Genomic DNA, 72,089 nt, shown 5'->3' with positions numbered 1-72,089 from the left:
ACCCAAGGGCTACCAAGAGAAATATTGACCCAACAGTAATAATAGGTAACTTTATTTCAAAAATTTATTCATTCCCTGACTAAGTCTACAACTATTTCTCTAAGGATGGGTAAAATACACAGAATATATTCCCCTTTACAGATTTCCCCAAGAACACAAATCATGTCATCTACCTCTTTGTGTATCTCAACACATTGCACAAACTTCTGCAAATATTTAGGACAAAAGAAGTTATAGCCAACTGTATTTGGGCTTCTGAACACTATTCTTTTAATGACATAGAATTTACCCACATCATAAAACTATAAATGATTTCTGGGCAAAGAAAATGAGCATGGCCTTGCACTAGGTTCTATATGAGATACAAGATCTTTATACAAAGTATTTTCTCTCAGTGTGCTTACTTGTTAAATCGTGTTAAAAAATAAAAGATGAAAAAATAAGAACAGGTATGGCTTAAAAAGGTTATGGGCGTTCAAGGAAAAAAAAAGATTCACATGGTACAGTGGTCAGGTCTTCATTGAAAAGGTGAAGTTTGAGATTCATCAAAAAGGATGCTACATCAAGGCTATTGCCCTCAAGCTACATTCCTTATCAGCCATCTGCAGCCCGGAGGTATACATGCCCAGAGGTGACAAGCCTAGGTTTATTTGATGGCAGACAGGATTGTTTTGCACAACATAGCTCCATCTTTAGATTTCTTATTTGGTGGTTAATTTCTGCTTTTGTTTGCATTTTTATTTTGTGGAAATCCTCCATCAACATGACCAACTGAGTCTGATAATCAAGATATAAAAAGGAAATGATTTTTAAAATATGAAGATTTAATTCGTAATAGCACCCAAGCCTGTCAAGTTGAGAGTGACCACAGAAAGTAAGAGGACAATGGTGACACAAACGCAAGAAAACCTATCACACACTCACAAACTATACAGATCCATGGTATCCAGACACACAGACTTCCACACTCACACCAAATGCATGTATATAAATACTCCAAAGCCACTCTTGTGAGAGGCGGGAAACAGCAATATCCACTAAAAAGTTAATGCTCCTCATTGAAAATCTTTTTTCCCTTCACCCTAGTTTCAGATTTTTGTCTCTAAGGTCACTAAGGGTCTCAGTTTAAAGTCATTTCCCCAATTGTTTGTAGCATCATTTTTATTCTTCCTCCTCTTCCTATTAGCAGTCAATCAACTGTACATTAGAAAATAATATTAAGCCACATTTAAATTACTTTGAACAAATGCAACAAACACACTATAGATATTGACAATTCACCTATAACTCTCACATTAAAAATATTTTTTTGCGAATTCCGTAGCTACAAAAGTAATAACTAGGGAGATTTGATGTTTTTAGTGATCTCAGGTATTTAAGGCAACAACACATGCATACGAGGCTGTAGATACTCTAGTTCTTTCTTGGTTCTCTGAGTTGCAAAAGCCTAAACTTTATACTAAGCTCTCCTCTTAACCATAAACTTCAGAAACTGAAGAAAATCCACTACTAGGTACATCCTTCATCGTCACACAAGCTCAGTTTCCAGAGGCCGAAACAAAAGACACATTATATATCTTCAGCTACATGGCCCAAAGCTACCTGACTGGAACTGGGAGCCCATCCAGTCCAGTCAGAAGGAAAATATTACCCTTCTATTTAACAAGGCAGTACTGAAGGATTAATCATTAAATAAATAGCAACAAGCAGGAGATTTACAGGAGGCATAGAACCCCACCCAGTGTTCTCAATTTTTTCTGGGATTCAGGATGGAAATTATTACAAGAATAGTTTGGAAGGGGCTTCATTAACAATCACCTTCCAAGGCAAGATGGAACAATGCGTGCAACCTCAAGTATGACCCAGCCAAGAGGGAAGTTCATTCCCTAAGCCCTCCAGGGAGCATAGGTTCCTTTTGTCTAACAGCTGGCATCCATGCACAGGATTGATCAAACCTGATGAACGTTCAAAGCCTGGCCATGTGTGGCTCTGTGACTTTAAGCAAATCATTTAACCTTATTGAACTTTGTCTTTCCCAATTTGAAGTGGATATGCTACTCATAAGTACATTATAACTAGCCATACATAGGAAATAAAAATCTTGTCACTTGGGTTGTTTATGTCTCTTCAGGCCTCCCTCCTAACAAGGACAGGACCAAATAAGTCCTGACTCTCTTTAGAAAAAATACTTCTGTAATCTGAGCCAGGAGACCAGAAGCATTTTGTTGAACAAAATGGGACATATGCCTTCTCTTAGAAACTAGATCACAGTTCTAAGATTGCTTCATCAATGACCTCGCCTTAGGGTTGCAACATACATGGTCTATTTTATGTGACTAGATGGTGTTGAAAAGATACAGATATTTCGTGAAATGTTATCTCAAAAGTACTTCCCTACTTAAAAAAAAGAGAGATCGATTGAACAAGAGTCTTTATCTGTGATTAGATTTATTCTGTCTCCTGCTATCATTTATATGTATTAATTCAACAAAAAAATATTTACCAGGCATCTAATGTGTGCTAAAACCAGTGTTTGCTGTTAAATAAAATATAAGAAAATGATAGGATATAACCTCTGTGAATACAGTAATTTATAATACAGTCAAAATGCAGTAGAGAGAAAAGGATAGCACAAATAAAATATGTAATTAAAATATAAGACAGAATTTGGAAGGAGACCTGAGGGCTTCATTTCTACTGTAACTGGGACAGACCTGTGATGCTGTTTTCCTGAGTCCAGGGTGACCTGGCAGAAAAGGGTAGTGATGGCTACAGGGTTGTGGCACCCTGGTATTATGCCAGGGGCCCGGATGCCAAAGAGCATCACTTGGGGTGTCAAGAAGTACTAAAGTAGACTTAGACATACAGGGATTCATTTCCTCAAGAACCCACTGGAAGTTCAAGCGGGCCAAGCCACGGACTATGGCTTGATCTGCAATCCCAGGCTTCAATCTTGTGCCCCAGATCAGAGAAGTCCTGATGGAGAATTATCACAAGGGGTCCTTGCTATGAAGTACCCATCAAGAGGACTTCTCACTGTTTTTGAAAGTTTCTGAGGTCTTTTTTGCACAATGTCAATTGTTTAATGTGTAACTGAATTGCCATCTTTTGATGAAGGACTTAATATCTTTAATGGTACTGGGTATAGCACAGCCCATAATGATATCATCTCTATGAGCATCAGAAGAAAAAAGGGGCAGGTGTCCTCTGTCACTGAGAACTCTACTTCAGGCTTATGAAACAGGTACTACAGTAGTCCCAAACCCTGTACACTCCATATCATGGCAGGGATAATGAATGATGATTCTTCAGGATTGGAGAATAAAAAAGAAGGAAAGAGGGCAGATTTGCTGAAGGGTCTGATCTCAAAGAGCAGACCAATAAGAATCCACTTTAGTTGACCCTCCATGCTCAACCTCTATGCTTTGGACAAGAATAGCCTTGTTTTTTCTATTGTCATGGCCTTTGGTGTCTTCATTTCATCCCTCTTTTGACTCTGCTGGTTGAGAGAGCAAAGAACCATCCTGAATAGGGTGGATGGTATGGGAAAGAAACGAAGCATGGTTGATTCGGGATTTTCATGGTGATTAATAAAACAACAACAAAAAGCAAACAAAGGCAATTAAAGGAGGTTGTTTTATGAATATTACTACAGGAATGATAGATTGTGTTTATGTGTTCAATAAGAAGATTAAATAATGCCTGTTCAAAGGTGTCCCAAAAATTCAGCAGTGACATGATCTGGAATCAAAAGATAAAGTTCCATAGAGGAAGCGAGAGACTAAAATGCAGCTCTGAATGATGATAAAGAATAGAATGAATTGAGATCATGTACGAGGACATTTCCAGTGAGGAGAACAGTTTTCCAGCTTAAGCAAGGCTATGAAGCTTGAATGCGTTTCATATTTGTCAGAGGAGAGCAGTCAACATGATCTCCTTTCTTTCAGGGTATAATCTTTTGGGGTACAGTCTCTGATTTTTGGACTCCAGCCTCTGATTTCCTCTCTTGTCTTGTTCCCCTCTTACTCCCATATCCATGTCACACTGTCAGGGAGGCTTCACAGAATACTTAAACAGGGATGGCCCTTTTATACTTGTATGTAACAGTCATCATATACTCTTCCAAGATTCACTTAAAATCTGTCCTAAACCTTATGCTAAACCTATGTCTGCCACCTCTACAGGCATATATCCCAAACAATATCTAGCACAGAGTACATTTTAAATTAACCGATTATCAGATTCTTGAGAATGGGATCTAGCTTCAAGGAGTAACATTACTAATACAAGATGAAATAATATGGTTCAAGCTCTCCATTCAGGACCTATGGTTAGTAAGAAAAGGCTTGCACAAAAGGAATTACAAGGTAATGTTATGAAGAGTTTAATAGACACATATGGTGCTGTCAAAAGCATGAAAGGAGGCGTCAACACTGCTGGGAGGGTCAGGGCAGGCTTCACAGAGGAGGTGAGCTCTTTGCTGAATCTTAAAGGGTAGGGGGAGAACTCACTCTTTAGCTAGCAGAGAGTAAAGCAGAAGATTTGAAATATGAGTAGTGTAGGGAGCAGTAGATTAAATTGGAGCTTAGAGATGCTTTGAATTTCAATCTTTGTTTTATCTACAGAGAGTCACTGCCAGGGCATATTGTCACAAGTTGTAGTCTAAATTGCTTTAGATCACAGGTTCCTAAAGGGTAAGGACCATGTCTTTGGTGTGTTCTCTCAGAACTTCATGCCTACTACACGGTGGGTGTTTAAATAAATATTTAATAATAACGAGTTGATTAATTGAGGGCATTCATATTCCATATGCAGGGGTAGAGTCCTCTTTTCACTTTAATTATTATTGCTTTAATCATCATTAAATGCATTTTTTAGATAGCAATTTGGTTCATTGTTAAATACTCTGGCTGCCTAAGTTTTTAGCCCTAAGGTAAATAGTAGTATCAGAGAATAAACATGTTCTTACTTCTAGTAAATGATTTTGTGACACTGTCTATATGAACCTGAAGCAGTAGAATGCTAGAAAGACACTTATCAAGAGATTACACCTGAAAGAATGCTGAAGAGGATTCACGATGTTGGGAAATATAGGAAATTCCCTGGAAGGAATCGGGAATCCAGTGAGGAGTTTATCCCATAGCAGAAGCAGAAATAAAATCAGAAAGGGGTCTTCCAACAAGTGTGGCAAAAAATATATGGGTTCCTGACTTGATAGTATCCAGGGAGGAAACTATGACTAGCCATAGCAACTGGTGAGTGTGCTTCAGACCCAATGGACCCAACAGGGCTGAGGTAAAGAGTGGGAACATACCTGTATGTGTGAGCATCTCTGCCAGCCAGATCATCAATGATCAAACTGCCCCAGGTTGTAAAAGGCCAACCTCACCTCAGCTAATAAAAGGTAAAATGAATTCATGACTGTTGGGCCAGGAAAAGTCTAGAGAGCAGTGAACTCTAATGCAGAGAAGGTAGCATCATTTCCCACTGCAAATGTAAGCCCGATAATGGAGCAGAAGTGAAGAGAAGAGTTGAGGAGGAGGAGGAGAAAAGAACAGAGGTTAGAACACTTACAGCTTTTTCATATGCACAAGTGGAGAAAGCATTTATGAAAGTGTCTTGCTTGACCAATTTACTGCCTCTAATACAACGCAGGGCCCAGCATGGAGCAGGCAATCACTGTAGATCAAGTACAAGACTGGGGCGTTAGGGCAATCATCCTAGACGATCTTAATTAATAAGTGTTAAATATTGTTTCTCTTTTTCCATTCTTGCCACAGTAGAGCCTATTATGCATAAAACATGCAGAGTGATATTTTTAAAATACAATTCAGATTGTATCATTCTCCTGTGTAAAACTCCCCAATAGCTCCCCATAGTATAACTTTATGATTATTATAGTGCAGAGGTCTCAAACTCAAAATTCTAGAGGGACTAGATCATAAGTGTTAAACACACATTATTAGATTGGAGGGGCCTCTCAGAATGCACATATGTGTGAATTTAAAGAGCACTGTTGCTGCTTCCCCCTGTCATGTGTTGCCATATGGAATTATGAGCCGATTATTGCTAGAATTAATTTTTCAGCACAACCTGGATATCTAAATTTTTATGTGAAATATAATTTTAAAATGTTGGATCAAATTTATAAAATATAGATCATGCTAAGCAAAATGTATCTACATAACTATTCCATATACTAGCTGCCAACTAGCCTCCTTTGGGATAGGGCTAAGGCCAGTCCAGAAGTGGTATCAGCTAACGTTATCTCATGATTGCTGACATAGGGGTTAAAATGGTAGCAAATGTAATGAGTGTTGTGAAAAGCAAATGTCCAGATGAAAGAGCTAAACTTGTATCTGGGCAGTCTAAAGAGGACCTCAAAGGCTGGGGAAAGGAGATTAAGGCAGGAGAGCTCACTAGAACCTGTAGTATGTAACCACAGCAGAGAAGTTCATGGAGCTATTGATGCTTCAGTAACTTTCTGAAACAAGCCAAGCTTGTAAGATTGCCTTACCTATGGGCAAGGACTTCATGACTAAAACACCAAAAGCAATGGCAACAAAAGCCAAAACAGACAAATGGGATCTATTTAAACTTAAGAGCTTCTGCACAGCAAAAGAAATTATCAATAGAGTGAACCGGCAACCAACAGAATGGGAAAAAATTTTGCAATTTACCCACCTGACAAAGGGCTAATATCCAGAATCTACAGAGAACTTCAACAATTTTACAAGAAAAAAAATCAAACAACCCCATCAAAAAAGATAGGGACAGATACTTTTCAAAAGAAGACATTTATCCAGCCAACAAGCATATAAAAAAAAGCTCATCATCACTGGTCATTAGAGAAATGCAAATCAAAACCACATTGGTATACCACCTAATGCCAGTTACAATGGCAATTATTTAAAAAATCAGGAGACAGGCCGGGCACAGTAGCTCATGCCTATAATCCCAGCACTGTGGGAGGCCAAGGCAGGTGGATCATGAGGTCAAGAGATTGAGACCATCCTGGTCAACATGGTGGAACCCCATCTCTACTAAAAATACAAAAATTAGCTGGGCCTGGTGGCATGCACCTATAGTCTCAGCTACTTGGGAGGCTGAGGCAGGAGAATTGCTTGAATCTGGGAGATGCGGGCTGTGGTGAGCCAAGATCGTGCCATTGCACTGTACCCTGGGCAACAAGAGTGAAACTCTCTTTCAAAAAAAAAAAAAAATCAGGAGACAACAGATGCTGGGGAGGATGTGCAGAAATATTAACACTTTTACACTGTTGGTGGAAGTGTAAACTAATCCAACCATTGTGGAAGACAGTGTGGCGATTCCTCAAGGATCTAGAAATAGAAATACCATTTGACCTAAGAATTTCATTACTTGGTATATACCCAAAGGATTATAAATAATTCTATTATAAAGACACATGCACACGCATGTTCACTGTGGCACTGTTCACAATAGCAAAGACTTGGAACCAACCTGAATGCCCATCAATAATAGACTATATAAAGACAATGTGGTACGTATATACCATGGAATATCATGCAGCCATGAGAAAGGATGAGTTCATATCCTTTGTGGGGATATGGATGAAACTGGAAACCATCATTCTCAGCAAACTGACACAAGAACAGAAAAGCAAACACTGCAAATTCTCACTCATAAGTGGGTGTTGAACAATGAGAACACAGGGACACAGAGAGGAAACATCACACACTGGGGCCTAGGGAGTGGGGGATAGGGGAGGAATAGCAGGGGGTGAGGGGATCAGGAGGGATAGCATTAGGAGACCTAATGTAGATGACGGAGCGATGAATGCAGCAAACTACCACCATGGCATGTGTATACCTATGTAACAAACCTGCATGATCTGCACATGTACCCCAGAACTTAAAGTAAAATAAATAAATAAATACATAAATAAAAGATTGCCTTACCAAGTCTGGTCTATAAGTAGACAATTTAATCTTTCATATTTATGTATGAAGAGGCAACAGAATGCAAAAGGAGTAAGAACATACTGTTGGCCGAATGCTCAGAACAACATCCATCTCTTCATAGGTTTTACTGGGCTTATGGGTCATAGAGAGCACAGTCTTACTGAGTGCAGTGCAAAAGTATACTTCTTGGTGATTATTCCCAAAAGCAATCTATAGCATTGGGGAAATAAGACATGGACATAATTCAGTTGGAGATAATACACTAAAGATTACCTGAAGCAAACTCCAGATGAGAGGCATACTCAATGAGCAAAGGGGGAGTTCAGAATCTCAGAGAGGAAGCGAGTAGGTAGGTGTGATCAAAAAAGTTTTTAGGGAGAAGGCAGCACATGAGATAAGGAATAGATTGCTAAAGTCTTTACTCCTTCATTAATTCAACTAACGTTTACAGAATGCTAGGCATGGTTCTAGACATTGGCATTGGGGATACAATGGAAAAGAAAGCCACGACCCTGGTGGGGTTTATTCTGGTTGACAAATAATTTCCATTAATTAGAAAATGAAAGAGAGAAATAGGACATGAAGACTGGTGTGGTTAGGAGTTGGGTATCACTTTGGAGGTAGCACCTGATCTATATCCTGATAGACAGAGGAGCCAGACAGATAAAGGTGTCAGGAGAAAGCATCTCAGGCAGAGAGAATAAGAGGTATATGGTGGTAATGAGCCTAGTGTGTTCAAGAAAGAGGCAGGACAGTGGTAGTATCCTGAGATGAGAGATAGTTGGCAAGGGTCTTGCAGATTGTAGACACAGGGAAAGGATTTAGATTTTGTTGTATTTTTAGTGTTCAGCCATTGGATTGTTTTAGGCAGGAGAATAATATGATATGAACAGTATCTTTAAAGATCACACTGGCCACTATGTGAAAAATGGACCGCAAGGACAAAGAATAGAAAGGCATAGGCCTTCTAGAAAGTGAATGCAATAGAGCAGGCAAGAGATTAAAGTGTCTCAAGCAGTGTTTAGCAGTGCTGAGTTGCTGTAGTAAGTGCTGCGGCTGATAAATAAGAAAGAACAATGAAATAGAGTATTTTGAAATTTGGAGTTGAGCTTGGTGAATTAATCCAATTTTTAAAGAGAGCACTGAGGTTCCTGACCATAGGACTGATGTGACCGCAGAAGAATAATTTATTTGCTTAGATGCTTATCACCTGTTTTTCTCCACTGGAACATAAACTTCATAAGGAATTTTGTCTTATTCTCCAGGACCCCATCAACTTTACTACCATCACCACAAGACGATTAAGCATCCTGAAGGTAAATACCACGCTAACTTTATTTTGAACAGTTATTAGCATATAGTATGCTCTCAGTAAGTGATTAATGAATGCAATGAATACATAAGTGGAAGAACAAAGAATGTATTAGATGAAATAAATAAGATTTAATGAACAGATATTAGGAGAGTAACAAGCAATGAGGTTGCTACAGTAATACAGGTTTGAAAAGTTAAGAGACTGTACTAAGGTAAGAATGAAGAAGGAATGAAAGAGAGAAATCCAAACTGCATTTTTAGGGAAATCAACAGAATGTGGTGAGAGTGGTGGCCTATTGATCACAAAGGATAAAACTGAGAAAGAAAGAAAATATGATAGATTAGCATATGACATCTATTTCACCCTCAACTCACATTTCCTGTACAGTTTACTACCCTGTCTGCAAAGTTGGGAAAAAATGAAAAGCACATTTCCCAGGGACTCTTGTAGCTGGGATTCTTGTTGTGTTATAGGTATGGACAATTCTATGCATTTGCATGATATTTTGTTTTATTTATGTATTTATTTACTTATTTTGAAATAGAGTCTTGCTCTGTCACCCAGGCTGGAGTGCAGTGGTGCAATCTGGGCTCACCCCAACGTCCATCTCCCGGGTTCAAGCGATTCTCCTGCCTCAGCCTTCCAAGTAGCTGGTATTACAGGCATGCACCACTATGCCCATCTAATTTTTGTACTTTTGTAGTAGAGATGGGGTTTCACTATGTTGGCCAGGCTGATCTCAAATTCCTGACCTCAAGTGATCCAACTGCCTTGGCCTCCCAAAGTGCTGAGATTACAGATGAACCCCCATGCCCAGTCCATTTGCATGATACTTAAAGGAAGAACTGAAGTGGAGACTGTGCTACCTGCAACTGCTATTTTGCTGGCAAGCACAGCCATCGAGATATTGGATTTTTAAAGGTAGCATTTAGCAGATATGAGAGGGTCCAGTCAATAGTGTCCTGAGTCAGAAAGCAGACTTTCATTTTGCTGATGCAGGTTATAGCAGGTTCAGTTGTAGAACTAGGGCTAGGGCTGACGACAATAATGACTTCTTAATTACAGCAGTTTGCAGGTGTTGACCACTTCCCAGGTGGTAGTATTGGCCACCATGAAAAATCAGCAGCTTCCTTCATGGAAAGATAGAGTAGGGTAGACTTGGGAATTATTTTTGAAAGTTTAACATACATTTTGTTTCTTCCACCCTCTGAGGGATTTTATGTCATTTAATATTCTCTAAATGGGCCCTTATTGCTTGAATTCGCCACAGCAGGTTGTATTCTTTAGAATTGAACTGTGGAAGATAAATAATTATTTCCGTATTTGAACCTGAGGGACTGAAATAGTGGTGGACCCGCAAGAAAGAGAAAGTAAGGAAGGTGAGAAGAGGAAAGAGACTGAAAGAAAAAGACATTTTCTTGCCTTATAGAGAAATAGGCAGTATGACAAGAGGGAAGCAGAGCCAAGACAGGGTTGAAAAACTTCAATGTCTCCACAAAACAACAGGCAAATATAAATAAATAAGCACCCCGGGACTTGAACACAGAAGCCCTGAATATCCTGAATTATCAGGAGGCATTTGGAAGCAGGCAGCACCCTGTTAGGAAGTGAGAGCTTCCAACATGATGGCTGAAAGCAGATTCCTTGGAAAGCAGTCCCATGACAGTTTAGACGAATTCAAATGGCCTGTGTACGTGTTTTGGACATCGGCACAAACAGGAAACGTGGGATTGAGCCATTGGATACAGTGCTTTCCTTGCTTGTCAGCCAGGGCCACAGGGGCCAGTGCCGGCGTAATGCAGCAGAAATGCACAGAAACTCTTGGGCACCAACAAAACACAGAGCATCCTGGGAGCTGCTTTTAGACAACAGTGGGACAAAAACGTCTTCCCAACGGAATTTGAATGATCTAAGAAAATTCCATAGTGTGAGGTATTGGATATTGTTTTCTTAATGGAACTTCAGGATGATTTACAGAGTAATGGGGCTGTCTCAGTTTCAGCAATGTCCTGCGTTTCCAGACTGCTCTTGCTGACTTTAGACCAAAGATTACACAGGGAAGAGTATGATAGATGTGAAATAGAAGAAAGGGAGAAACGAACATGACTATGAATCAGTGGGTGTGTTTTGCAAGTATTTATAATGTTTCATTTTATTTATTTGCTCATGTATTGGTTCTTTTGCTTTATTTTCGCTCTGACCTATTCCACAAAACACTTAAGCAATAGTTATTTGTGACACATTTAGTGCTTTTCACACTTTTATTTTTGGAAGTATGTGTTGGTAATCATTACCTTGATAATATATACAATCTGTTTCCTATCCTGCATCCTGTCAATGCTCCTTCTCTGTTGAATTTGTAAAGAACTTTTGATGAAAGCAAACAAAATATGCAATCATCAACATGCTTAACACTCACAGGCATCATTCTCATATGGAAAATTGTTTAAATCACCCATTCAAACGTGCTCATTGTGGCAATCATACCACCTCCATAAATTGTGTTGTGAAAGAGAAAATACCCCACACCCTCCCGCTGATGTTCCTGCCTACAATAACTCAAAGGCAAAAGCTATAGGCTACAATTTGCTGTCAGGCTGTCAGGTTCTGGACCCACTGGGCGTGTTGATTTCGCTTTTCCTTTCTGCAGATGCAATCTCTGGCACATTGGGGCTACAGAGACTTCTAAGTAGGAGATAACTGCAATATTCTAAAAAGAAACTCTCACAGCTTCCCAATGTATTTTAGCATAAAAACACAACAGTACTCTTTATTGTTTTCAGTCTAGGGGTTATGAAAGCCAGTTTAAACATGGCTTGTAAACTTCATCTGAATTATTCCGCAGTGTGTATCACAGTATTCTGCACCATGTGGGTCCTGTTCACCTGTTATCATAGAAGTTTAGAGGTGGAAGAAACAATAAATGTTTAACATGGTGTTAACAGACCACATCTCCATGTCTTCCATTCACATGCTTCACCATCCACATTTTCAGGAAATAGCTTTTATCTTTCAAAACAGTCCAGTGATAACAAAAGAAAATGCACTGTATGAATACACAAAGAAAAGTGCATTGTGATGTCACAATGGAGCAGCTTTGATTCTCTTTCCTCTGAACACTAGAGAGGCCATGTCAAAGCTAGACCCTGGGAGTCCAAGCACCTCTGCAAATCCACCTCTCACAAACATGATAATTATGATGGTAATGTTATCGGTTGATTTGTTATCGGTCCCTCCAAGATTCAAATACTGAAGTCCAACCCCAGAATCTCATAATGTGATATTATTTGGAAATAAGGCCATTGCAGCTATAACTAGTTAAAATGAAGTCATACTGAAGTAGGGTGGGTCCTAATCCAATATGACTGAAGTCCTTATATAATTGGAAATGTGAACACAAACATGTTCACAGGGAGAATGTAGGTGTAGGTGAAGGTGAAGGCAAAGATCTGTAAGCCAGGGAATGCCAGATTACCAGCAAACCATCAAAAGCTAAGAGAGGGATGAAACAGATTCTCCCTCGCAGACTCAGAAGAAATAAACCCTGATGGCACTTTGATATTGGACTTCTGAATCCTAGAACTGTGAGGCAACCCATTTCTGTTGCTCATGGCATCCCATTTGTGATACTTAGCAGCTCTGATACAGACAAAGACACAAATTAAAACCATAAACCTCTAATAACATGAGCATATAGCATACAGCCCTTTCAAGATAATTTCCCCAAGTCAAGAAAGACATAGGGCAGAGATTTTTGGTTTAAATGAGCTGATGGAAGTGACAGGACTTACTCTCGGCTTACACTCAAAGGTAATTTTTTTTAAAAAGCTGAGGCTAGAAAGGTAAGTTTCAGAACTTCAGATTCTGTGACATTAGTCCCTGGCCTATGTTGGTAAAAAGAACGGGCGAGGAGAAGAAGGCTATGACTCCTAGGTTGTCTCTGTTCTCTCCAGTTTTACCTGGTAAGCAAAGCATCTTCAACAATAAAATGCTGAAGGAAACAGTACTATAAACTCAGATCAGAGTGGGAGTGTGGGAGTAGAGATGGCAATGGCAATAATAACAACATCTTTGCTTCCAGAAAGTTTTCCCATTATCTATCCCTTTGAACTTTACCTTCAAATATGTGAGCTAGTAGCCCACTTATTATTACCCTTTTTGCAGAAAGGGAAGCTGAGACTCTAAAGAATAAAACGAATTATTCAATCAGCTCAGGCCACAGGTAGGACAACACTCTTTCTAGGAAACCACGCTTGAAGAAAATGCTTTCCATGGAGGATTTATATCAGAACACAGTTACAAAAATAAACAAGGAGCCATTCAATTTCATTAAATTCCTGAGGATTCTGCATCCTTGCAGCATGACTGATGTAAGAACATATAGGAATGTAGCCTGGGAAGGGATGGTGGAGTAAACAACCAGAGACCCCTGAGGAATACAGGGACTCCCTGCACTGTTTGAAAGGCAGTAGAATAGAGCTCCCAATGTGCCCTCTGGCTCTAGTATTACATGAATAAACTCAAGAGGGGGCCACACAAGGCCTGCTGGCATTGGTCTCCCCAGGCAGAGTTCCACAGGCTATGTGGCCACAGCCTCTGCACACAGGGCTCTAACCTATCATCTGATGGCAGCAGCCCAGGATTAAACCGACTGCATCACTGCAACCTCAAAAGGCAGAAAAACTTCCAGCTTCTCCAGTCTTCCTTGGAAATCCCTTATTGATTCATCACCTGAATATTTATCCGCTCTGTCAAAAATCTTTTATATATTCAACACATTACCTCTCTAGAAATAAGAAGATAAGTTTACTTCCTACTCTATCAGTGGAATGACTGTTGATCTATCTCAAACTTGCCTTATTCTGTCTCACTATTTCAAAGTGGTTCCTCTACTCCTTACATTCCATATGTGATGGATAAGACCTCCTTCTCAATTCCCTGAATAAGTTTATGATTTGTATCCAGTTTTTTTCGAAGTCTTCCTCTTCAAACTATCATTCAGTCACGTAGTCTTTCTTTTCTGTGGGTTCCCTCACCAATTAAATTTTAAGTATTTCCTTTATGCAAGTTGCTGGCCAATTACCAGTGACACAAAGATGAACAAAGCACTCTTCATGCCCTCACAGAGTTTACTTTCTAGGGGCAGAATTGCAGTCGAGTAGGAGAGTGAGTTGGACTGAGATCAGCTGAGCAGAATGTAACGTGGGCTATAGGAGAACAAGCAGACCATGTGAATTTTGCTCAAAAGGGGGTCCCTGTGTTGATCAGAGTTCTTTGCAAACAGCAGAAGTAAATTTTGGCTTACTTAGACACAAAGAGGGAGAGGTTGGATTATTTGAATGGCTGAAAGAATCCTCAGGAGATCAAAAACAGGCCTCGGAAAACTAGGAGCAATGTCTGTTTCTTGGATTCAAGGAGCAGGAATTATTAGAATAACCAGCTTGAATCATTCCTGGTTCCATGTGTCATTTTGACACCGATACCAAAGAGAGGGCCCTGGCTGCCAACCTCAGTCCAACGCTGACTCCTTTTCCAGGAAGACCAGCTCACCTTACAGTTACCTTGTTCAGACTGCTTCTATTAGGGAATAGGCAGTTCCTCAAAAACAAAAACATCAAGGCAATGACTAAATTAAGGTGGCAGTAAGGCAGAGCAAATAACAGATGTCTATAATAACAACTAGAATATAGAGGGAGGAGGCCAGGCGTGGCGGCTCATGCCTGCAATTCCAGCACTTTGGGAGGCTGCGGTAGGTGGATTACTTGAGCCCAGGGGTTTGAGACTAGCCGGGGTAACATGGTTAAACCTCGTCTCCAATAAAAGCTCAAAAATTAACTGGGCATGTTGTTACACTCCTGTAACCCTAGCTACTTGGGAGGCTGAGGCACAAGAATCACTTGAACTAGGGAGACAGAGGTTGTACTCCCAGATCACGCCATTGCACTACGGCCTGGGCAACAGAGCAATACTCCATCCCCCCCAAAAATAATAATAATATAGAGGGAAGATGGGGAAGACTCCTGGGAAGAAATGAACAAGAGCAAAAATGTTAACAAAAAACAAGAGTTAGTGGTGTGAGTGCACAAGAAAGGAGAAGAAAAAGGAAGCTGCTCCAGGCATTTGAACAGCAGAGACAAAGGCAGGGAGCAAGTCCTGAGGATAGCAAATAGAGATGCTTTGGGACGTGGTACCAAAGCAGGGAAGGAATAGCCAGGAGCCAGATTGTAGGAGGAGCTCATAGAATGGCAAGTGTGGGAAAGATAACAAAGGGAAATACAGAAAAACGGAATACAAAACTCAGTGTGGCAGCAGCGTAACGGGGCGCATCATGAGGCAGTGAGGTCTTAAGTGTAGAATGGTGCACAGTGCTTAGCACGTGATCAATGCTTAATGAGCACTCGTTTCATTATTATTGTAATCATAGAAAGGGGAGGAATTAGTACCTTCTTCCTTCTTAGGCTTGTCTGAGAACTGCGTGAAATCAGGGATGTGAAGGGGGTGGTATAGATTAGGATGTTTCTAGTTTGTTCCCCACTTCCATTCCCATTTATGCAGTAACCTAAGTCCAAATAATTACGAATAGCTCCTGACCTAAGGTGACTACACTGAGAATAGGAAGAGGCAAAAACAAAAGAGGCATTAAGGTGAACAGGTAGTTACAGAGTATAAAAAAAAGAGTCTTAAAATCTTGCCAGGTGTCTGATATAAGAGTTTTGGTAGATATTGGCATTATTCTTCAAGATGGAAAAGGTGGGTTTTGAGGGAAAGAGGAAGTGATTGGTTTGGGGATGCTGAGGGTAACTACATCAACTGTGGCTCCGTATTGGGTTTGGGTGGCAAAAGACATTCTATGGGTGTTGGAACTGTGGGCACTGGCCTTCCCATTATATATGTCACCCAAATGGCCAGAGCAGGAGCTTTTGTTCTGGGGCACTGAGCTTTGGACTGAAAGTGAGTACCAAGTCTTCTGACTTGCTCTGACATAAACTAGCTTACTCTTTTCCTCAAATCCTTGATCCACGCTGTACTTCCTAAGGCATGTCCTCTTTATATAAATCCCTGTGAAAATCTCCCATCTGAGGATGTTCCTACTAAATGAAGTATTTTCAAACAGGAAGAGAGAGGAAGCAATTGTAAGAACCACAATGAACAAGCTATTGAGGGTCTTTTAATGCCTGAAAAGCATTTCCCCCTGAACACCTGGGGTTTCTGGGACAGTTTCCAAGTCCTGTAAAACTAGTCAGAAGGACCTGAATCCCTCTGCGGCTTACAGAATTCAGTCCCAATCTCAGCACTCCAATCACAGTGATGAATCCTAAAGAACGGAGGAGCAGTTGAACTGGAACTGTTACTAAGCCCAAAGAATAATTTTTTTCTTACTTATGATATATTTCAGATCTCACAACATCTGCCTGCTTAAATTTCAGCTGGGGAATTTTGGGGAGGAGTTAAACGATTTCTAGATTTCTTATAATAGTAACTAATGTTTCCCTGTGCATTCTAAGTTTTCTCTTGTTGAATTTTATATCTCTTTAATCTCCTGATAAGCATATGCCACATGCATTACATGCTTTGTTTGGAACTGAGTGCCCCCTAGGCTGGATGATTTCCCCAATGGCACACAATGATTACACAGGTTCAAAGGAATTAGACACTGGTGCTCTTGACCCTTAGTGCAGTCTCTTTCCTATGCATCTCTTCCATGAGTTTGCTGGGAGTCTTCCCTTTTCTAAGAGCAGGCACCCACCAGAGCATATACTATGCTAACAGGCAGCGCAATCAGTGAGGAGGCTCTTAACATCCACCTGCTCACTTGTCCAGAGAATATACTGAGCAGCTCAGGCAGCACTGATTACGAAGGTCACTAGCAGACATGCGGCTGGAGAGCTCGGCAGAGTGATAATCAGGTGCAAGCTCTTTCCTTCCTCTTAGAGTTTTTCAGTTGGATAGGGTAACATGCTCAAGGATGTGAGGTGACCTCTTGGAGTAGTGCAGATTTGTGTTAATGGTACTCATCTTTTAGAAGTGTCTGTGACCCAGAGATATATCAAGTGATGAAATGTGAGAGATTTTGCATGCTGCTCCTATGTGGCAACATGAACCTGGAGAACATAATGCTAAGTGAAATAAGCCAGCCACGGAAGGACAAATACAGCATGGCTCCCCTTATACGAGATAGCTAAAATAAGACTCATAGAAACAGAGTTAAATGGTAGCTTCCAGGAACTGGGGGTAGGCAGAAATGGGAGTTTTTGCCCAATGGATATATAGTTTCCATATATAGTTTATAGAAGATGAAGTTGTAGAGATCTGCTGTGCAATATTGTGACTATAGTTAACAATACTGTGCACTTAAAATTTTGTCAAAGGAATACATCTTTTGTTAAGTCCTCTTACCACTATACACACACACACACACACACACACACACACACACACACATATGCATATATATATGAGAGAGGATGCAAAATCTGATCATCATATACGTATATATGCAGATACTAGGGACAGAGGTAAAGTAGTGCCAATCACTTCCATTTATAAATAAACTTAGACCTAGGAAAATGATCATCACTTGATCATCATATACATACATAAGCAGATACTAGGGACAGAGGTAAATAGTACCAGTCACTTCCATTTATAAATTAACTTAGACCTAGGAAAATGAAGCCACTTTCCACAAGCCACAGAACTAATCAGTAGCAGGTTTGGTAGAAGAATGCAAATCTCTTCACTCCCAGTCCAGGAATGTTTCTACACATTGAACAGCATATAGTTGCAAAGGATACACCAAAGTAACTGCGTTAATTTCTCACTAGTCACATCAGCAGGAAAACACAGGTTCAACAAATAATAAATTGGAAACAGCTCTCAAGGCAACAGTCCAAAGCTGGTCTGCCAGTCTAGGAGCCTGTGATCCCAAGTTCTGAGTCAGAGCCATTCCAATGAGTCACACTGCAATGCTGGCCCCTTGGGCATCTCACTGTATTTGTAGGAGCAATTCCAAATAAGCAGGCAGACGGGCTCCATACAGATCATAAGCCAGAAAACCTGCTCCTGTATGCTTGTCTGGGGCTGCTGAAAGTGGTTGCCTGTCATGACTGATTAATTTATATATATATATATATGTAAAACTATAAATATATATATGTAAAAATGTATTCTTTCAGCCCACTGTACCTGCTTTAGAAGAAGTCAGAGTAGGTAACTGCCTATCCTAGAGTAACTTAAGCATTAGTTCTCTTGCTCCAAAATACCTCCACTAGTGTCAACTGAAAGTTTCTAAAATTTCAAGTTAAAAAAATATATATTACTTTGATTCTTAAAAGCTCTTTTGTATTTTAAGAACTATCTAATAAAATGTAAATGATAAAATGTAAACCTTTGGAGAAGGGAAATGAGATGAACTTAGGAGAGCAGTCGCTACTAGGAAAGGTAAGAAAAAAACAAAAAGGGGAACATAGAAGTATCAGAATTCAAATTCATATGCTTCGACTGTCATTAACTTTTTCTGATCACTTAATATATACCAGGCCTGAGCTAGGTACTGGGGAAACTAAGATGAATAAGGCATGGCCTCTGTTCTCAAGCTCAAGGGTCTCTTAGACAACTAAAGGAAAGAAATGTGAATAATCACAATATTATACAATAAAGTGTTTTAATAATGAAAAAACAGATGAGGGCTACCTGAAAATGTTCAAAATATAGCTTGTATTTGCTGAGGAAGTGATGCTCAGACTGAGTGTTTATAAATGAGGAGAAGCTCATCATGAAACAAAGAAGGCATTTGAAGCTGAAGAAGCAACATGCACAAAGGCACAAAAACAAAATAGATACTTTGTCCTCAGGAATGACAAGCAAATTGGATAAAATGTAAGGGTGACATCACAGACACCCATTTTTAGGGTGACTAGCCATTTCGGTTTGCCTTGGTCTGAGGTGAGTCCTGGGGCATGGGATTTTTAATGCTAAAACCAGGAAAGTCCCAGGTAAACTGAAATGAGTTGGTCACCCCACATGAGGAAAAAGATGCTTATGTTTGGGAAAAAGTAGCAAAGTAAGTTGCATAGTAGAAACCATACCGGGCCAGAAGTCAAAGCCCTGAAGTTGAACTTGGCTTTGTCATTAAAAGGAGCCTTCTTGGAATCAGTTTTTTAATGGGTACTTGGGCAAGGAAGCTCTGGTATAATTTCATGCTCCATCAATAGCTCCATCATCTAAATGTCTTGTGACATTTAGAGCGAAAAGCAAAGTGAGGTAGAATCACCTGCCTGAACAACAGAGCATTCCATAAAACAGTAATTTTAAGAGTACATAACTTTTATGCACAAGTTATCTGAAGCCTTCCCCAAAAGCAAAAGGAGCCACAGGAGTTAGAAATCTGAGAGATTACCTATTGCTACATGGCAACCCACAGTAGCCACGAGTATGAGTGTATTAATGCATTCTTCAAAATTAGCCACTTTCAGGCACAAGTCACTGGTTTGTAACTAGGCATCAAAATGATTAAAAAAGCAATCAGTGTCTGTTTATCATTACTATATTGATATATTTTACATTGCAATGATATGGAGCTGCCAATCACAGTTGCACTGTGGCTTATCACAGACTTTCTTATTCATTCATTCAGTGAGTCAGTCAGTCAATAGTTTGTAATAATAATTCTTTAGTAGAGAGGAAAAAAAAGAATGTGATCCTTGAATTATCACTTCATTTAGATGATTACCTAATTTAGATGATTACCTCTTAGAATTACTAAAGTAGGCCAAAAACTAGAATGACTTTTGTAATTGTTCTAGATAAAGCAAGAATTACCAAAAATGCTTCAGACTTCCAATTCAATTGCACAGAACCTCTGTTCACATTAACCCCAAAATTCCAAGAATAAATCATGCCTACACTGTCTTGACTGTCTATAAAGCATGAAAAAAGGGACCAAATTTAGTCGGAGGAAAAAAAAGTCAGTATGTGAGTGAGTTAGACAAAGAGGCTTGACGAAGAATCTTGTGGGCTCATAATTGGTTGGCTGACTACAGTTAGCGCCTCAGGGTCTTATCCAGACAATCTTCTTTTATGTGAATATCATGAATCCAAAACAAAATGTGAGCTCCCAAACTAAATTTCCTATTTTCTGGATTTTTAGGTTTCTCATCTACTTCCACAGTTGGGAGATCAGCCCAGAAATCCTTGTAAAAGTTCTAAAAAACAATCAGTTCCATTTCCAACCCCAGTGATTGTTCTCAGCTTTGCAGCTTATAGCCTGTGCCAGAAACGAAGCAAACGTTGCTTCTCAAAGCAGGTGCAGCAGCCTGACAATAATCCAATAAAAAACCTATTAGCTGGGTCTCCATGACACTCCTGGTATCCATGGGACCCACAATATCTTTAATGTAGATAATAAATCCAGACCATTTCCTTCTGCAATTGCTCCCAATATGGCTCCACTTCTAGGACTGTTCCACTAACCTTTTGTTGCTACATTTTCTCATGAATGCTGAATCACTCTCTAATCTTTGCCATGAAACACGTGCAGTCCCACTCAGTGAAACGGATCAATCTGCCTGTGTTAGCCAATTGCAGTTGCCTACTGGGCCATATCCATAGATTGCAAACAGCAGGCCTAATACTGACCAAGTTGTAAATTATCAGTCATGGGTTGGTGGTTAAGTGATGATGGGTAAAGAGGGAACACAGAGGTGATTTGAGACCATTGGAAGCACTGCATATATCTCTGAGTAACTATGCATATGTAAACTTTAATGCAACTATGCATATGTCAGGTCAAAATATTAAATAAAAATTCAAGGAAAAGGTATTCCAACTTATCTCACATGCTGATTTTACCTTAATATTCCTGTTACCATATCTCTTCTCAATTCAGAAATCTTCCATGGCAGGCTATACTAAAAGACCAAACCTCTCTTTCTCCTGGGATTCAAGACTTTCCTCACTAGGTACCCTCAATACATCCAACCCCATCTCTTATTGTTCCCACATTAACATTCTATTTAAGTAAGCAAAATGTGCATGATGACCATTAAATGTGCATGATGGTCACTGTTTCATCACTATATTTGCAAAGCTACAATCTCCATAAAGCAGGAGCCAAAGTTTATCATGTTTACCCTATATCCACAGCACCTGGCACCTAGTATAATCCTAATACTTCTTGCAACTATGAATTAATTTGTATATATGCTTCTTGCTCTAAAATTATTGCTCTGAACCTTCTCTGTATTTTCTTAATTTCCAAGGCCTTGCTTAAATTCTAAATCTTCCTGACAGATTTTCTTAGGCTATTCTCGACAACATTGACCTTTTTCATCAAAGTTCAATTATGTTATAGAACTTATGTCTCTTTAATTCTTGACTTGGAAAATGTTAGAACTTAAAAATATTTAAAGTTCATCTTGACCAACACTCCACCTTTTATAAACAAGAAGTCTGTAGCCAAAGAAAATACATCATTTGTCCAAGTTTACATAATACATCACAACCAAGACTAGAACTAGGCATGAGGTTTTGTACAACTCCAGCTCTGTCATAACTTGGTCCTGTCTGCACCAGGAGGCTGTCATTCATTCCTTGAAAGTTGTTAAGTGTCTGCCAGTTCCTCCACAGTCACAGAAGCGATTCCATCCTGATGTTTGATAAATATTGTTCATTGGCATATTTGTTCCCTGATTTAAAATTGTAAGGTCTAAAGAACAATGTAAAATCAATTCTGAATAATTTTTAAAGTTGTTAAAGTTTGTCTTTGTTTCATGTTTAATAAAAAATTAAAGTCACTTCAGATCTGTGGTAATTTGTCTTAAACCAACAAAAACATCTGGGTAGCTATTAAATGTCTTACAAGCTGTAACAAATCAACAGCCACTCAGAATCAATAGTTCTCCTGGGAAACTGTTTCTATTCATCAGTGCTTCCACAAAATGTGACTGAGGTATTACAAAAAGAACTTGGAAAAATAGTAAGGTATGGAAAATGAGGTGTCATTTTATGAGATGAGAAGGAAACCTTCAAAAACATCTACTGATCATATCATCTAACCATTTGGGCTTCTGGAGAAAAATATCATAAAAGACATGTGAGCTCCTGCCCTCCTCAGGACATGTTGTCTCATTAAAAAAAATAAAATAAAGCTAAATTATAAGACAGTTTGCCAAGGTCCTACACACAGCTACATGTCAAACTGGTTAGGTAAGTAACCTTACAATTGTCTGAGCATTCATGAACCCCTGTTTCTGATAAACATGGAAAAGACTGCAGTTGTGCCTACTGGCAATTCATCATTCTCCATTTCCTATCCTCCTGGAAACAGGGAAATTTCATTTGCAAACTTCCCTGGCAGATATCTGTGGTCATTTGACTGAGATCTAAGCCAATGGAATGGGAATAGAGATAATGTGTGTCACCTACACCTTCACGCCTGGTCAGTGAAAACTGCCTACATGGTCTCCCCCGTGTTCTCCCACCTTTCAATTGATGGCAACACTAGAACAGTCACAGGTGGAAAATGTCAGAGTTGCCACTGATCTGAGCCCCAGAATTTCTGTGTAAAAAAGAGCTACCTTCCTCAGTTGGGGGGAAATAGGGGAGGGATGGTGGGGGATGGGGAGCTGGGGAGAGATAGCAAGGGGAGAGATGTCAGATGTAGGTGATGGGGAGGAAGGCAGCAAATCACACTGCCACGTGTGTACCTATGCAACAATCTTGCATGTTCTTCACATGTACCCCAAAACCGAAAATGCAATAAAATAAATAAATGGGGGGGAAAAAAAGAGCTACCCTGTGAACCTAAGCACCAGCCCCAGTTATTATTATTTAAGCCAGTGAAATTTTAGGGACTATTTTTTTACTGCAGCTTAACAAATTCTAACCAACTACAACAATAACAAAAATCCCAATGTTACAAAACTGTTGTAAAGTTCTTTTTTCTTTTAAAATTATATAAATATGATATAAATTGAGAGAGAGATAATTTGTTAATTGTACATATATTGTCATTTCCCTTTAATTTTGCATGATTTTTACAGGAAGAAAGGAAAATCCACTCATGTCTGTATTCACATTACTATAAAACAACTCTTTACCCTGATAAATAGGAATATAATATATTTTAATCTAAAAGTATTCAGGTAATGAAAATAAAATTTCTTCAATTTTTTTAAATGAAGAAGCCACATTAAGAATAAATCAGGTTCCTCCTCTCTGGGCAGGGCATTTCTAAAAGAAAGGCAGCCCCAGTCAGGGGCTTATAGATTAAACTCCCATCTTCCTGGGACAGAGCACCTGGGGGAAGGGGCGGCTGTGGGCACAGCTTCAGCAGACTTAAATATTCCTGCCTGCTGGCTCTAAAGAGAGAAGTGGATCTCCCAGCACAGTGCTCGAGCTCTGCTAAGGAACAGAATGCCTCCTCAAGTGGGTCCCTGACTCCCATGCCTCCTGACTGGGAGACACCTCCCAGCAGGAGTCAACAGACATATCATACAAGAGAGCTCCAGCTGGCATCTGGTGGCTGCTTCTCTAGGACAAAGCCTCCAAAGGAAGGAACAGGCAACAATCTTTGCTGTTCTGCAGCCTCTGCTGGTGATACCCAGGCAAATAGGATCTGTAGTGGACCTCCAGCAAACTCCAGCAGACCTGCAGCAGAGGAGCCTGACTATTAGATGGAAAACTGACAAACAGAAAGGAATAGCATCAATATCAATAAAAAGGACGTCCACACAGAAACCCTATCTGAAGGTCACTAACATCAAAGATCAAAGGTAGAAAAATCCATGAAGATGAGGAAAACCTAGCACGAAAATGCTGAAAATTCCAAAAACCAAAAGAACGCCTCTCCTCCAAAGGATCACAGCTCCTCACCAGCAAGGGAACAAAACTGGACAGAGAATGAATTTGTCAAATTGACAGAAGTAGGCTTCAGAAGGTGGGTAATAACCAACTCCTCTGAGCTACAGGAGCATGTTCTAACCTAATGCAAGGAAACTAAGAGCATTGAACAAAGGTTAAAGGAATTGCTAACCAGAATAGTCAGTGTATGGAAGAACATAAATGACCTAATAGAACTGAAAAACACAGCACAAGAACTTCATGAACAATCAATAGACAAATTGATCAAGCAGAAGAAAGGATATCAGAGATTGAAGATAGAGACCTACAAAGAGATTTAGACCCCCACACAATAATAGTGGGATAATTTAACACCCCACTATCAGTATTAGACAGATCAACAAGACAGAAAATTAACAAGGATGTTCAGGACTTGAACTCAGCTCTGGACCAAGTGGACCTAATAGATAACTACAGAACTCTCCACCCCAAATCAACAGAATATACATTCTTCTCAGCACCACACTGTACTTATTCTAAAATTGACCATGTTATTGAAATGAAACACTCGTTAGCAAGTGCAAAAAGAACAGAAATCCTAGCAATCTCTCAGACCATGGTGCAACTAAATTAGAACTCAGTATCAAGAAACTCACTCAAAACCACAAAACTACATGGAAACTGAACAACATGCTCCTAAATAACTACTGGGTAAATAACAAAATTAAGGCAGAAATAAATAAGTTCTTTGAAACCAATGAGAACAAGAACAAAATGTACCAGAATCTCTCGGACACATCTAAAGCAGTGTTTAGAGGCAAATTTATAGCACTAAATACACACAGGAGGAAGCAGAAAAGATCTAAAGTCAACACCCTAACATCACGGAAGAACTAGAAAAGCAAGAACAAACAAATTCAAAAGCTAGCAGAAGGCAAGAAATAACTAAGATCTGAGAAGAACTGAAGTAGATAGAGACACAAAAAAACCTTCAAAAAATCAATGAATTCAGGAGCTTGTTTTTTGAAAAGTTTAATGAAATAGATGGACCGCTAGTCAGACTAATAAGGAAGAAAAGAGAGAAGAATCAAATAGACATGATAAAAAATGATAAAGGCGATATATCCACTGAACCCACAGAAATACAAATTATCATCAGAGAAATCTACAAACATCTCTATGCAAATAAAGTAGAAAATCTAGAAGAAATGGATAAATTCCTGTACACATACAACCTCCCAAGACTAAACCAGGAAGAAGTCAAATCCCTGAATAGACCAATAACAAGTTCTGAAATTGAGGCAGTAATTAATAGCCTACCAAACAAAAAAAGCCCAGGACCAGATGGATTCACAGCTGAATTCTGCCATAGGTACAAAGCTGGTACAGAGCTGGTACCATTCCTTCTGAAACTATTCTAAACAATAGAAAAAGAGAGACTCCTCCCTAACTCATTTTATAGGCCAGCATCATCCTGTTACCAAAATCTGGCAGAAACACAACAAAAAAAGAAAATTTCAGGGCAACATCCCTGATGAACATCAATGTGAAAATCCTCAATAAAATACTGGCAAACTGAATCCAGCAGTACATCAAAATCTTATCCACCATAATGAAGTTGGTTTCATCCCTTGGATGCAAGGCTGGTTCAACCTATGCAAATTAATAATGACAAAAACCACATGATTATCTCAATAGCTGCAGAAAATACCTTTGACAAAATTCAGCAGCACTTCATGCTAAAAACTCTCAATAAACTAGGTATCAGTGGAACATAACTCAAAATAGTAGAGCTATTTATGATAAACCCACAGCCAATATCATACTGAATGGGCAAAAGGTGGAAGAATTCCTTTGAAAACTGGCACAAGACAAGGATGCCCTCTCTCACCACTCCTTACTCCTTTTCAACATAGTATTAGAAGTTCTGGCCAGAGCAATCAGGCAAAATAGAGAAATAAAGGGTATTTAAATAGAAAGTGAGGAAATCAAATTGTCTTTGCTTGTAGATGACATGATTGTATATTTAGAAAACCCATAAGCAACTACAGCAAAGTCTCAGGATAGAAAATCAATGTGAAAAAATACCAAGCATTCCTATACACCAATAATAGACAAACAGAGAGCCAAATCATGAGTGAACTCCCATTCACAATTTCTACAAAGAGAATAACATACCTAGGAATACAACTTACAAGGAATGTGAAGGACCTCTTCAAGGAGAACTACAAACCATTGGGGAAACAAGAAAATAAGAGAGGACATAAATGGAAAAACATTCTATAATCATGGATAGGAAAAATCAGTATCATGCAAATGGCCATACTGCCCAAAGTAATTTATAGATTCAATGTTATCTCTATCAAGCCACCTTCAACTTTCTTCACAGAATCAGGAAAAAAAAACCACTTTAAATTTCATATGGAACCAAAAAAGAGCCTGTATAGCCAAAACAATTCTAAGCAAAAAGAACAAAGCTGGAGGCATCACACTACCTGACTTCAAACTATAATACAAGGCTATAGTAACCAAAACAGCATGGTACTGATACCAAAACAGATATATAAACCAACAGAACAGAACAGAGGCCTCGGAAATAATGCCACACATCTATAACCATCTGATCTTTGACAAATCTGACAAAAGAAGCAATGGAAAAAGGATTCCCTATTTAATAAATGGTGTTGAGAAGACTGGTTAGTCATATGCAGAAAACTGAAACTGGACCCCTCCCCTACACCTTATACAACAATTAACTCAAGATAGATTAAAGGCTTAAAAGTAAGACCTAAAACCATAAAAACCCTAGAAGAAAACCTAGGCAATACCATTCAAGACATAGGCATGTACGAAGAGTTCATGACTAAAACAGCAAAAGCAATGGCAACAAAAGCCAAAATTGACAAACGGGATCCAATTAAAATAAAGAGCTTATCCGCAGCAAAAGAAACTGTCAAATGAGTGAACAGGCAACCTATAGAATGGGAGAAAATTTTTTCAATCTATCCATCTGACAAAGGGCTAATATCCAGAATCTACAAAGAACTTAAACAAATTTACAAGAAAAAACAAACAACCCCACCAAAAAATGGGCAAAGGATATGAATAGACACTTCTCAAAAGACATTTGTGCAGCCAACAAACATGAAAAGAAGTTCATCATCACTGATTATTAGAGAAATGCAAATCACAATGAGATACCACCTAACGCCAGTTAGGGTGGTGATCATTAAAAAGTCAGGAAACAACAGATGCTGGAGAGGATGTGGAGAAGCAGGAATGCTTTTACACTGCTGGTGGTAGTGTAAATTAGTTCAACCACTGTGGAAGACAGTGTGGTGATTCTTCAAGGATCTAGAACCAGAAATACCATTTGACCCAGCAATCCCATTACTGGGTATATACCCAAAGAATTATAAATCATTATACTATAAAAACACATGCACATGTATGTTTGTTGCAGCACTGTTCACAATAGCAAAGACTTGGAACCAACCCAAATGCATATCAATGATAGATTGGATAAAGAAAATGTGGCACATATACATCATGAAATACGAAGCAGCCATAAAAAAGGATGAGTTTATGTCCTTTGCAGCAACATGGAGGAAGCTGGAAACCATCATTATCAGCAAACTAACACAGGAACAGAAAACCAAACGCTGCATATTCTCACTTATAGTGGGAGCTGAACAATGAGAACACATGAACACAGGGCCTGTTGGGTAGTGGAGGGCTAGCAGGGATAGCATTAGGAGAAATGCCTAATGTAGATAACTAGTTGATGGGTGCAGCAAACTATCATGGCATGTGCATACCTATGTAACAAACCTGCACGTTCTGCACAGGTATCCCAGAACTTGAAGTATAATTTTAAAAAAAGAAATCCTAAAAAATAAAAATAAAAAAGTAAATCAGATTCGAAGCAAAAATTACATCAACAGTGTCTCCGCTCTTTATTCTGTTTGGATAGTATAAATCTTGGCCAAAAGAAAGAACCACAACTTGAAGATGTAATCAAAGACTTTCATTCAGAAGCATCAAGGAATTGTGACCTGTTTCTATAGACTCCAGACATTGACAAAGGAGACAGAATTGCTTCTCAGTTCCTCAGAGCAGAACTGTGCATGAAATGAGACCTATCAATAATTTTCTGGTATGTACTCTTACTTGGAAATGTAAGAGTTATGCCAGAATCAAACCCTTCCTTATTTCCAGAAGATCATAATTTAGTAGGTAACATAATAATAACACTTTTTATTTTTACAGTGGGTGTTTTCTCTTTATGATAATTGCTAATTCTTTTAAGTAACCTATTTTCTAATTAGTGAAATTCTTTTTTTTTTCAATCTCTTTTTCCTGCCTTTTCTCTCTTTTTTAATTGTACTTTAGGTTCTGGGGTACATGTGCAGATCACGCAGGGTTGTTGCATAGGTACTTACATGGCAAGGTGGTTTGCTGCCTCCATCCTCCCGTCACCAATAGCTGGCATTTCTCTCCATGTTATCCCTCCCCAACCTCCCCACCCCCTGCTGTCCCTCCCCTACCCACCCCCAAAACATTCCAGTGTGTGATGCTCCCCTTTCTGTGTCCATGTGCTCTTATTGTGTTTTTAAGGTAACTTGTAGCTCAAAGAACACTCTCATAGTTTTCATTTCAGTCAATAGTATTACCATCAGGTTTTCACATTTTAATTTGAATCTTGACATCGAAACCATTTGCTTCTGCCTTCACACTATCTCTGAGTTTCATTATTTATGTTTCATTTCAATATCCAACATCCTAGATAAACTTTAAACCCCGTATCTGAATTCCTGAAAAATACTCCTAATTACTCTTAGCTCAAACATTGTCTCTTGTTCGTCTATCAAAGCAGATGCCTTAAAACATTGGTATATCATATAAAAGAAGAATAGTTATATTTTATTGAATACTAAGTACTGCACTCTATGCTAAATACTCTATATTTATTATCTTATTTTATTCCTGCATTCACTATGCAGTAGATCTCATTTTTCTCCCCATATAATGCTTGAGGACATTGACACTTAGAGAGCTTAAGTAACTTGTATTTAGCTGCAGTCTTTAGTGATGGGGATAAAATCCCGACCTGGCTTGTCTAACTTAAGAGCTTGAAATTTTTATCATTATATTATACTGACTTTAGAACAATAATAAAAATAAAACGTTCCTTAATCCATCTGTTGGTTTTTAAGTACAAACCCCTTGCTCAATTCAATCATTTTCTATCTCAGATAATTCAAAACAACCCTCTATGTTGAAACATATTCTCACTTTCCAGTGAAATTCAAACCTGTCCATAGTATCTCCCACAGCTATTGCTCTATCATCTTTCTGGCTATATTAAGTAGTCATTTCAACAGAACTATTTTCTGTCTGTATGTATATGAGGCATTTTATATATATAATATTATATATATATACACACACAAAACATATTTCTATTTTCCTATATCCCTTTGATCACTCCATGATCTTTTCTCCAAAAACCCTTTCTCTTCTGTCTTGGCAACTTCCTTCTTTTTCATTCTACTTATAGTTCAGATACACACATATACATACTTGCCCACAAGCGTCCACAAATATTTATTTAATGCTTATCACCTACTGTGAGGCAGGGTCTCTTCTAGATTTCAGGAAAACAGCTGTGAGCAAGCAGAAAAAGTTCCTACCCTTAAGGACTTTCCATTCTGGTAGCAAATACTGACAATTAATTTTATGAATAAGCAAACAAGAGAAATTTGAAAAATGAAAAGTGCTATGAAGAAGGTAAAACAGGATAAGCCTATAGAAAGTGGCATGGGCAAGGAGGGGATTATTCTAGCCCGGGTGATTAGGAATGAACTGTCTGGTGCTGTACCATTTGCACTAAGTTCTAAGTAAAGAGCCAGCCATGCAGAGTCTTGAAAAGAAAGATTTCAGGCAGAGAGAATAGCTGTGCCCCAGGGTGAGAATAAGTTCCTTGTGGCCCCCCTATAGCCAGCAAGTGAATGTGGCTGAGGGCAAGGAAGGTTGAGTAAAAGGGAAGAAATGAGGTTGGAAGCGTGGCCAGACCTAGAATATCTGGAGCCTGAAAGTCAAGGTAAATATCCTGGGCTGTGTCCTAGGAGAGGTGGCAAGCAATAGGAGGTGGTAAGCCAGGTTTTTCATTTTTTAAGGGTATACTCTGGCTGTTGCGTGGTGAATAGATTGTCGATGGAACAACAGTGGAAGACAAGAGACAAATAATCTATGCAGTGGTCCAGGGGAGACATTTTTATTATGTGGTCTAGAGTTATATTTGTAAAGATGGAAATAACTGTGTGTGTTTGGAACATATGTCCTTCACCTGATGGTCTCGCTCTGTTGCCAGGCTGGAGTGCAGTGGTGTAATCTCAGCTCACTGCAACCTCTGCCTCCTGGGTGCAAGCCATTCTGCTGCCTCAGCTGCACGTCACCACACCCAGCTATTTTTTTTGTATTTTTAGTAGAGACAGGGTTTCACCCTGTTGGCCAGGATGTTCTTGATCCCTTGACCTCGTGATCTGCCCACCTTGGCCTCTGAAAATGCTGGGATCACAGGCATGAGCCACCCCACCCAGCCCGCTCTTCTTACTTCCTAACTATATTACATTTAAATCTATACATGCAACAAACTCTATTGAAGTTCTGAACCTTCTTCCAGCCTTTATTTTCTTTCTAATCCTCAGAGATTACATCAGTTAAAATTGCCCGATGTAGTGAATGTTGATGTACCTATTATGTTCACGCAAAATTGAGGTTTTTGTCATTAAAAAGTAATGGCAAAAACCATAATTATTTTGCACCAATCTAATACAGTACCACAGCAGGCCTTCAACAATATCTGATGTGTTAGGGCCGGGCGCGGTGGCTCAAGCCTGTAATCCCAGCTCTTTGGGAGGCGGAGGCGGGTGGATCACGAGGTCAAGAGATCAAGACCATCCTGGTCAACAGGGTGAAACCCCGTCTCTACTAAAACTACAAAAAAATTAGCTGGGCATGGTGGCGCGTGTCTGTAGTCCCAGCTACTCAGGAGGCTGAGGCAGGAGAATTGCCTGAACTCAGGAGGCGGAGGTTGCGGTGAGCCGAGATCGCGCCATTGCACTCCAGCCTGGGTAACAAGAGCGAAACTCCGTCTCAAAAAAAAATAAATAAATAAAAACAATATCTGATGTGTAAATGCATACATGAGTTCTAATTTTTATGGTTTTCTGTTTCAAATGTGTTGAAGCTGCCTTAGGCTTATCCCCAGATACAGTTTGGAAGTGTCCCTATCCAAATCTCATGTTGAAATACAGTTCTCAGCGTTGGAGGTGGGGCCTGGTGGGAGATGATTGGATCATGGGGTAAATTTCTCATGATTGGTTTGGCAACATCCTTTTGGTCCTGTCCCCGGGATAGTGAGTGAACTCTTGTAAGATCTGGTTGTTTAAAAGTATGTAGCACCTCCCACTCTCTCTTTCTTGCTCCTTCTTTGGCCATGTGATATGTCTGCTCCTGCTTCAACTTCTGCTATGACTAAAAGCTTCCTGAGCCCTCCTCAATGATAAGCTGATGCCAGCACTGTCTCCTGTACAGACTGCAGAACCATGAACCTATTAAACTTCTTTTCTTTGTAAATTACCCAGTCTCCAATATTTTTTCTATCTATCTATCTATCTATCTAGAAAAGGAGTCATGCTTTGAGCCAGGGTTGAGTGCAGGTGTGATCTCAGCTCACTGCAACTTCTGCCTCCCAGGTTCAAGCAATTATCTTGCCTGCCTCTGCCTCCCAAGTAGCTGGGACTACAGGTGTGTGCCACCACACTCAGCTAATTTTGCGTTTTTACTAAAGATGGGGTTTCACTATGTTGACAAGGATGGTCTCGATCTCTTGACCTCATGATCTGCTCACCTCTGCTTCCTAAAGTACTGGGATTACAGGTATGAGCCACTGCCCCTGGCCTCGACTATTCTTTATAGCACTTCAAGAATGGCCTAACCAATCATACTAGTAGACTTGTAATCCCCTCTAAGTATAAAACTTTTCCTTTTTCTTTTTTCTTTTTGTTGTAGCAGGGGTGTCTTTACAGGGCTAGGTATATTGCTTTGTACATATATATAAATATATATATATATATATTTGGCACTGATGTGTTTACTATTCAATTCAGCAAATATGGGTTGAACGACTATTATAGACTCCTCCACAGGCTAAAGGCTAAGTGTGATGTGTTAAATTTGTTTTAAATGTGGCAGAATAGCAGTGTACTTTGCAGAAGCAGACAAATCAGGCTTTCAAATCAGGTGAAGTTTTTCCTGAAGAATTTATCAATGATAAGGTTGGCTAAATATGCTAGGGCTGCATTAGGAAGGTCTTTAAAAACTACTGGTTTTCATCCTACAGGCAATACAGAGAGCTTTTCTGAATAGGCAAATCATTTGAGAAAGGTGTTAACTTGGAGCAAGTGTTCAGGATTCACTGACTATGGAAGACTTTGAAATAAGATAGGGCAGAAAGAGACTATTTCAAAATAATCATCTGCATATAAGGAAGAATTAAAGGTAACTGATACTTTTTAATGCCTACATATGCTTATGAAAGTGCCAGGTATTGCTGAAGACTTTTAGACATAATCTCATGTTAATTCTTGCAAAAAAAATAGTAAGCTAATCATTATTTCAATGGTACTGGTACAGAACTTGAATCTCAGAGAGCTTATGTGGTATCTAAAATCATAGAAGTAGGATCAAAAGGGTACAAATTAATATAAGTAATAATTCAAAGATATGTGTAGGAATTGGTGTTTAAATATGAGGGTACAAGAGAAGCAGCTCAACATCTTTGCAAGCTTTTAATCCTGTGGCACTAGAAAATGGGAACTGCCATTCATGGGTGAAAGATGAAGCTAATAAAAGAGAGACTCTTCTCCATCTATTTACTACATACCTTAGGTTAATTTTCTGGATAACTACCATTCTAATCATATGCCTTCTCAGCAAACTCAATTTTACCATATATGTCTCTAAATTATCTTTGTTTGTAAATATCCTGTGCATCTTCCCAAAACAATACTTTTCCACCATTGAGAGTAAAAAAAATCACTGTATTTTTCTTTTCTAGTTGAATATTCATGGAGAGTTTGGCTAACAAACCTAAGTTACAACATTTTAGTATACATAATTCAGTACAGGGAACAAAAAGAATTAGAGGCATTGCACAGATTTTGTAAGATTATTGTTGTTGTTTCTATTGTTTGGCAGAGTGTTTGCAACTTTAGAGACTAAATTGTAGTTCTTTATTGTTCCTTATCATTTTTTAAACTTTTTGTATGCATGTAAGTTTATTGCATAAAGGCTTAATAAATACATCATTGCTTTTGGAAAACCATTAATTCAATTTATAAATGCAACATCTCTTCCTCCTCAATAAGGGTTAGTCATTTTACAAATGGAAAATGTCAAAATTCTTATGGTATGGTTGGAAACAGAAGCACTCTTCATAGTATCTCTGATATGCAGTTAAGAATGGAAATAAATTCTTGATATTTTATTCCCATCCACCCACCCCCTAATGTACCCTTCTTTCTTAAGCCCATAGCCAAGGAAGAAAACAAACATTTCTAGTTTTTTGTTGTTGTTGTTGTTATGTCCAACTGTGGTTAAATGCCCCTGAAGTATGTACAGTGGTTTCTTTGTGTCTATGTTTTCTTATCTGCGACCACACTTTGCCCTTAACAATAGCCCCAGCATATAAGTAGACAAATATTACTATCCTCATTGTGCACACAGATGTTCCAACTTCAAGAACGTTGCCTAAAATCACAAAACTGGATGTTGGCGAATCAGGTCTCTAGACATCCTGCCCATCCATCTTCTTTCTCCTAAACAGCAGCCTCTGAGGCTGGACTAACATTTTTCTAGATTAAAGTGATCCACGTTAATTACAGCTGTTTTTCCAAATATGTGGGTGGGTTAGTGAACAGCTGTTCTTAACCCTAAAGAGAAGCAAAAGCACAACCACAGAGAATGACAACAGGAAGCATCTTTCAGGCAATTTACAACTTGAGGCCAGGCCTCCATCTGTTGTAATAAATAGAAGAAAGGATTGGGTAATTACTACTATGTTGATCCCTGTAGATAGCCACTTTTCCTAAATCCCTTAAATCACTTTGTCTTTAGAAGCATTTCCTTCCTTCTCTTACCCTCATATTTTCTGACTAATTGTATGGTAAACACTTTGGGGGCAGGGGCAGGGTCTTCTATATCTCATATGTCTAGACTGATTCAGTTGGTGCCAATGACCAACAGGGTATCGCCTGGGGTTTCAGAAGCGGGGCAAGGCACCGGGATCCCATCTCAGTGCTGTATTGGAACCTGCGCAGGATTCTTGTTTACAAGCACAATTGGCCAAGTAGAGATGCTTCGTGGTATCTTTCCCTGACTTCTTTTTTTGTTTGTTTGTTTTTTGTTCTTTTTTTTTTGAGACAGAGTCTCCCTCTGTCACTAGGCTGCTGAAGTGCAATGGCACAATCTGGGTTCACTGCAACCTTCGACTCCCTGGTTCAAGCAATTCTCCTGCCTCAGCCGTTACTGGGATTACAGGCGCGCACCACCAAGCCCAGCTAATTTTTGTATTTTTAGTAGAGACAGGATTTCACCATGTTGCCTAGAATGGTCTCGATCTCCTGACCTTATGATTCACCCACCTCGGCCTCCTAAAGTGCTGGGATTACAGGCATGAGCCATTGCACACAGCCTCCCTGACTTCTTAACAGTCAAAATGCAACCTGTTCTCCAAGATCCAATTAACCCCACCTTCTCCGTGAAGCTTTCCCCGAATATGCAAGTTGACTTCCCACTTTCATGGAATCCCTCAAGCTATCGATGACTCCTTTATAGCTTCAAGTCATATCCTGCTTTTCACTATTATTTAATTATGGCTCCTCAATTAAAAGTTCAGGGACTGTGCATTTTATTTATTGTAGTTCTGTCCCACTCACTCCCCTTCTCATGCCACTTTCTACCCTTAACTAGTATGATGATCTGGCACAGAATTGAGGCTATATGAAAAATGACAATATGAATGATTTTTATAAATATGTTAGGACTTACCCATCCAAGCAAAAGCTGTTCCCTTCAAAGCAGTTTTCTTGGAAAGCTCAGCATATTGCAGCCCTTGATGTTCTCTCCTCTCACAGGTAAATTCGACTTTTAGAGGGTAGATAGCTGGTGCTGACTTTATTCTATGTTGAATAATTTGTCCTCTCCTATCCTTGCTCTTCACCAACAGACTGGTGAACTTGAAGCACTCTAGTTGAGATGAAAAAGATAAGGCAAATGAAATGCTAGCCAGCAGCTCAGATAAGTATTTAACCAAATTGTTGCACGTCTTTACATTCTTTATACCCTATGCAGAACAGACCTTTCCTCTTTAGAGCCCCCATAGCACGAGGGACTCCAACAGAGCACACCCCTGATGTCTGCAGTGGGGAGCTGCTGCCCAGACTCTTGCCACCCCACCAGACCATGAGATCTGGTGGAGCAGCAACAGGCATTGCTCTTCTGTCTTTGCCTGAAGCCCTCACATAGTATCGTAATTAACGTATCCAAGAATCAATCCATTAACTACTTTTTTAAAAAGTACTTTTTGCATTGCTGAAGAAATTCAGAAAGGACACTAAAACAGTGTGGATTTGAGAAGCCCTATAAGATTCCATGGCTTACCAGAGATCAGATGTACACTTTAATAGATAGTAAAACATAGGTGGAGGAAGAAGCAGGGCATCATAAATAAGCATGCAGCAAATATATTGAAATATTGTTTATTAGACATCAACAAGGAGACTGAGACATATTCCATCATCACTACCCAACATAAATTCAGTAATTCTATGAATATTGTTCAATCAAGAAATTGCCTCCATTTGTTAAGAGTGTCAAGTTACGGATTGCCACACCTTTGAAAGAAAGCAGTGTGGCTTTGGGAAATCAGTTAAATTTTCTAGGCCTTGGTTTCCTTATCTTTAAAAGGAAAATAGTGGTATTTGTCCTGTCTCCATAGGGTGAAGATGAGGATTATATGAGACAGTATATGTAAAATACTGCGAACAGTACTAGGGCAAGTATAAGGAATTATTACCTAATTTAGCTGCTGACAGGGGAAAAGAACATAGTTATCTGAAGGTGGGTGTGGTACCCACGTGAGTCACTTGCTTTCAACTCTCTTTTACCCAGGGCCAAAGCTTCTTTATGAGAAAACACCAGGCAGGCGTAATCAGGCTTCACAAAAGATGGTTCTCCTCCCTTTCTTTCTCTTTCACCTTCCAGGATTTTGGATCCAAGAAATACTCAGCAAAATTAACTTGAAATTATTTTCTCGCAACTACATTGTCTCTCTTTAATGTTTTAAGAAACATATTTTAATCCTCATTGTTTTTCAATGTCTAATACAGAAAGAGATGTTTCATAAAATTTGATGAATGAGTAGAGTTGCAAACCAACAAAGACTTGGGATTTATTCATTAATTAATTTAGTAATTTATACCAAGGATATATCCAGGTCATATAGAAAATGGCTCCTCTTTCTTGTGATTTAGATCCATGAGTTAATTGCTTTCTCTGCCTGGCTGATTGTCAGTCGAGACGCCTACATTGCTTATAACTAGCATGTCCATAAACAGAGCAAAGTTATTAATTTAATCTGCTTCAGTTGGTGGGCAATGTGGGGGAACCGGTCTGTGTGTACATAGTTCTCTTGGGTTTGTTTGTTTACCGGATTACCCCTTCAGAGAAAGCCAGACTGTGCAACACCTACACCACTGAGCTGTTTAGGCTGTGTAGCCAAATAATTCATTGACTCAGTGGCAAGTGTCAATTGCTTGGCTGAATTTCCGGTTGTCTAATGGAATTGAATAGTTGATGAACTTCGATTGGTTAATTCAATAAAGCTACGGAAATCAACTCTTTTTTAAAGAAAAATATGTATTTCTTCACTTGAAAACACTAATGATTAGTTTTAATCACCTTCACACAATTAAATTCTTTGTACCAGCCTGGGCAAATACAAAGAACACTGGTTTAGGAGCCAAGAGATTAGTTTTCTTTCTAGTCCCACCTCGCCTCTCGCCTAATTGCTTGACCCTGGGAAATAAACCTTACACCTCACCTTCTTTCCCTACCGCTATTCTACATTACTTCTCGCTTCCAGGCTCAATGATATCACTTGTAAATGAAAAGTTTAAACCAGTAGCTCTCAAGTTGGCGTTTTATGAACTTCTGATTACATGACTTTACTGTACCTAATTACAGAATCCTGTTTATGTAGGCTTCAAGTATCTAAGTATTTGTGACTAATTTCTATTATGTATATATTATATCTCAGAGAAACTGCAAGGCTTCTAAATAGGGTTGACACTTGAGCCTCATTTTAGACTGTGAGCAGAAGTTAAACTGATGAAGCAGTAGAGAATAAAGGGGAGAGTTTAAACAAAATCATAACTATGAGACGGGAGAGTCATAGTCATAATGCTTCCAAAGATGTAGATGTTGCTCAATTCACCCTGACAAGAGATGTGGCAATAATTAGAATGGGATAAAGAGGTGGTGGCTATGATGTGGTGGCTCTCACAGTTATTTAATCAATGATAAGCTTGTATTATTTTCCAACACTTGTTCTACATGATGACAAAGACTCCTGAAATGAAGCTTATACTCCTAAGCCTACACCTTCCTTTTGGCTCTAGGACATGGAATTGGTGCCAATGTGCCATGTGGTTGAAAGGGAAAAGAGGCTTATGTTACAGCAGGAGTACCAGTTAGGAAGCTGTCACAGCAACCCAGGAGAGAAGTGATGAGGCCCTAACCTGAAGGCAGTGAGGTGGGTAAGGAAAAGAAATTATTTTACTTGGCATGGACGTTACCTGAGAAACCATGCACATGAGCCTCCACCCCTATTTTCACAGAGCAGTCCTGTTCTCCTGGGCTAATTTGGGACTGTGGTAAATTAGGGTATATTTTACTGTATTTGTTTTTTAAACTAACAGTTGCAAAACATGTCAGAAGTACACACAAATTAACAAACTCCTGCAGGCTGGGCTGAAGTTTTATTGGAGACTATAGGCGGTCTCTTGGCATGACAACCAAAGGGAAGCTTCTTCAAGGCTCCACAGTGGATTCTACAGTGGCCTAGGTCCACGATAAGGCTGCCTTTTTTACCTGCAGCCACCCATCTCACAGCTGTGTGTTCCAATAGCTGGCTTATACCCCTGGCTTTTACAACATGGCCTAAGGCAAAGCCTTGTAGGCTTTCTAGAGGAAAAATTTCTTTGAGAGCCCTTTCCTGCTCACTTACCAGCCCTGTGATTGTAAGTGAACCCTGGAAACTTTGAGCATCTCAGCTTTTTCATTTGTAATATAGGTGAATATAACATACATCTTATATAATAAAGATTAAATCCCCAAACAAAACAGAAAATCCTTACAGCTAATCTACAGAGTTGGAAAGTAAAGTTATCCTGTGGATTCAGGGAAATAAAATTGCATGTGAAAAACCCTTGGAAGCTATAAAACACTATACATATGCTCACATATGTCATTGTTATACAAGTACTGTATGCTGTCTCAAGTGCCTATTGCTGTACAACAAATGCTCCAACATTTAGATGTTTAAACTAACAAAGATTCAGCCTTTCTCTCAATTCTGCAGGTTAACAATCTGAGTGGTGTTCTTTCTGCTGGTCAGTCATATGGCTACAGATACCTAACAGCTTATCCAGAAGTTGGTGCCAGCTAACAGCAGTTGTGCCTCTATCATGAGACTTATCATCCTTCAGTGGACTAGACTAGACTTATTTGGAACATGGAGCCCTAAGACCTTCAAGACTGAAAGCAAATGATGTGAGATCTCCCTAAGGTCTAACCCCAGAAGTCATAAAGCTTTGCTGTGCATATTCTTTTATCAAAGAAAATCACAAGGTTAGCCCAGGTTCAAGTGAGAGGGAAAATATGCTCTACCTTGTGATGGCAGGTTTGGAAATAATCTATCACATATGAATAAAATGAAAATAAAAACATGTTCTAGAATTTTCTCTCTGGCCACGACCAGACATACAACTTGGGAGGAATCAAGATTAGACCTTGCATTTTATTTTAACATCTTATTTCGTCTGGGTGCAGTGGCTCACGCCTGTCATCCCAGCACTTTTGGAGGCCAAGGCAGGTGGATCACCTGAAGTTAGGAGTTCAAGACCAGCCTGGTAAACATGGTGAAACCCCATCTCTATTAAAAACACAAAAAGTCAGTCAGCATGATGGCAGGTGCCTGTAATCCCAACTACTCAGTAGGCTGAGGCAGGAGAATTGCTTGAACCCAGGCGGTGGAGGTTGCCATAAGCCAAGATTGCACCAATGCAGTCCAGCCTGGGCAACAGAGTGAGACTCTGTCTCAAAAAATATATATAATTTCATCTTCTGATTCTCACATCTACAAACACAGACTATAAGCCTTCTCTACCACTCATTCCAGAAATCCCAAAGTCCTAAATTAGCATTTTGTATGCCTTACCTGACAATATTTTTAATGAAATTTAAATAAAAAAGAACACATATTTTTAATGTAATTAAAGTAAAAAGAACACATAATACTGTTAACTCGTTTCCATTTTTGACACTACTAAAAACTAGTATCACAACTAATCAAAGGCATCAAACTACCCCAAGCCTGAAGTTTCACACCAAAAATTAAGACAATAATGCCTACAGAGAAATTTTTACATAAAGCGAGGAAAATAAACCTCTTTTGCTTGCCATTCCCGGAAGGATCCTTGATATGCCCATAAAACAATAACCAAGCTGATTTTCCACACTCTGCCTGGGATATTAGCATGGGATCTGCCCCTAAGCCTACTCCCTCTATCCACTGAAAGCATCCATTACTCTTTGCTGCCCCACCACCTTCCCCTAAATGCACATTGTTAATCGTTGATCAAGCGCTCTAAACTAAATTTAAATATCTTTCCAAGCCCTTTGAGCCCTAACCTCCCTCACTTCAAAATATCAGAAAAATAATATGTGTGTGAGTTTTCTTGTTCTTTTTCTTCTAGACTCCTTGCTTTCTGGCCTAAGTGTATCTCCATCCTTGGCTAATCTAATACACTAATCTGAATTTACAAGTCCTAGGAGACAATAGGAAGCTAACCTCCGCCAATGGCATTTATATGTTTATTAGCAGCCTTCAAAGCTTTCCATTAAAGAATGATAGGCACAGAGACTGAAGCATCATTGGATGGAAGATATTATAGAGGAAAGTGGAATGGAAGATATTATAGAGGAAAACATTTTGACTTATATTCTTTGAGCACAAAGATAAATAAATACTTTAATGGTGCCTGATTTTCATGCAAGAAAAGCATCTTGTATAAGCAGAAAAATAAAATTTGTAAAAGCTAAAAATTTTTACTCTTAATATTGATCTAGGTCAACCTCACTATAATGAAAACTCAGCTAACTAAAGATTTCCATGCATCAGGTAAAGGGCCACTTAGTTCGGACTCAATTCTACACAATTTAAGCCTGACCCAGGATCCCTTGCCATGGACTTGGGCACATACTAGCTCTCCAGGTAAGAATCTGAATATTCTAAGAGTCATCCAGCCTTATCTGCAGAGGAATTTTAGGCTGGGATTTAGAGGGTATCAGACAGACCCCTTCACCTAAGATTTCTTCCCCCAACGACATGCCTCAAAACCTGCAACCCAACCAGTTAAGATTCATTCTCTTCAGTTTTAAAATCTGCAGTTTCTCTATTGACATGCTCAACTTCAGAGGGTACAGGCGAAACCTGAAGTTATTTCTGGTCAACACCATTAACAGGCCATGTTCTAGCCAAATCCTCAGCTGAGAACAGGGCTTTATAGCAAAAATTTGTAACTTGGGGATTTTTGGACATTTAATAAGCCGATGATAAATTTCTAGGGACACAGGAACCCTGAAAATACATGTGAAGTTTCAGTCTCAACACCAGACTCTTCCTTTCTGTCTCCGTGGGATTAAACAGAGGAGATTAAACTCACATGCATTTTCCTACAGACAAAATGTCAGCTTTCATCCTAGTCGGATCCTTCATATAAAAAGATTTATATTGCTAAAAATAAAACACAGGAGAGGATGCGGGATATGAAGTAGCTCCAAAGTGGCTCGTGGAGTAGAGGTGGGAAGAAAATCTGAACAGGGAGGCAGAGAGCCTTGAAACCAACCAACTGCCCTGTGGTCACAACTTGGCCATAGATTCAGGCTGGTTTGTAAGCTGACTCCTGCTCATGAGGTGTCCAAACCCTGTTCAAACCATTGTGGAAGCCCCTCTAACTTACTCCCCAAACTGTCAATCTGGAAATACTCCTGATCTTAGAATACCTTACCACAGCACTTTACAGTAACTGGCTCCCCACAGTTTGGAAGCCCTCAAGAAAGAGCTTGACTATTCACTTCGGCAGGAAAACAACTTCATTTCTCAGCTTTCCCTCCCTCCCTCTGTCTCGAGGATTTGGATTAGAGCAGACCTTTTCTTGCTGCTTCAGAAACAAGGAGGAGTAGGGGGCTGGTTCAGGCCTGGGGGAATTTATAAACAGGTCTGACAGCTCAGATCTCTTGCAAGGCAGCAATAAAGGTGCTGGCTAGAGTCACAGTCATCTCAAGACTCCACTGGAGAAACATCTGCTTCTAAGTTCACTCCCACGAGCATCAACAGATTCGGTTCCTTTTGGAAGGCTGAACTGAGAGCCTCAGTGTCTCACCAGCTGGTGGTTGAAAGCTGCCCTCAGTTCTCCATGTCGGCCTCTGCAGCTTGGTCCATCATAGCAAGCACATTAGGAGAGGCAGAGAGGTGCAGCAAACCACCATGACGCATGTATAGCTATGTAACAAACTGCGTGTTCTGCACATATATCCCAGAACTTAAAGAAAAATTGAAAAAAAAAGACCCAGAGAGACAGCAAGCAAGAGGGAAATCAGAGTAGCTATAACCTAATTTCACAAATGACTTCCTATCCCTTTTGCTATATTCATGAGAGGAGAGGACTAGAAAGGCATGAGCATCTAGAGACAGAAATGACAATCACTGCAGGCCAGTAGCAGCAGCTTATCACAACTATTAATAAAGATCGCAGGATCTTAAAAAAAAAAAAAAAAGAATTTTTTTTAAAGATCATAGGATTTTCAGTCTAAGACAATTTTTGGAGATGACTTGATTTCCATATTGAAAGATAGAACTGAGGTCTTGTAAAGTTAAATGTGTTTTCCTGGATTTTACACAGCATCAGACAGTGACAATTACTACACAGCATCAGGTAGCAGAAATTACATCTTCCGAGTCTTAGTCTAGTGTTTTCTGCAACAACTGCCTCAGTGTCCTCATCTGTAAAATGGGATTAATCATCTCTAAGCTACCTTCTTTTCCTCCAGAGATCTGTGAGAAACCAAAGCAATCAAAGAAGAATGCTTTAAAAAATAAGATACTAAAGTTATATTTTCATTGTTATTATTCTAATAAATGATAATAATGCTCAGGGTTAGGACCCAGCAAATCTGTGACATGAGATTTCTTTTTACTCCTCTTTTTCTTTTGCTTGGTGGTCTCCTTTCTAGCTTTTGAGACACATGTACCTCATGTTGAGGGAGCCTACAGAGCCAGGCATCCCATCTCTTTTTCACTCAGTTGATTTCAGTGCCATTAACTAAGCGTTTCCATTGTCAATACACATGCATCAGAGCTTACCAATCTTGAGTTCCACCTCCGGAAGTTCTTTTCCCTCTTTAACGACAATGCCTGTTCAACATAAAAAATGAGGCTTCCTTCTTAACTATCCCTCATGTTTTCACAAGCACCTGAACGCTTACCTCACTTAGAACTACCATTTGTTAAGAATCCTCTTTGTGCTAGACACTTTTTAAAGCACTTTATAGGGATCATCTTTGGTTTTCAAACATGCACACTTAAGTGTATAGATAAGATAAATGAGACTAGAAAAGGTTAAGTTTTTGGCCAACTTCATAATCAGGACCAGAACTGGGAATCAGCCCAAGCCATGTCTAACTGCAAAACCAAAGCTTGTGTACTTTCCCATATCATCATGATTTCCAGATTCTTGATTATATTCTCAAGCAGATCCTATGCCTCTTGGAGGGAAAGTTATGTTTTTCTTGTCTGTAACCTAAGTGCCTGGCATAGTGTTAGAGTCAGTATCCATTATATAATACTAGCATGCACTGCCCTCTCAGGCTTATTTGACATTTACCATCCTTTCTAGCACCCTTAAGGGCAACATATTGCCTTATATTCCCCTCAGCAGCAAGGACAAGTTCACCAATGGATTCCAGATATGTTGTTTATTTCTCCTAACCTAATCTGTCACGTCATGAGTAGCTGGCAGTGACCTCATAGGGCAAAATCATGAGTTCAGTGACTGGATGTAGAAAAGATTATTTTGCCAGAGATTTAAACACCTGATCTCATCCCACAAATGCCTTCCAGTGGCTGTCTCCATATTACATTATTATGCAAGAAAGGATGCATGTTGTTCTTTGCGTGAGAAAGATAGTACGTCATACCACGAGATTTCCTTTAATTTGTCCTAAATAATCTCCTTTACACTCCAGAGAAGGCAACCTGTTATTTTATACTTCTTGTTGGAGGCCAGTTTATCCACACACATGAAGATGGGTGGAAAAAAAGGCAGAAATTTCTGTATTGCCTTCACATTTCTTCTTGTCATATTTTGATCCAAAATATTTATTTTTTCAAGAGTCTGAGTGAATACCTTCTTAGTATCCTCAGGCTGTCTACATTTTAACTTATTTCAGTCTAAAACATTGGCCTAGTTCAATTGTATATACAATTAAAGTGTTTGTTTACAGCACTTTCTATCACAAGCACAAAATAATAATCAGGAATCATTCTATCCATTCACATTGCCAGCAAAAGTCTTCTTGATGATTTTCTGAATTTCTCTCACATTCATTCACCTTTTCTCTCCTTCTTGGCTTCTCATACTAGTTACCTTCCTTCCTGAAAGTAATTGAGAACAGGAATCTCCCTGTCATCTTAGTTCCTCATTCTTTTCGCCAAATGTTCTTTATTTCACTTATTTATTGGACTCATGCATGTCCCCAGAGTTTACAATAATCTAGAGAGTTGGTGAATTCCAATTTAGTATTTCCTTTATCACTAAATTCATTTCTCTATTATTTCTCAGGCCTTAACAGTACACATCAGTGCCAGAAAATATAACATATATCTCACAGCAGAGGTGCAAATAGGATATTCCTCAAAAATCTTATTCTTTATCCAGGAGGTATAAAAGATAAAAAAAAAAAAATTCTGGCTAACTTAATGTCAGCTGCCTAGCTCCAGCTGTGCTGTCTACAGTTACAATTACAACCGTCATCTGTACAGTTTAAGCCTAGTCAAAGTTTTACTAAATGCACACAAAGTTGAGATAGAACCTCAATTCTCTTTATGTACATTTTCAAGAATGTTTAGTTATTTGGGGTAACATATGAAAAGTAGTTTTACATTAGTCAATATGTTAAAATCCTTACTCATTGAAAATGACCCAAATAGATGGAAAATAGAAGTCAGAGAATACAAACTTAAGACCAGAGACAACCCAACATCAAGGTCAGAATCTGACACAACCAAGGCAGTAGCGTCTGGGTCCCTCCAGTGTGCCTTGAGCTTTTGCTTTGAGGCAGCTCCGTCCTTCCTTAGCAGCCCAACCACCTATTTCATTTCACAAATCAGGATCTTTCCCACCCCATTACCCAAACAAGGCACCTTCATGTCAATGTCCAACAGCAGCAGACTCTGAGGGTGGTGAAGCAGGATTTGAGTCTTGATCCAGGGCTGAACTACTATGTCCTAATAACACATATCATAATGTTTTTCCCCTGAGCCAGATTCTCCCATCTGGACTTTTGATCAAAGAGCATGTTCAAGCAGTTGCTGAGCATCTTACATACAAAGCATGCCTAAATGTATAGAGCTTTTGAAAATTGCAAGAATGTGAAGGAAATAAAATTGTAAAAACTTGAAATCTGGGGAAAAATATAATAAATAGCAATTGTTTTTATTTTCATATGTCTGTTAGATATAAAGACACGGTTCATTTATAAATGTAAAATTGATAAGGTACTACTTAAAATACATATAAAATTCTCAATTTTGGTTTATTGAATGACAGAAAGGCCTCTCAGATGGCTTTAGGAAAATGAAATTATTTTTAAAAGGGAATGGAGAATAGAGAGCCTAGGTAATAAAAAATAGAAGGCCAAATATTCTTTGGGTAATTTGATAATCTCATGTTTTATTTCTAGAGCTCCATGTCTCCATAAACAACATTCTGTTGGATTCCAGATAATGCAGTTTAACTAGACATAAAACAACTTCAGCAAAGTCTTTCTTTGTATGTAGCATCTACTTAAATTTCATATTTCAGGAGGAGTGGGGGGAAATTGGTACTGATTCATATCTCAAATAAGTGAAGATTTCAGAAAAAAAAAAAGCACTTGACAAATGATACTGAAATCTGATCTCAGTTTTACTACTTAACAACTGTATGATTTTTTAAGCCTCTCAAGCTCTCTAAGTGGCAGTTTCTTGTCTGGAAAGTAGACTAGTAGTATCTTTCATACACACTTTACAAAGTTTCCATGAGACTCAACAAAGTTGATATTTAGGAACTTTTTAAAATAAATACAGAATCTACTTTTTAAATTGTATTCAGCTATCTTCATTAAAAATATGATTATTTATTTATGCTGTTGTTCATAGTAATCAGTAAAGATAAATTATTTTAAATTCAACAAGCTTTGAGCATCCTACGTAGCCAGTCAATACTAGCTGACGTGCTTTTATTTTAGGCCAAAATTGGGGAGGAGGTTTTTAATCAGAAACCTCAAAAACTAACAGGGCTAGAGTACTAGCAGTATTTCAGCACAGCAGATAACAGATTTTTAAAACAAACAATATCATAGCACTTGCCAATGAAGACAGTTTTATGTCTTCTTTTCAGTTTTTACCTCTTTTATTTCTTTTTCTTGCCTTATTGCACTGGCTAGACCTATCAGCAGAGTTCTATACTTGCTATGTGTTCTATATGCTGAATTACAACGTGTATAGAAGATATTCTTATCTTTTCACTAGCGTTTCTTTGCTTTTCTGTGGCATTTTTATAACTATAGAACAAAACACCCCTCAATTTGAGTTGGCTAAGGTTTCTATTTTATTAAATTTGGGTTATGTTTTTTGGGAGAAATACTACAGGAACGATATTGTGATCTTTTTCCCCCCCATTTATTTATTTTGTTGCATTTTAGGTTTTGGGGTACATGTGAAGAACATGCAAGATTGTTGCATAGGTACACACGTGGCAGTGTGATTTGCTGCCTTCCTCCCCATCACCTACATCTGGCATTTCTCCCCTTGCTATCTCTCCCCAGCTCCCCACCGCCCACCGTCCCTCCCCTATTTCCCCCCAACTGACCCCAGTGTGTAGTGCTCCCCTCCCTGTGTCCATGTGTTCTCATTGTTCAACACCCGCCTATTAGTGAGAACATGCAGTGTTTGATCTTCTGCTTTTCTGTCAGTTTGCTGAGAATGATGGTTTCCAGGTTCATCCATGTCCCTACAAAGGACCCAAAATGCATCATATCAGGAGGCACAACATACAACTAGTGATGTCAATTTAAACCAGGATGGTGTCTGCCAGGTTTTTGTACTGAAAAGTTATTATAGTTATATTTGTGATCAATAAATATCTTAACAAATTTTGATATTATGTAAAAATCTTATTAATTCTAACCCATTAGCTAAATCATCCATTGATTATTCTTGCCTCAATAAATTGTCACAATAATGGTTGCCTAATACTAATTTCCTTTTTTATTCTACATTTAATCATTGGCATTCTACTGTAAGGAAAGATTTTATCATTTTATTTATCATTTGCTTATTTGTATGACAGTGTGACACTTAGATTTTTATTTTATTCAATTGGCAATAATTATGTATTATCAAGTTTTAGCCTCAAGTGTCCCAGATTTGACCAATAAGAGCTCCTTCAAACTGGCTCCTATGGTCCTTACTTGTGTTTTGTTTGATATGTAACCATCATTCTTTAAGCATTTATTTACTTTGCTGCACAGTAAATGTTTCAGGCTTATTTTACACTTTTCTTTTCTAGACTTAGAATCAATTATTTTTCCAAGGAATCCTGGTTCTGTTTAGTTGAAAATGGTATGGATACTAAAATCTGGTCTTAAGTATGGTTATTGTTAATTTTTGTTTAATTATTCATTTTTACCTAGTCCAAATATCTTAGTCTTTTGTTAAAATATTTGTTATACTTGCATTAAATGTTATTATTGACATCTCAATTTGTTCCCTTTTTGTTTTGTTTTTTTTTCTATTTCTTTCTTGCTTCCTTTGAACTCATCATATTTAAATTATACCATATACCTTTCTCTTACTTGGTTATTAATTATTTTATTTTTATTACGTTAATGGTTAGTCTAGAGACTGCCATATACATCATTCCCTGATTAGTGTATAAAATAAAAAGGCCTTGAAAAACTTTAATATACTCCTTTCCCCCTCCTGTATAATGACTTTCATGAATTTTCACTCCACAGGTATTTCACACCTCATGAGATAAGATCATTATTTTAAACAGTAAATATTTCATTAGATTTTTCTACTTAATTACTCTTTCAGAGAAATTAAGTAGAAAAATGTTCATTATAAGCATTTTTCTTCTGTCTGAAAACCTCCCTTTAGTTTTTCCTCTAGTAAAGGTCAGCTGGCCATAAATTGTGTAAGGTTTTGCTTGACTTAAAAAAAAAATTATTTAACATTTATTTCCAAAGAATTTTTTGGTGGGTATAGAATTCTAGGTTTTGAGTTTTTTCTTTTAAGATACCATTTGACTGGTTTTGGAAATCTGTTGTCTGTTTTATCATTACCACTTTGATGGTAATCTGTGTTCAATCTTTGCCTACTTTGAGTACCTTTTACTTATCTTTAGTTTTCTGCATTTTTATTGTAATAAACCAACTGTTATGGGTTGAATTGTCTCCCCACAAAAATATATGGTAAAGACCTAACCCCCAGCACATCAGAATGTGACCTAATTTGTAAATATCATCTTTCCTGAATGAGTCAAGTCAAAATGAGGCCATTATTCCCTATTCAATAAATCGTGCTGGGATAAATGGCTATCCATATGCAGAAGATAGATACCAGACCCCTTCCTTATACCATATACAAAAATCAACTTAAATTGGATTAAAGAGTTAAATATCAAACCCAAAACTATTAAAATCTTGTAAAATAACCTAAGAAATATCATTCTGGACATAGAAACTAGCAAAGATTTCATGACGAAGATGCCAAAAGCAATTACAACAAAAGCAAAAATTGACAATTGAGTTCTCATTAAGGAGCTTCTGCATAGCAAAAGAAACTATCAATGGCATAAACAGACAACCTACAGAATGGGAAAAACTATTTGCAAACTATGCTTCCAATATCCAGAATCTATAAGAAACTTAATTATGCAAGCCAAAAAAACAACTTTATTTAAAAGTGGCAAAGCACATCAACAGTTTTCAAAAGAAGACATACATGAAGCCAACAAGCATATGAAAAAATACTCAATATCACTAATCATTAGAGAAATGTTAATTAAAATTATAATGAAATATATCAGTCAGCATGGCTATTTTTAAAAAGTCAAGAAATAACAGTTGCTGACGTGGTTGCAGAGAAAAGGAAATGCTTACATAATGTTGGTGGGAGTGTAAATTAGTTTAACCATTATGGAAAGCAGTATGGTAATCCCTCCAAGAGTTAAAAACAGAACTACTATTCAACCCAGCAATCACATTATTGGGTATATACCCAAAGGAATATAAATTGTTGTACCAGAAAGACATCCACGCATATGTTAGTCACAGTGCTATTCCCAATAGCAAAGACATGGAATCAACATAAATGCCCATCAGGGGTAGACTGGAAAAATAAAATGTGTACATATATACCATGGAATATTATGTAGCCATAAAAAGAATGAGATTACGTCCTTTGAAAAATAGAGATGGAGCTGGAGGCTATTACCCTGAGCAAACTAACACAGGAACAGAAAACCAGATACCACAAGCTCTCATTTTTAAATAGGAGCTAAATAATGAGAACAAATGGACACAAAGGAAGGAACACAGACACTGGGGCCTGCTTGAGAGAGAAGGGTAAGAGGAGGGAGAAGATCAGAAAAAAAGTAACAATCAGGTACTATTCTTGGTACCTGGGTGATGATGTAATCTGTACACTAAACCCTCATGATACAAGTTTATCTATGTAATGAACCTACACATGTAACCTGGAAACTAAAGTTTCTTTCTTTTTTTTTTTTTAATGAGGTGATTAGGATTACGGTGATTAGGATGACTTGTGTTCTTATAAGAAGGGGAAATCTGAACACAGAGACAGACAGACAGACATGAGGAAGATGACATAAAGATACACAGGAGGCCGGGCGCGGTGGCTCAAGCCTGTAATCCCAGCACTTTGGGAGGCCGAGGCGGGTGGATCATGAGGTCAAGAGATCAAGACCATCCTGGTCAACACGGTGAAACCCCATCTCTACTAAAACTACAAAAAATTAGCTGGGCATGGTGGCGCGTGCCTGTAGTCCCAGCTACTCAGGAGGCTGAGGCAGGAGAATTGCTTGAACCCAGGAGGCGGAGGTTGCGGTGAGTCGAGATCGCGCCATTGCACTCCAGCCTGAGTAACAAGAGCGAAACTCCGTCTCCAAAAAAAAAAAAAGACACACAGGAAGAATGTCATGCAAAGATGAAAGATTGTAGTGATGCGTCTACAAGTCAAGAAGCAGTTGACGCTACCAGAAGCTAGGAAGGACATAAGGAACAATTCTTTCTTCAGTACCTTCAGAGGGAGTATGACTCTGCCATTATTTTAACTTCACATTGTTGCCTTTCAGAACTTTAAGACAAGAAATTTACAGTGGTTAAACCCACCCAGTTTTTGGTACTCTGGTACAGCAGCTCTAAGAAATTAACACACCCAGGCATGGATTTCTTCCCCTATTTCTTGCCTATTACAAGGGCTAGGATTGCCAGTGTACCATCAGTGCTAGGCAGTTATCTCATTTGGTGACTAGAGCATTTTGGAATTTAGAACTTGATGTCTGGCAAATTTGGGGAAATTTTCACACATTATCTCTTCACATATTCCTCCTATTCTATTCTCTCGTTTCCCTGATTCTAAGAAGCTGGTGTGATTTAGACTTCCTCACCACTACCTGTATATCTCTCATATTTCTTCTGTGTTTTTCATTACTTTTGGTTCTCTGTGTGCTTCAGTCTGGGTATTTTCTAATGATCTGTTTCTAATTAACTAATTATCTAATCTGTTATGTCTGTTAAAATATATCCATCTATTAAATTCTTAATTTTAGTTACTATAATTTTTAGTTCTAAATTTCCATACTGTTCCACTTTATAGATTCCAGTTATCTGAATAACTAGAATTTTTTGAATATATTATTATTTTCAAGTCCATATCTTATCTATATCTTAAAATTCTAACTTCTGATTCCCTTTCTATTGTCTATTTTTCCTCTTGGTTTTCAATCATTCAGTCTTGTTCCCTGCCTTCCCTGAAAACTTTTGATCGAATTTTGGATATTTCTTACAAAAAAAATTATAGTGACACGATATGTTGTTGCCTTTCTTCAGATAGACAGGTAGAGTATTGGCATACAAGCTTGATGAAGCTTGGGACTGGTCTATTTCAGGTTAGCTTTTACTTCTTGAGTACAGCCCTTCCAGGTGTCTCATTTAAAGCCTGGGGTATTCACCCGGGCTCCTCTCTCTTGATGAGCTCTCAATGCTAATCATTGACTCTCTGGTACAATGAGACTGCCAAAGTCTCTGAAAAATTTTTGGCCTCTGAGCAGAAGTTTTTTGCATTATTTTGGAAAGTACTGCCTGCCAAATGCATTGCTTTGGGGTAAATTAATATCTCTAGGGGAAACTGTGCAAAAAAGATTCAGGTTCACCTCTCTGGGTTTCCTTTTCTTTGGGATTTTTCTTCCTCAAAATCATGGTTGTCTTGATAGCTCTGAACTCCAAGGTTTTTCTCCCTAGTCCTGTGAGTCTGCCAAAGGCTCCAGGCTGCCACTTTCTGTTTATCAGTAAAGCCGTAAGTGCCAAACTCAGTTCAATGCAATTCACTTCTCTTCAGGATCCTGGCCCTTAATGCCTGGTTGCTTTAGTTTCTTTCTAATGCTTTCACATAACCACTTTGCTTCTCTCCCCCAATCCCTACACCTAATTCATAAATTTCCTGGTGGAAGGTTTCGCTAGTACCAGCAATAATATCTTAGCCAGATACAGGAATGGCTCCTATTCTTACTGAATTCTATAGAAATGGAGATGGTGATTTGTGCCTTGGATTTGAAGGTACTTTAACCTGGAAAAAGAAAAATCAGTAAAAGAAAAAAATTAAGAAGAAGATGAATAATTTAGAAAGTTACTTGTCAAAACTTCATTGAGTAATCAATTTGCAGCAGGCATAGTTTGGAAATATAAAGGAAAGGAAGGAAGGAAGGGAAGGAGGGAGGCAGGGAAAGAAGGAAGAGAGAGAAAGAGGAGGGAGAAAGGAGAACACCTCTGCTCCCATGAATCTTTTGTTCTAGTACATTCACATAGATTGGTAGGTAAGTAAAAATTTACAAGATAATGATAACTGCTATTGAGAGAATTAAAATAAGGTAGAGACTGTAGAATGACTATTTTGGAATAAGAGGACAGGGAGTAGAGAAAGGCTTTCTGATGGGATCATATTAAAGCTGAGCTCTAATGACATCTGAAGTTTAAGGGGAATAACATTTTAAATAAGAAGGATACCTAAGGCAAAGGTAAGCCCTAACCCAAAAATGAGCAAGGTAAATCTAACTATTAATGTCAACAATTGCTGTGTGACACTTTTTATTTCTCCCCTGCCTGATTCCCTTACCAGTTCCTACTACTGAAGAAACCAACAGGTCACTGACTGACTAGGGAGACTGGAAAATGCAGTTTGTAGACTCTTGACCCCCAACAGTACAGAACAGAGTACAGATGAGTAAATACGGACTGAGAAACAACAAATTAAAAACCAGCACAGTCTACCCTTTTGGCTCCTCATGACGTTCTACACTTATTTAAGCTTCTAAACAGTGACAATAACAACGTCATGTTTACCCCATATAAGATTCAACCACCCTTTATGCAAATGAAGATACTCTCCACCTTTTTTCAAAAAGATTGACGTTATGTCTCAGAAGTTGTTTCTATCTTCAGGTGATATTATTTTATTGGTGGTTAAGTCACAATCCCAAATTATTCTGTAATCTAAAGACTACATTTTAAAAGTAAACACAATCCATGCCTCTTAGATAAAACAGTGAGAAGGGAGAAGAAAAAACATTTAATGTATACTTAACAGACAAGAAGTAATTCAGTAACTAGCTAGATGTGCAGCCATTACAGCTTCCATCTCTCACTCCTTGTTCCATGTTTTTCTTACCCTGAACCATTATCATAATTCGTTAGAATTCCTGATTTGGGAGTAAACCAAACTGTCATTTCTGAAGGGCATAAATTTTATCTATATTTGGTTGTTGAGGTCTCTATTAAATTAGGGCATGGAAACACAGAATATGGGTGAATATGGACTGAGACACCCTCAGAAACCCCTGAGTTTCAGATGTATTTTCCTCTGTTATACTGTGGCACAGCAATTATTTTTCCTTTTGATAGGATCAATCAACATAACCACAAAGTGGATTGTTTCTCTACCTGTTGGTTTTGTGGCATAAGTACTACGTGTCAGCCTTAAGTTTCAGTTTCATCAAATTATTGTTGTTTCTCTGGTAAAGGCATACCTCCAGTGAGAACCAAGTCTTTCACATCAATATAGCCCAAAGGCATAGGTCCAGAAAGTGAAAGTTTTGCATTGTATGCTACCTAAATATCAATCCCCCATTAGTCATGTGCTGAGAAGGGTTCAGAGGAGACATAGAGGACTGTATCAGGGAGAGAGATACTGACACTGCTGAAAAGCTATGTGATATTTGTCCTCTGTGGGCCAGGTGTGATGGTAGGAGGCCTTGCCTTTGATCATTTCAGTTGGAATGATGGGATCCCAGAGAGGCAAGCTCCACATAGCAACAGACAAGGTAGGCACAACCATAACAGGCAGGAAAAATAGACTGGCATCCAGAGTATGGCACACAGAATTCAGATGGATCACTGGAGATTACTAATTGATCAAGCTTTCCTTGGAAATAAACACCACATAGTAGCAGTGCTTACCTACAGATGGTCCCTGGCATACAATGGTTTGATTTAAACTTTTTAGACATGACGATGCTACAAATGCTATTACGTATTCAGTAGAAACCCCACTTCAAGTACCTATTCAACCGCTTGTTTTTCACTTTCGGTACAGTATTCAATAAATTATAACATAATTAACACTTTATTATAAGATAGGCTTTGTGTTAGGTGATTGTGCCAAAATGTAAGCTAATGTAAGCGTGCTGAGCACATTTGAGGTAGGTTACACTAAGCTATGATGTTTGGTAGGTAAGGTGTATAAATGCATTTTCAACTTACATTTGTCAGTGGAATTATTGGGACATAACTTCATCATATGTTGAAGAGTATTTGTGTATCTTTCAGTGCTTACAAGCATTTCTTGAATCTCAAATGTAAAGTAATTTTTATAAAAAGAAAAAAAAAGGTGTAAAGAAACCTGACTGGAAAGAATTTAGGAAGAATAACTAAGTTTTAGTCATGACTGCACTGTGGACTTCGTCATGACCTTGGGCAAGAGGCTTCTTTTGGGGACCTCATCTTTTGTAATTATAAAATAACAAGATAATTTAAAAGATAATAATAGCTAGGTGTTTACTGAGCACCTACAATGCAGCAAGTACTATTTTAAACACAACATCTATCATCTCATCCAATCCTCTTATGACATGTGTCCTATTATTAAACTCATCTTGCAGATGAGACGATTAAAACACAGAGAAGTTAATACTCCATACAAGCTTTGACAGTTTGTAAGTGGCAGTCCAGGGTCTTAAATCTACACACTTAATGCCACTAAGTCATGTATGAAGCCTCTTTAATCTCAGTTTCAATGTCTGCGGTTTTCTTTTAAGTCTCAAAATGGCCCAACTTGATCCCCAGAAATGACCAATTTTAGGCAACAGAAACCAGCTTTCTGCAAGTGGGCTGATTGTGTAACTTAACTCAGGTGGACTAAATTGGCTATAAATTTTTTACCAGGCATCTATGCCCTACAGGCTTCTGGGCACTAGAACAAAAATAACAAAGTGCATAATGATCACAACAGGGACAACGTGCCCAAACAAATCTGTGTGTGCCAAAGCACAGGAGAGAGGAAAAGAAATAGTTTTCTATCAACACCACTGATCATTCTGGGAGACTACTTTGTAAATGGTTGCCAAAGCAGAAAGAGGGTGATAGTGCGTGGGAAGGCTGGGGGTTACAAGGCGTCACAGAATGGCGTGGAATCATGGGAAGCCACTGGCCTAGACGTGTGACACTCACGCCGCAGTCCTGCCTGTGACTCTAAACTACTTCACAACATTGAACTTGTTATAATCTCCACTGGATATTAGCACTAAAGGAATCCTCAGTTTGAAATTCCAGATTTTACAGATGAGAAAATGGAGGTACAACAAAGGCGCAGCCAAACCTCCGTTCAACTAATCAGAATCCCCAGGCTTGTTTCCGTCCACACTATGCCAGTTTATCAGCCTAAGGCTACTCACTATTCCAAGCATCAATTTTCCCATCTGTAGAATGGGAATCACCTGACATACTCGAACCATCTGCTATAGGTGATTACACAAGACTAACTGAGGTAACACATGAGAATGGTTTTAAAAGTGCATAACCATTCAAATGCCACTGGTCTGAGGGATTTGGAATGTAACATTTCCCTTCTCCCTGGGTAACCATTTCTGCAGACTGTAGCAAGAGTGCCCTAAGGGTCTCCAGAAACAGACTTGGAGTTCAAGAGAAGACACACATCATTTAAGGTCAACCAACAAGTTAGAACGAAGAGGAATAGAATGGAAGTATGGGAAATTTTGAGGAGACGGTGAAAAAGAAACTCATAGAAAGTAATTTGGCAAACCACAAATTTTATCCACAGAGACAAACTGATCACTCTACTGCTTGCATCACTTAAGCTCACACGAGACACAGCACGTCATGATGCACCAGGTGAGTGATCTCCAATAAAAAGGGAAGCCAGCAAAGGTATCCTAAGTTGGGCTGTTTTTCAGCCCACAGACTTTCTGCTGATGTGTCCTGTCTCCTCCTCAGCCTGGACACGATTGTCCCACATGGCCTGGTCATCCCTGATGGATTTAGTCAGCCAACTTTTAAATAATGGCGCGTCTTGGCTCAGGTGTTCTCATTTACTGTGCAACTACTTTTTGCTTAGCTATCATCCAGTGCTTATTATGAGCCCAAGACTGCACCTAGTGCTTTGTGTGTATTACCTTATTTAACTCTCCCAACAGCACGATGAAGGAGGTCATTGAATGCTTTTGAGATGCTAATATAATCCTCATTTACCAAGCAAATATCCTCAGCCCAGAGAGGAACCAGCAAGTGGAGGAGCCTAGTCTGAAAGCAAGACAGTCCGAACCTAGGGTCTGCACTTTTAACACCCTGCAATTTTGCCATCTTGGTTGTTTCACTGCCTTGAGCTGTAACTTCAAGCCAGTTGTGCAAAAGAATGAATCTCTTGAGTTACTTTCCAAGCACTGTTTTTTACAAATATTTAAGAAGCTCTCACACTGATGAGACAGTAACCTTATTCCATATAGCTTTAGAAGTTAAAAAGACTCAATGGCTGAAAAAACCTAGCCCAATTTTAGCTTACTGTAGAAAAGACTTATGTTTTCATGGAAGTGGTCCAAAGAATGGAAATAGCAATTTTATGAGTGTGGCAAGTAGAAATTATTGTTTAAGCAGAGATTGTCAGAGACCACCTGTTAAAGGTTGCTGCCACACTGAGGGGGATTTCCATTTTGAAGCTCCTAAAGTCATGGCTACTCTGAAATCTCACAATTTTATGACCAGTAGGTCTGAATAAAGAATAAATAACATCTTTTTTCAAGCATGGTCTTCTGTGGTGATTCTGCACCAAGGATGAGCTGAACAATCTCCTAAAATGAGAATTGAGAAATAAACTAATTCTGTGTATTGAGAAAGGAAATACTTCTTCTGGGTTTGATCCATTTTAAAGCCATCATGCTATTCTCTGCCTGAAAACTATTTTCTATCTCAGTGACTAAATTTATTCCTTCTTCATGGGCCATTTTAAGTCTCACCTCCTCCACAAAGAGCTCCTCTGGGCCATCCCAGGCCTTGACACTACCCTCTCCTCAAACTCTTACAATACTTTTTCTTCTCTAAAAGTCAATACAGTACCTTCCTACTCGCAGGGGGGAAAAAAATCACTGTAGGAGCTGTCAGATTTCAGAAGAATCAATGACCGTTCAGAAAAACGATACTCAAGAACTTGAAAGAGAAATGTGGCCTGGAGCTAAATCCTAAAACACTGACTGTCATCAAGGAGGGTGAGGAATATGTCTGATCTTCTGATGGAATCTTAGCAGTTAGCACAGTAAGCTAGCACATTGTAGATGCTAAAAGCATTTCTCAAAGGAAAAAGAGAGGAAGGAAGGGAAGCCCCATGTTTAGATTCAAAACATCCATTTTTCAAATAGAGGACGGTGCTTAATTTGGCAATACTCACATGCAGTATTATTTGACTACAAGTTGGGGGTGTTTAAAAAGCTTACGCAAAATTAGATCAGTCACATTTATACATCTATGAAATCAATATGAGACAATCCAAGCTGGCTCTACTGTGATGACCGAACTACAGGTAGAATTCAAGATAACCTATTTTAAGATACCTTGCCAAAAGAAGATAATGAAAGGTCTAAATATCATGTCAAATGAGATTCACCTGAGGTAAATACGTATCTCTACCCAGAAGATGAGAAAATTAAAAGAAAATACAAATAATTAAGACTCTTACAAGAAAGAGAAAAAAGAGAGGTGACTCTAAAGGACAGAATTAAGATGACTTGTTAGAAACTGTGAATACATCTATTTTGCTGCACGTAAGAAAGGGGTTTCAAGTAAGCATAAAGGGTCTATTTCACAAAGAAATAACTTACCGTTTTCCGCAACTTCAAAGCCTAGTGGAGTTCTTCATTCACGGTAGAAGAAGGAAGAAAGGAAGAAGGGAGGGAGGGAAAGAAGGAAGGAGGACAGAGGAATGGAGGGCGGAAGGAGGAAAGGAGGGAGAGGAGAAAGCAGGAAGCGGCCCTCTCAACTCACAGCTGGAGCCAGCCCTTTCTACTCTAAATAGATCAGGATTTCTTACTAAAACCACATCACCTGCCCTTTCGTGGAAAGTCTCCTCAATTACCACCTGGTCCAAATTTGCTTTAATCAGACTCTTTCACCGTGAAATTCCACTTCGAATTTGACCTACGTCTCTGAAAGGCAGACCATGACGAAAGCGTTCATTTTCCTAACTAGCAAAAAAAAAGCTTGAAATTTCTCACGTATATTTTTTGTTCTTTTCTATTATAAATGTTAGACATAGCACAGTTTCAGCATCTGCCAGCAAAATTAAAAAATAAAAACATAAAAATATATAAACCATTGTGCAATCAAATTCAGTCAAAATAAGGAAAGATGAGAGGACACATAACAATTTTTAATAGAATCATGGTTTTTAAACCTTAAATTCCAATATTCGATATATCTTTGTTGAGTAAAATTCTGTTTGTTCATCCTCAGAGGTTTCATATAGTCTAGTCCTGAGTGTAATCAGAAATTCCTGTGACATTTAAAACAGTTTTGTAGCATCAACTTGTTTTTTAGATTTTAATGACAAAAAACACAAAATGGCCATTCTGTAACAGTCACTTAACTCGTCTTGGTCATATGCCTTAACTATGCATCATCCCTTTCGGTTGACCCTGATTGACTTGATGTCTGACTTACCCTTTAGGATGATCTAAAGAACAACCTGAGTTGTTGGAATCAGGAAATCTGGGTATTAGTCCCAGATCCACTCCCTCGTAAAGGTCTGGCCTTGGGCAATTCCGCAGCTCTACTGAACCCCAATTTTCTCAGATGTAAAATGAGATAAAATTATTGCCCCATTTTACCTATCTGACTTATTGCCAAATTATCTGAGATATCCTATATGAACATGCTTTAGTGATCTGTAAAGACTTTTTTTTTTTTTTTTTTTTTGAGATTGATTTCACTCTTGTTGCCCAGGCTCGAGTACAGTGGTGTGACATTGGCTCACTGCAACTTCTGCCTCCCGGGTGTAAGCCATTCTCCTGCCTCAGCCTTCCAAGTAGCTGGAATTTACAGGTGCCCGCCACCATGCCTGGCTAATTTTTGTATTTTTAGTGGAGACGGACTTTGCCATGTTGGTCAGGCTGGTCTCGAACTCCTGGACTCAGGTGATCTACCCACCTCGGCCTAACAAAGTGCTGGAATTACAGGCATAAGGCACCATGCTCAGCCTGTAAAGACTTTTTTTTTTTTTTTTTTTTTTTTTTTTTTTTTGAGACGGAGTCTCGGTCTTGTTACCCAGGCTGGAGTGCAGTGGGGCAATCTCGGCTCACCGCAACCTCCGCCTCCTGGGTTCAGGCAATTCTCCTGTCTCAGCCTCCTGAGTAGCTGGGCTTACAGGCACATGCCACCATGCCCAGCTAATTTTTTTGTATTTTTAGTAGAGACGGGGTTTCACCGTGTTGACCAGGATGGTCTCGATCTCTTGACCTCGTGATCCACCCGCCTCGGCCTCCCAAAGTGCTGGGATTACAGGCTTGAGCCACCGCGCCCGGCCAAAGACTTTTAAATAGCATAGACATCCTTGTCCTTCACAAGTTTATAAGCAAACAAAAATATCCTTAATTCATTCTCAAGGAGCAACCTGGGATTGGGTTCCTTCTCAAATTCACAAGATCTCCACAGGAACAACCACTGCTGTGCCTGCAGAGTGGCTAGAATCATCACAGAGAGATGGCAATGCAACCGAGCTCCATTGATGGGTATTTTGTTTTCTGGCGGAACTAAAGCAATAGCAACATCCAATTTGCAAATAGTGTATTTCCTAAACTTCTGCTTTCTATATGTTTTGTCACTATGTAAGTTCAAAGTATAATTGTAGCCTATGTGGGCTTTGTACACCCTGGAAATCTGAGAAGGACCCTGAATTATAAAGCTACTTTTATGATACCCTTATAAGGCTACTTTTATGATTATTTCATAATGGCATAATGCATGGGGCTAATACCACTCTGAATTCTTTCTTTCTTTCTTTCTTTTTTTTTTTTTTTTTGAGACAGAGTCTTGCTCTGTCACCAGGCTGGAGTGCAGTGGCATGATCTCTGCTCACTACAACCTCCGCCTCCTGGATTCAAGAGATACCCCTGCCTCAGTCTCCTGAGTAGCTCGGATTATAGGAGCATGCCACCATGCCCAGCTAATTTTTTGTATTTTAGTAGAGACCAGATTTCACCATGTTGGCCAGAATGGTCTCCATCTCCTGACCTCATGATCTGCCCATCTCGGCCTCCCAAAGTGCTGGGATTAGAGGCATGAGCCACCTCACCTGACCACCACTCTGAATTCTAATTACAGTCCTACCAATAAAGATACTCACATCCTAATCCCCAGAACCTCTGCATTCTATATGTGACCCTACATGGCAAATGGGAGTATGCCTTGACATAGGGATATTATCCAGAATCAGCTGAGTAATCATCGGGAACTTTGTAAGAGGAAGACAGGAGAGTCAGAGGTGTGAAGGAAGTGCTGATGCTAGAAGTGGTGGTCAGAGCAATGCACGGCCATGAGTCAAGGAATATGGACAGCCCTTAGAAGCTAGAAAAGGCAAATAAACAGATATTCCCTAGAGCCCCCAGAGGAAACAGCCAGCCCTTGATTTTAGCACACAGAGCCTGATTTTTGACTCCTGGTCTTCAGAATTTAAATAAATAAATAAATAAATTCACGTTGTTTTAAGCTGCTAAGTGTGTGATAATTTGTTAAAAACAGCAACCAGAAACTAACACACTAGGTTTATAAAAATATTCATCTCTCTAAAATAAAATAATTGTCACAAACATCTACACATGAAACATCAGTTCTGACATTCTATAGATAGTCTTATTGGGAAAAGCTAGTTTGTCTTACAACAGTGTAGTTAGTTTTTACATAGATAATTAGGGCTCTGTTGCCTCTCTGTTGCAAGTTGTTTGTATTTTCGTTTTAGTTCTTGCATTTATTTGCCTGAAGAAAAAAAAAAAACGATATGTGTATGTTTTTTTCTGAAACAAAATAGGGATAAAAATAATAGGCTGAGCATGGTGCTCACGCTTGCAATCCCAGAACCTTGGGAGGCTGAGGTGGGCGGATCACGAGGTCAGGAGTGCGTACCAGCCTGGCCAACACAGTGAAACCCCATCTCTACTAAAAATACAGACTTTAGTTGGCCATGGTGGTGGGCGCCTGTAATCACAGCTACTCAGGAGGCTAAGGCAGGAGAATCACCTGAACCTGGGAGGTGGAGGTTGCACTGAGCCGAGATTGTGCCACTGCACTCCAGCCTGAGTGACAGAACTAGATTCTGTCTCAAAATAAAAATAATTAATTAATTAATTAACTAAAAAAATGAATAAATGCAATGAAAGAAGTACTGGCTGCAAAGGAAGAGACTTGGTCTCTAGTCCTGACTTGGCTAGCGGGTAGGCCACTCCACCTCTCTCTCTCCTCTCTCTCTCTCTCTCTCTCTCTCTCTCTGTATGTGTGTGTGTGTGTGTGTGTGTGTGTGTGTGTGTGTGTTAGTTTCCTGGTGCTGCCATAACAAATTACCACAAACTGAATGGCTTCAAACAACAGAAATTATCTCACAGTTCAGGAAGCCAGAAGTACAGAACTAAGGCCTCAGCAACATTAGTTCCTTTCGGAACCTCAGAAGGGGAATTTATGCCTCCTCTTAGCTTCTGGTGGTTGCAGCAGTCCAGTTAGCAGCATTCTTTTGCTTGTAAGTGCATCACTCCAATCCTTGACTGTCATCACATGGGACCTCTTCCCTGATTGTCTTTTCTGTGTCTCGGTTTCTCTTCTTATAAAGATACTAAGCATTGGATTTAGGGCTCGCCTTAATCCAATATGACCCATCTATCAGTCAGGGTTTGTCAGAGAAACAGATCCATTTGGATACACACACACACACACAGAGAGAGAGAGAGAGAGAGAGAGAGAGAGAGAACGAGGTTTAAAGAATTGGCTTACCTGATTATGAGGGATGGCAAGTCCTGAGATGGGCAGTGGGCAAGCTAAAGAACCAGGAGAGGTGATGATGTAGGTCTAGTCCAAAGACCAAGAGGCTCCAGAGCCAGGAAAAGCCAATGTTTCAGTTTGAGTCCAAAGAAAGGGGGGGAAAAAAAAACAATGTTTCAGCTAGAAGGCAGTCAGGGAAGAGGAACTCACCCTTTTTCCAGTGACAGTCAGCCTTTTTGTTCTAGTTCCACCTTCAACTGAATAGATGAGGCCCATTCACATTAGGCAGGGCAATTTGCTATACTCAGTCTAACCATTTACATGTTAAACTCATCCAAAAACATCCTCACTGAAACACCCAGAATGATGTTCCACAAAATATCCAGGCACCCTGAAGCCCAGGGAAGTTGACACATAGAATTAATTATTACAGCCTTATCTTAACTAATTGTAACTGCAAAGATCCTACTTCCAAATAAGGTCACATCTGAGATTCCAGGTAAACAGGAATTTTGGAGGGTGGGACACTATTCAATCCTCTATACCCTCTCCATTTCCCTCTCTGTGAAATGAGGCCCTGGACCTGCTGGATGGAGGCAGGTCCTCTATAGCAAGAGGTTCTAAGTGCTGATAAGATTGGGAAATGCTGCTTTGAACAAAATTGGACAGGTTTTTTTTTTTTTTTTTTTTTTTTTTTATCACTGGTCCTTGCTGAGACTTTATTTCATAAAGAAGTGAATTTTCAAGAGGAATACTGCTCTGTTCTTTCAGGACTTATTTGATTATAGAAACCCCTCTCTGTTTTTCTCGGCATGCCTATGAACACCTCTCAGTGCATAGGTCCCTGGAACCGAGTTTCAGAAACACTGGGCTAGATCAATGATCTCCAAATAGTCCTCAATTTCCGACAATCTGTGGTTCTTCAGATCATTAGTTCTCCAAATTCCTTTTAAAAAATAAAGTACTCCTGAACTCCCAGTGTTGGTTTAAATTGTATTTATTAAAATGTTACTTAAGTATGAATAAACATAAAACTACCTATAAATCCCTTATGCTCCTGACTCTTATAGAACTATAAAATCCAAACAAATGTGCAAACTAATTCAAAGAAAACCAATAAAATTAAAATTAACAACATTAATTTAATGTGATATTATTTTGTTGGAATTATATCATTGCTCACAATGTACATACAGTATGCTCTGTTCTGATGCAGTTCAACAAACCTATTACAATGTGCCAGGTGACTCGATTCTCCCACCATCTTCTTTTTCTATTCAAATTCCAGGAAAGCTTTATTTGCACAGCTCTTAGGGATGCCATTTGCCTTCTTAGGGTGGGAGCACACCATTTATAAATTTTTTATACCTCTGTGTTTTTTTTTCTTTATTACTGGTAAGCATTAGATAGTTCTTAGTATCAATAATAAACACAAATAGAAAGAAAGCTATGAATATTGTGAGTAGGTCATAAAATAGCCATCCAAAATATCCAGAATGTCTTTGCTCTAGATTCACATGATCATTAAAGTAAGACACTTTAAAACAAGTATAAAAATAAGAGACAGTTGGCAGATCCCTTTAACCTTTAATTTTTTAGAGCCCATTTCCAAAGAGCCAACTACAGATGCTTGTAGTTCTCCCACATGAACTTAAAATTGTCCTACAGAAGTTAGCTCATCTCTTTCCATCCATTCTTTTTCCAGGAACCAAGGAGTCAATACTACTCATGAAGATAATGCTCCACCACGGGTCCTAATCACTTGTCTCTATTTGGGAAATCATGGCCATGAATGTTTCCTTCATAAGACTCTACGTAGAAATTTGTGTACTGTACTGTGTGGCTTCTGCAGACTCTCACTTTAACCTACAGTAAGAAAGGGACAAGTCTAACAATCTCTCTAAAATGACTCTCTTAGATTGCCCATAAACAAATGTCATTAACTCAGACTTAACTGGGCTACGAAGAGGACAGTAGAAATTACAGAAGTTTTTTCTCTTCACTGTCTACTAAACATAACAACTCAAACCAGCATAACACAGTGCTAAGAAGCAGAGGTCCTTTAATGGCCTGCTTTAATGAACAGGTGAGAACAGTTTAAAAATAGCACAATGATTGTTTTCCTGCAAATCTGATTCTCTGCTATTCTACTAAGCACTTTAATTGTCTGCAATCTTATTTATCCCAGTAATTTGCTAAGAAAACCTGTTCCTTTGTAGCTAGAGTAGAAGCAAATTTAGCTCCGGCTAGTCCAAATAAGCGAGAGTTTCAAACTAGTAGCATCTGATGTAATTAGGTTTTACTAACAGCCAAGTCAGGAAAATGCATTAACTCACTTAGCCCACTAGGGGTTCCCTTTGCGTTCTGAAGTTAATCACTGCTATTTACTTCCTTGGCGGTTGCCTCCTTCCTGGCTGCTTTCTCATTTCCAATACTGTGGGAAACTTTATATATATATATATATATATATATATATATATATATATATATATATTTGTACTTTAGGTTCTGGGGTACATGTGCAGAACATGTAGGATTGTCGCAAAGGTACATACATGGCAATGTAGTTTGCTGCCTCCATCCCCCTCTCACCTATATCTGGCATTTCTCCCAATGTTATCCCTCCCCAATCTCCCCACCCCCTGCTGTCTCTCCCCTAGTTCCCCCCAACAGACCCCAGTGTGTGATGCTCCCCTCCTTGTATCCATGTGTTCTCACTGTTCAACACCCACCTATGAGTGAGAACATGCAGTGTCTGATTTTCTGTTCTTGTGTCAGTTTGCTGAGAATGATGGTTTCCAGATTCATCCAAGTCCCCACAAAGGACACAAACTCATCGTTTTTTTTTATGGCTGCATAGTATTCCACGGTGTATATGTGCCACATTTTCCTTGTCTAGCCTATCATCGATGGGTATTTGGGTTGGTTCCAGGTCTTTGCTATTGTAAACAGTGCTGCAATAAACATAATATGCATGTGTCTTTATAATAGAACCATTTATAATCCTTTGGATATATACCCAGTAATGAGATTCCTGGGTCAAATGGAATTTCTATTTCTAGGTCCTTGAGGAATGGCCACACTGTCTTCCACATGGTTGAACTAATTTACACTCCCACCAACAGTGTGAAAGTCTTCCTATTTCTCCACAGCCTCTCCGGCATCTGTTGTTTCCAGATTTTTTAATGATTGCCATTCTAACTGGCATAAGATGGTATCTCAGTGTGGTTTTGATCTGCATTTCTCTAATGACCAGTGATGATGAGCATTTTTTCATATGCTCATTGGCCTCATATATGTCTTCTTTTGAAAAGTGTTCATGTCCTTTGCCCACTTTTGAATGGGTTTGTTTGTTTTTTTCTTGTAAATCTGTTTTAGTTCTTTGTAGATTCTGGATATTAGCCCTTTGTCAGATGGGTAGATTGCAAAAAATTTTGCCCATTCTGTTGGTTGCCAGATCACTCTAATGATTGTTTCTTTTGCTGTGCAGAAGCTCTGGAGTTTAATTAGATCCAATTTGTCTGTTGTGGCTTTTGTTGTCAATGATTTTGGTGTTTTAGTCATGAAGTCCTTGCCTATGCCTATGTCCTGAATGGTTTTGCCTAGGTTTTCTTCTAGGGTTTTTATGCCGTTACATCTTATGTTTAAGTCTTTAATCCATCTGAAGTTAATTTTAGTATAACGTGTCAGGAAGGGGTCCAGTTTCTGCTTTCTGCACGTGGCTAGCCAGTTATCCCAACACCATTTATTAAACAGGGAATCCTTTCCCCATTGCTTTTGTCAGAGCTGCTGGGCAGGTACGTTTATGTCTGTTGCAGTGGAACTCATAAACACCTTTTTTTCCCAGGTTCTCTGTTCTGGGAAGGTGGGGCTTTATTTATAAGTTCCTGATGTGCTGCTGCCTTTTTTCAGAGATGCCTTGCCCAGCAAGGAGGTAGTCTAGTCACAGTCTGCCAGCAGAAGCATTACTGAGCTGCCACGAGCTATGCCCAGCTGCTTTGTGAACTTCCTTGCGGTTTTGTTTACAGAGATACAGTTAGAACTGCCTTGGTAATGGCAGACTGCCTCGGTAAAGGCAGGCTGCCTCGGTAATGGCAGACTGCCTCGGTAATGGCAGACTGCCTCGGTAAAGGCAGACTGCCTCGGTAGTGGTGGACTGCCTCGGTAGTGGTGGACTGCCTTGGTAATGGCTGACACCCTTCCCCCCACAGAGCTGGACCATCCCAGGTCTAGCTGATCTTGCTGTGAAATTCTCAATCCAGAGTGTTTCAGATTGCTGATCTTTGTGGGGTGGGGGGGACCTACTGAGCCATATCACCTGACGCTCTGTTTCAGCCCCCTTTTTTTCTGTTGAATTGGTGGCTCTGTATCCCAGGCGTTCCAGGCACCTGTTGAAATGGCTACGCTGATTTGTGTGAGTTTTTGTGCAGAGACCTGCAGCACTGGCTGCCGTGCTGGAAACTAGTGGCACTTTACAGCCCAGGAATCTCCTTGTCTGTGGGCGGTAAAAACTCGTTTGAAAATGTGGTGATCACTCACCCTCTGCTTTGTTCTCGCTGGAACTGCAGTCCAGAGCTGTTCCTATTCAGCCATCTTGGATCTCTCTCTAGTGTGGGAAACTTTTTGACAAACCTCACTCAACCTCACCAGCATTCCCAGCTCAGCAGATGGTGGGTGAATGGTAATTTGGCTGTCAGTCTGCATGATGAGATTAGAGGGTCACCGAAAAGCCACCGGAACCAAAATCATTATACTTTTTTGTTTGTGCAGCAAGTCCAGAAGGAGCTATCACATAGACATACTCACCATTAACCCTACTTCTTGAGGACTTTCCAGTTGGCTCATTTCTTACATCTTCACAATATCACTTTTTCTCTGTTAGTCACACATTCCATGTATGTTAGCATGTAGCACTTGTTTCTATTCATATAAATTTCTGAGAAGTATGCTGCACTTTTGCAACTAGAGGTGGACTGGAGGACAGAGGTTCCTTTTTCTTGCATTTTTGTTCAACCTCCACCTCCATGCCAACCCCATAGAACAATGATAAACCTGGGATCATAAGAGTTACAACCTTAGGATAAAGTAATTGTGAGGTAATTCCTTTTATGTGTTTTGAACAGTATGTGACTCAGAGTTAAGTGCTCAAGAGATGTTAGGGAATAAATAACTGTGGATACTTCAATCATTAACTTCTATTATCAGGGCCTATGCTTTCCGATTATTCACTCACTCCACAAGCATGATTTGTCCTCCTACTTGGTGCCTGCCACTGTGCTACACAGGAGATGACGTACCAATGAAGACAAATGTCCCTACTCTCAAGCAGCTTTTAGTTGGCAAAGCTAGGTCCTGTAGCTATAATAAAGGGAGTTCATTCAGTTCTCTGCTCCCAATCTCTAACAAATCACTACAAAAAGGGGGTGGGCATTAATCAAAACGATGTGTAGTATTATCTTGGAGAAAATTAGCACAGTTGGAAAAATTTATATTTAGGAGAAATTATTCTAACCAATCACCAGGAAGGCATTTTTCCTGAACATAATATTAATAATCTGTACGAGGGCTAAAATAATGTTTATTTTATTCTCCTCTGGTTCTGAAAATACACAATGGCCTGAAAGCCAAAATTCAATTTGTAATTTTCACAGCTGAATCATATTCATTTCCTTTCAAATCGGATACTCCTGGGCACTGCCACCAATACTCAACAGCAGCACAGCCTGAAGCCCAAAAACTCCCCTGGGGAGGGGCTGGGCGGCTACATTCCATTTATAGCAAAACTGAAAAAGAGCTTCTCTAAAGTAGAGGATATTCAATCAATAAACAGAAAGTTGGAGTAGAAGACTTTTAACGCTCTTTCCAGTCCCAGATTCCGCTAAGCTGGGAGACTTGAGTGGCTCATGAAATGTGACAAACATCCTAGGCAGAATATGAGTGGCAGCTAGGTGTTCTAATCTCCAGCTGATGACTTTGAAAAGCAGTCTATGGTGGGTCTGGCCTGCAGCTCAAGGAAGAAAATACTGCTGTCTTTTCATTAAGGAAAATAGTTTATAGGCCAAAGAAATAGCAGGTTAGCAAACCATTTTATGTGAACCCACAAAGCATTATCTAAGCCCCACTTTGTAAGAGGCAGGTAGATATACACAAAGGCAATAGAGGTAGTCACAGCTGGAAAGCTAATACGTTTTTGAGATATTATTTGGCCCTTAGATAACACCACTCCCTTCTCATTAGGGGGCACTTGAGAGGAAGAGGCAGCAACAACCCTCCCTGACCTTCCTACAGGTCCTGAGCAGAAGTTGAATACATGCCTAGTTAGAGCTGATGGGATGACGGCCTTTCTGTGGCTAGAATGTTCACTCTAGGAAATTTTGAAAATAAGTCACAGTGGCTTGGTAATCTAGGAGTCTATTTATGAACAAGGATTCTAAATTTTGATGAACCAAAGTATAGGCATAGATTCAAAATATATACTTGCCACCATTAAGAACATTCTTCTCCAAATGAACAAAATTTCTCAAGCCAATCTCTGACTGGGACAGGAACCAAGGAATATACTGCTTAGGGCTGTGGTTTTTAAAGATTCATGAACTCTCATAGGGAAATCTATATTTAAAGATTAAGAGCATGGAACTTGGAGTCAAAACTGAGTTAGAGTCCAGTTTTATCCCATATTAGCTACACAACCTTATGTTAGTTACTTAATCTCTTTGAGGCCTCATTTTCTCATTTTTATAATGAGATATCATGACCTTGGGTAGGGTCAGTAGAAGTTTTTGAGTTATAACCAAAGAGTAGGAAATTTTAAAAAATGCAAGGGGTCCCCGGATTTTTTCCTGTACTCTCCATCTTCATAAGACCAGAAGACTAGGGTGCCAAAAAAATCTGTGCCCCAAGCCCAGCTAAGAAGCTGGCCAGGTGGAGAAAGGAGAACATTCCGACTCTCAGAGGAAAAGAAGGTTCAACTTTTGATGTTTGATAATTTAATGCCTGGAAAAATATGAGTGAGTTCTTTTTCCTCATTTGTTAACTTATGTATTATCCCTTGCAAGTCCTAGGGCTATACTGGCCACTGTAAGTCAGACCCACTCTTCCACTTCAAGCTAGGACACTGCTCCAATGTGGGGAACCATCTTGTACCACAAATAGGAAGAAAAATTAAACCATCTGAATTCTAAATTACTTATTCAGAACCATAAAGATGAACTTGCTGTCCAAGCCACCAGAGGAATAAATTTTCCAGTGTACCTCAGTTTTGTGAGTTTGTACATTTGAGAAGTTTTGTTGAGTTTGTCTTCATTTTGTGCATTCATACCAAACTTTACAGAGATGAGCATCTTTTTAGTGACACTAAAGATAAGATTTATCCCATTCATTGAATCTCTTTTTTAATCAAATGTATAATGATCCTATGCTTATAATCATCACTCCCAACGAATCCCACTTCATTTCTCTGTGACTATGTCCCAAGACACACCTTCAGCCCTAGATTCTCCATTGTGCCAGTGTCATTTTTTTAGCTGTATATTTGGCATTTGAGGATAATCTGCTGCCTCCTAAAGCTTACATATTTAACATTAAATTTATATTTTCTTCAAAGCACTTCATTTTATACAATAGCCACTAAAGAAATACTTGTTGGCTAAACCCATAAAACTCTTCTGTTCATCTTGATATTAACAAACGTTGCTCCATTATTCCCTCAGTTATAAACCTTGAACACATTCTCATCTTTGACTCTGCCCTTTCCATGAAACTTCAAGTCCAATTAATCACCACTTGTCAAATATTTATTTGACACACACCCAGATTCAATGATCTTATTATTTTATCACCTCTTTATTAAATTCTTTATTCTCACTTTCTCCTTCATTCTAATCTATCATTTTAATTAACTGATAGTTACAACCATGGCTTTGACTCAGGTCTTCCCATTTCTTCAATATTGAAATGTGCCAGGCAGTGTTTTAAGACCCTAGAGCTGTAGGTTTTAACCTGTGTTGCAAAGATCCATAGAAGTCCAATACAGGGAAGAAGCTAAGGGGAACTCCCAAGGTTCTTTCATCTCCTCTTCCACCAGAGATAATTGTTTTTTTCCCCTATTTTACATATAAGGTTCTACACAAATTTGCTTTAAAATTGTCTTTAGTGGCCAAAACAAGTTTGGGAATCATTGGTACATGTGTAAAAGGTAAACCTCCTTAGCCTGCTATTTAAAACTTTCCCAATCTAGCCTCACACATCTTTATGAATTACAGTTCATTTTATGTCTCTTAAAGTTGAGTTTTCTCATTGGTTTTTTCAATAAGTCTTAGGTGCTCTCATCCTCCCCACTCAATGTGTCGTACCTAAATGCTGCCCATCTGTGGTGGTCAATAGTTCCATTATTCATCAAATATGTCTACTTCTCTACTCTTCTGGTACAAGAGAGGATTACATTTCCTAGGATCTTCTGTATAGTTATGGCCAATGACTTTTGAGTGTAAGTGGTTTGTGTCCCTTACAGAGAAGAAAATTAATTGTCAGTTGCAGACCCACCAATAGTCTGTCTTTCTCTCCAGTACTTCGTGTCTACACTCCATATGATGATTGCACTATTAGACAAGTTCAGATTGAGCCTGCGACTGAGCAGAGACTTCAAATAGACAGAGTGAGAACCAAATGTCTGTGATTAAAAGTCATTAAAGTTTTGAGATTTTGTTGTGTTACTGTAATCTTTCCTAAGCAATACACAATTCTTCAAGGATAGGCTAAAATTCTTCTCAAGGCAACTTTAAAAAAAATAAATAATTCTATTATGGACACCAAACCTGCTACTGCCAGCAAGGAAAAATATCTTTCATGAATGGTATCTGTGGCATATCAAGTAGTTCTCTATAGAATGCCAAAACACTTATTACTTATGCTCACGGCATTTAAATAGTCTGTTCCACGTTGTTAAGTCATGTACGTATGTGCATACCTGTTTTTCATATAAACCATAAACTTCACCTTGATTTTTCCAGTGGAGAGAATATTACACTATGTGCTTCTCTTCCAGTCCCACCTCAGAGCTAACGCATTTATTAATCTTCCACTGAAATTTGGTTAAATTACTATCAGGAGGTTGTCAAAAGAAAGATAATCTCACAAAAATATAGGACAAAAATATGTACTCCCTAAGAATTAAGTATGTGTGTGATGGGGGAGATAACCAGTGCCCCGAAGGCTACGTGTAGATATTTCTCTTTCGTCATTGTTCTCCTCATCCACCCCTTTCTATAACCTTCTTCACTCAAGAAAAAAACAAAGAATTTTGAAGGCCCACTAAAATGTACAGCTGAGAATGAGGACCTCAACTTGGCATCTCTTGCACTTCTATGGGCTGTGAAGTTTAAGACTGGGTCAACTTTAGGTTCCTTCCCATATATAGCCCCCAAATGTCCAGCCCAAGGATGCTAAATATGCATTCATTTATGGATTGATGTGATTTTTTTCAATTCTCCCTCAAAGGATAGAATCACTTCCATGGGCATATGAGGTTGACACATAAAATTGGTGACTGCCCTGAATTATTAAAAAGATGATAGTAGCTAATACTTTTTTTGTACTCACAGTGTACCAGGTATAGCTCTAAGCATTTTGCATGCGTTAATTTAACATAACATGGTGGTTGGTGTGGGGACTTGGGTCAGAATGCCAGAACTTGAATTCTTGCTCTTTAATTATGGCCTATGTGACCTTGGGCAGTCCACCTCTCTGTGCCTTAGTTTTTTCATTTGTAAAATGAGGTGGCTGGTCACAGTGGTTCATGCCTGTAAATCTTAGTGCTGTGGAAAGCTGACATAAGAGGATTACTTGAAGCTAGGAGTTTGATACCAGCCTGGGCGGTATAAAAAGACCCCATCTCTTAAAAAAATAAGTCAAAATGAGGTGATTATCATGATGGTACCTACAACACAGGGTTCTTGTGAGACTTAAAGGAAATAACACAGTCACAGATCTTAAAACAGTTTAGAGCCAGGATGGTGGCCCATGCCTATAATCACAGCTACTCAGGAGGCTGAGGTAGGAGGATCACTTTAGCCTAGGAATTTGACCCCAGCCTGGGCAACATAGCAAGACTCTGTCTCTCAGACAACATGAAAACTCAGTCCAGCACAGTGTTCAAGTTCTGCATGTGCTGCCTGGTTTTATTTTAGGGAGCCAGTCAGAATATATACTCAGGACCTATAGAACATTGTAAATGGGAGACACTAAAACAGATATCTTCACTGTTAGTATTGTGTGAGGGGAGGCCTATGAGGAATCAGTCATCGGCTTCCAGAGAGATGAGGAAATTTGTTCCTGACAAAGGTTTCTGCCATCTGGCTGTGTTGCTGCTGCTGTTTTGCATTACAGAGTTTTTTCCCCCATTCAAGAGATAACCACAGTATACTTGGCACTTCAGGGCCTTTCATCCCAGACATTTATGGGACATGATAACAACTCTCCTAGCATTCATTTCCCAC

The 72,089-nt window shown here is 39.1% G+C and overlaps 1 long non-coding RNA gene across 1 annotated transcript; it reads right to left on the bottom strand.

Annotated features, from left to right (window-relative positions):
• Window positions 1-34,050: 34,050 nt before the first annotated feature.
• LOC116528139 lies at window positions 34,051-57,612 on the bottom strand. The gene is made up of 3 exons (XR_004258875.1): window positions 57,456-57,612; window positions 35,215-35,412; window positions 34,051-34,182 (listed from the first exon to the last, which is right to left on the bottom strand). It is a non-coding gene; the product is annotated as an uncharacterized LOC116528139 (long non-coding RNA).
• Window positions 57,613-72,089: the final 14,477 nt, after the last annotated feature.

This window comes from Sapajus apella, unplaced genomic scaffold (assembly GCF_009761245.1).
Source record: "Sapajus apella isolate SASKATOON/1434 unplaced genomic scaffold, GSC_monkey_1.0 scaffold57, whole genome shotgun sequence".
Classification (NCBI taxonomy): Eukaryota; Metazoa; Chordata; class Mammalia; order Primates; family Cebidae; genus Sapajus; species Sapajus apella.
Note: the sequence above shows the minus strand (reverse complement) of the source record. Positions and strands in the feature narration are given on the sequence as shown.